This window comes from Triturus cristatus, chromosome 10 (assembly GCF_964204655.1).
Source record: "Triturus cristatus chromosome 10, aTriCri1.1, whole genome shotgun sequence".
Lineage (NCBI taxonomy): Eukaryota > Metazoa > Chordata > Amphibia > Caudata > Salamandridae > Triturus > Triturus cristatus.
In genome coordinates this window covers 1062964191-1063036279 of record NC_140593.1, presented here as the reverse complement: position 1 = coordinate 1063036279, position 72089 = coordinate 1062964191, and the positions used below count along the sequence as shown (strand labels likewise).

The 72089-nt window shown below is 43.4% G+C and overlaps 1 long non-coding RNA gene across 1 annotated transcript; it reads left to right on the top strand.

Moving 5' to 3' along the window:
- The first annotated feature begins 15696 nt into the window (after positions 1-15696).
- LOC146796566 (uncharacterized) lies at positions 15697-52156 on the top strand. The gene is made up of 4 exons (XR_014969936.1): positions 15697-15740; positions 15902-16039; positions 49711-49827; positions 51703-52156. It is a non-coding gene; the product is annotated as an uncharacterized LOC146796566 (long non-coding RNA).
- The last annotated feature ends 19933 nt before the right edge of the window (positions 52157-72089 follow it).

The following is a 72089-nucleotide window of genomic DNA, read 5'->3' as shown; positions in this document are numbered from 1 at the left end:
TGTCCTTGAGACTATGCTTGGCCTGATTACAGGATCCGAAAAGGAAACTTCCAAGTCAGGTGCAGGAAAAGGAGAAGATACATGAGAAGACTGTGGCTGGCCTTGTATGATGGAGGATGAGCGAGTCTGAGAAACATCACCCAAGATGATTGAACCTAAGGAACAGCGCCTCTGCAAAGATAGAGGACCTGAAGAGAGTCGCCTCTCAGTCAGTTCAATCTCGTGACTCAGCATTGATTCGGCCCTGACAATAAAAGCGTTCAAAGTCCCCACAACTCCCTTACGTTTGCTCATTGTGGGACCAAAAATAAGCACCACCACAGACACCAAATATGGTAGAAATAAACTGCACAAATACGCCACAGTACCTGGAGGTTGTGGAGCTAAGTCCTAGTATCCTGTGCCACCATTGTTAGGGGGGGTGGCCCAGCCTAGCCCAGCCTCCTCCGGGCTCCAACGGGCATGGATGGGCCCGGCCTTGGTGCTGCGGGAGCCCCGGCCCCTTTTGTGCGCCTCCTGGTGCGAGAGTGCAACATTGGCGCCTCCTGCTGTGCGTGTGTCTGTGGGGATTGGAGTCCCGTGTCAGAAATGCAGGAGGGTGGCAAAGGGCAGACAAGAGTAGACAATCACAGGCTCCCGGTACAGTTCTTAATAGTACAGTTTAAGTGTGGCTGAATGGGTGCAATGGGCACCAATCACCAGACTACGGGATACTGGGAATGAGAGGAAATGAGGGGGTGGAGGAGGTGGAGGGTTGGGGGTGGACAGCAGGGCACATTGGCAGACTGCAAGCCGTACCCAATCTAGTGAAGAACCAGCAGCTTAGGGGCCTGGCGGCGCAGGGTACGCCTTAATCTCCTGAGTTCACCTGCTTTGTCGAACAGAGACACTGGACACTCCGTTAGGCGTAGAAGATAGGGTTTATTAGCTGCAGCTAAGTACAGTTGTCCCAGAAGTACACTCGGTATGTTCTTAGGAGACTGACACTTTACTTCGTGGGGCACAATCTTTTATAACACACATATTTACAAAGAACACTCCCAATGCATACAGGGTTAACCAATGAGAAGAATGTGAAAACAAGATATTAAGTAACTCAAATAAGCCTCCCTTCCAACTGTGTTTGTCACCCTTCCCCACAAGTTAATCAGTGGTAGTGTTTATAAGTCGACTTGCAGGTGACAGGACACATTTGTATGCCCCAGAGCACAGTTGTGAAATGAGAGAATACGAGTAAAGAATAGCGAAGGCCAGAGGATAAGATAAAGTCAGGAAAGAATGGGGCGAACCAACAGATAGTTGAAACAGGGATCAGTCAGACCAGACGAGGATTAGTGGAGTCGGCCGGACCCTGACACCAGCTATAAACAGAGGCAGGAGGTTTTTTGACACGTTGCAGTAGGATGAGGGAAAACAACACTTCGTTCACCATGCCGCCTGAGTGAGGGCAACACAAAATGGCAGAAAGACACAAAATGGTGGCTAAATACGAACGGGATCGTAAACTGAATTACCTCAGACCCTCCTTTTGCCATTACTCAGGCAAGACACACAGACTAATTTTAATCTGAGTCGACGTCAATGGCCATGAGGTCATCAAGCTGTTGCTGCAACATCATTTTAATGCTCTCCGTCTTCCGTGGCACAGGCTTTGGGACACACATAGTAGCACAAAGACCACAGATGGCGGGGCCACACTGCATACAGAGACAACAGGAAAAAATGATGGCCAAAACCACTCCAAGGAGTGTTAATACCTTCCATCCCCATTTGGATAGTAATCCCCAAAACCATTCCACTAAAGACCAATCTCCTTCGTCCTGATGAATCGACTCGGAGATCACATGTAATTTGGAGATGGCTTGGTATACCGTAGGGGTGTCGTCAGGTATATAAATGCAACAGCTAGATCCGATCAATTTACAAACTCCACCACGATCCGCAAGAATAACATCCAAAGCAATCCGGTTCTGCAATGTCATGAGACGATCCGCCTGAAGTTCAGCTGTGAGATTGCTCAAGGCTCCCACAGTGACATCTATGGTAGTCTCAACAACATGAACCAATTGTCTCATGTTTCTACTGTTGGCCATTGGGCCCCAAAAAGGAAGAAATCCTTTAAGGAAATCACCTCCCTCTTTTCCTGCCGTGTCTTTAGAATCGAAGGAGCAGTGTATGTAGGGGGGAGAAGAAAGGCTATATAGCATGTTCCTGAAAAATCCGTTGGTAGCCACGTGTACGCTCTATCGTGGCAGACAAAATACGTGCCCTGGGATGGCACTAACGGTGGTGAATTATGAGATGTGTGAATGTATATGGGAACAAACACTTTTTTCTTGTCCAGTGTCAGTAGTCTGGCCATTTACTTGTAAACAAAAGTTACCTCGATGAGGCACAGTCCAAATTGGTGGAGATTTTCCCTGTTTAATTCTATCTGTAAGGCTAGTGGCGTAACGAGTCACGTTCCAAGCATCATATGCCCATTTCTCATCAACAGGAATCTTACTATTCTCCACAATTCTAGCCATAGCCACTATTCCTTTTATTAGAGAACTATGACTAAAATCTTGTCCACTACCATATGAACCAGCTGGACGTCTAAATCGGTTCTGATATGCATTTGAAAACATCACAAAATATGCCCAAGCGGAACCTTCATAAGAAAATGGAAGGGCTAAATGTGGCATCCCTTTTTCTGTGGTATGAGGCATAAGTCCACACACCCAACAGTCGGTTGTGTTGACTACCAATTGGTGTTGATGCAATAACTGGACAAATGAATTGTTAAAATATTCTGTTCTCCTGATTAGTTCATGTTGGGGAAGCGTATATAATTGATGTGGGGAGATAGTAGAATAAAAAGGCAAAGAAATAGAAGTAGGAACAGATTTGTGCTGCATAACATGAACAATCCAACCTATACAAGCCAATAAGATATTAGAAAACATAAGAACACACAATGGTATGCCACATTGACTGTACACTAATTTACAATATTTCTTTTTCATCTCTTCCTTCTTATTATTGTTTCCCAATTTGACATCCATCCTCTAAAATTGTTGCTCACGGCAATCTTCATTACTCACTTGGCTGTGATTATTAGCCGTCCTATGACACTGCAAGTCCTGGGGGCCTAGCCACTATACAGGTCACGAACCAAGACTCCTACCGTGACCCTGCAACCTGGACAGATGATACATGTCACGAAAGAGATGAAAATCTCAGGCGTCCTTGACCAGTCTAGGCCTTAAATTATATCGAGTTCTGTTCAGTACAGTTTGGTCCTGAAATAGTGTCTGTGGATCTGTAGTGTTCAATCGGAGATGTGGCGGTACTGCTTCTTGTAAAACGTCGTCATCTTCTTTTTCAGACCGAGCTCCATCTAGGTGTGCACTACTGAAAGCTACAAACCGAGGGACCCTTTCGCCTTCAAAATCACCTACACCCTTATGGACCCACTGGTCAAAAGGCAAGGGCAAAGGGCACCTTTTTGCAGTGCACGCCATGGATCCAATTCTTTTTCCCTTCGACTTTCACTGCTGTACGTGTTACCAGAAGAACCTGTCGAGGCGCCCTCCAACGAGGTTCCAAATTCCTTGTCCTCTGAACATTTTTCACACAGACCCAGTCTCCCGGTTGGATAGAATGACCTGGGTCTGTGGAGGCCTCTGGTAAAGCGTTTTGAACCTGTTGGTGGAGAACACGTAATTTAGTGGTGAGGTCATGCAAGTAGTCAATCAGCATTGGATACTGTATGTCAGAATACTTTTTAGGGCGAGGGACTCCCCAAACATTAGCCGGGCGCCCAAAAACAACCTCGTATGGGCTGAGTCCCAAACGAGAATGTACAGCTGTTCTAGTGGATAGGAGAGCCAAAGGTAAAGCATCGGGCCAGGCAAGTCCCGTGCTAGCCTGTACCTTTGCAAGCTTAAGTTTGAGAGTGCCGTTATAGCACTCTACCAGACCCGCTGATTGGGGATGGTTCGCCGCATGGAATTTCTGGACGATACCAAGACCGGCACACACCTTTTTCATAATTTGGCCCACAAATTCACTTCCATTGTCACTCCAGACAATGCGCGGCAAACCATCCCTAGGGAAGAACTCTTTTAGTAGAACTTTGGCAGTGGACAAAGCAGTGTTGTCTTTCAGGGGGTAGGCCTCTATCCATCTGGAGAAGGCACACACCACCACCAAAACATATTTGAGATTGTTGCATCGTTCCATGTGAATATAATCAATTTGCAACACCTCAAAAGGATATGTTGGGGGAGCAAAATGACCTTCTGGAGTTGGGGTTCCCTTTCCTGGATTATGCATCAAGGAAACAATACAATGCTTCACTAGATCATCTGCACATTTTGGAATCCCTTCGTTCAGCCACACTGGAGCCAGAAGCTTACATATTCCTTTCGCACTGATGTGGACTGGACCATGTGCCATAGCAACCACAGGCAGTATATATGCATCTGGTAACAGCCAACGCTGATGTTCTGACAATTCTATTAAACATCCCATCGCGTCTAACTTTCCTGTACTCTCTTTCCACTTACTCAACTCTTTCTCTGTAGCCTCTCCTTGAATCGATCTCACACTTTCTATTGTATCCTCACACATTCCTTTTTCCTTGACCCAATTTGCAGGGCCCGCAACATACATGCGACTCATAGCATCTCTGGCTGTTTCTTTCGCTACCTCATCCGCAAAAGCATTCCCGCGACCAACATCATCAGTAATCCTCTTATGTGCACTACACTTTATGATTGCTATCTGGGTAGGCAAAGCAAGTGACTCAAGAAGATCAGCTACCAACTGACCATGCTGTATTTCAGTACCGTGGGAGGTTCAGTACCGTGGGAGGTACATTCACTCTCTTCCCCTTAGATAATACACATGCTCTGGTCAAAGCTATCAGTTCAGCCGCCTGAGCTGAATTATGTCTGATGCGTGCTGTCTCCACGATTGTATGCAAGGTGGTAACAGCGTAAGCTGAAGTTGTTTCACCATTAGGGAGTTTAAAACAAGAACCATCCACCCATAGGATCCCATCCGGGTCCATTAGTGGTGTATCCTTCAAATCAATCCTACCTTTTGTCTCCTCCTCAGTATGGAGAAAACAATCATGTTGTTCCTGAATACCTTTCTCTTCTGGAAGAGGTAACAATGTGGCTGGATTTAAAGTGTTACATCGTTTGATGTGCACATGACTAGCCAAGAGCGTCAGTTCATACCCAGACAAGCGAGCGCTTGTAAGATGCTGTGTTTTTGTCCTATTTAGCAAGGTATCCACTGCATGTGGTACCATGACAATAAGAGTGTTATCAAGCACCACTCCAGCAGATTGACGAATAGAAATTGCTGCTGCTGCTGTAGCTTTATGACAACTAGGCAATGCCTTGGCTACTGGATCTAATGTAGCCGAAAAGTAGGCACATGGTGTTAAGACTGACAACGCACAACGCACCTCCTCTGACATAGTCCTTGGTATTTCGGGAAATTGGTTGGGGAACTGTGATCTGTGAACTGTGTGATTTGCAATATATTTTAAACTTTGTGTGTGTTTTAAAATCGCCGTCTTGACTCGTTTAGTATCCGGAGCTATGTTCAATGCTCCTTAGCCCATTTACGTAAGGCAGGTCACAGCTTCAGCTGCTGCAGACACTCCCCCCTCACGTGACTAGCACTCGGCATTATTAGTAGCCGATGATGCGAACGCGTAGCGGACGCGTGCAGTGGGCGCGCCGCGGGCACCCCGAAGGGTCGCCAAAGGCGAGCCCGTCTGCGCCCGTCTGCGCCTGCTCCGGGCCTAGGGCCATACTCCCTGGTCATGCTGATTTAGGGCTTCAGAGCACCAGGATACGATACTCCGCTTCTCAGCTGAGGGAGTTTAGCTCAGGGGCATCCAGTAATCGGTGTGTGCTTTTACCCCTTGCTTCCTCCCCATCCTTCTTACCTGCCACATGCCCAGGCTGCAATTTTGCACTTTCCCCTCCTTTCTCTCGAAAGTACACTCCTGGCCCAGGATCTACACGCCATATTCATGTAGCTCTCATTAACGCTCGCTCTCTCCCTAGTCATTGCTGGGAAATAAGGGAACTTATTGTATCTCAGGAGCTTGATATTCTGTTCATCACAGAATCATGGGGAGATGCTTCTTCAGGCCCGGATTTAGCCATAATTTATAAAGCTGACTTAAGAGTCAAGACTGACCCTATAAGTCGACAAGACTGTGAAGCGCTTCTCTTTTCCATTTTACTTAATCATAATCAGGTCTTTAAAGGGATTCTGTTATATCGTCCCCCCGGCCCACACTCGCGCTTCCTTCAGGCCCTTGAAGAATTTCAAGAATTTTCCATAACTCATCCGGATTTTACTATATTAGGAGATTTTAATTTCCATTTAGAGGACCTAGGGGATAAAGACACCGCCCAACTAATAGCGGACCTATACGTGGCCGGCCTATCGCAACTGGTCGATGCTCCTACACATCAAGCTGGACACACGCTTGATGGGCTGTTTACTAACAATCCTAAGATTTCCTTTTCTTCGGTTATTTCTGTGGTATGGTCGGACCATTCTGCAGTAATTTTTACTATTCAAGTTAACAACCGTAACACCTCCAAAATCCCGCCCCGTACTTTTGTCCGTACTAGAGCCTGGAATAACCTGGATCATTCACTTCTCTTCCAGACTCTGGCGGACTCCCGGTATGAGGTCTCCTCTAATCCCAGCAAAACGTCCAGCAGATATCAGGATTGGATTTCTGATGCAGTGAACCGTGTGGTTCCGGTGAAATCTTTTATCTCTAATAGGATATCACCTTCTGCTCCATGGTTCACGGAGGATCTTCGCTTACAGTGTCAATACTGTAGGAACCTAGAAAGGCGTTGGCAAAAGCATTACAACCCTGTCGACAGGCAGACTTATAAAGACGCCCTTGCACTATATAAAAAATCCATTGTAAGATGCAAAAGTAATTTCTTTCTGGCCCAAATTGAATCAGCTCAAAATTCAGCCAAAAAGCTGTATCAGGTAGTTGACATCCTGTCCAATCCACCTACAGGTCCTCCGATAGAACCCTCCCAAGTCCTGTGCAATGCGCTGGCTACTTTCTTTTTTTCCAAGGTCTCCACGATTTATTCGTCATTTTCCCTTCCTACACATCCTGTTGCCCCTGATCTTCCCTCTCATACACCTATGTTCACCAATTTTCTCCCTGTTTCATCTGAATATATTGGTAGGTTGGTCTCTTCCATCAAGTCCGGCTCTCCTTTTGACCCTTGCCCCCCCGCGATATTGAACACTCTCACTGAGGTCATAGCACCTTCTCTAACGGACCTCTGTAACTCCATTTTTCAATCTGGCATTTACCCGGAAATTTGGAAAAAGGCAGCTATTAAACCATTACTTAAAAAACCCTCTTTAGACCCCACCGAATCAGCCAGTTACAGGCCTATTGCTTGCCTACCGTTTCCAGCCAAAATATTTGAGTCAGCGATGAACCTGCAACTTTCCGAATTTATTGACCACCATAACTTTTTGGATGATACGCAGTTCGGATTCAGGAAATATCATGGCACCGAAACGGCCTTGATAAAAGCATCTGATGAGATTAGGACCATCATGGATCAGGGGGGGGCGGCGGTCCTTGTGCTCCTTGACCTTTCCGCCGCCTTCGACACGGTCGACCATTCCATCTTGGTCGACCGTGTCGCATCCATGGGGGTAACTCATCTCGCAAAGAATCTCATCGCCTCATTTCTTGCCAACCGAACTCAAGTGGTTAAGTTGGGTAATTTCTACTCACCCACTTTTGTTCTTCCTTGCGGGGTTCCTCAGGGATCCTCGCTAAGCCCCACACTATATATATGTGGCGGATCTGGCGAAGGTTATAAAAGCCTACAAGCTGCGGCTAACCACCTATGCTGACGACACCCAACTGGTGCTGTCTATTCAAAAAGATGGTCCCGCAGTTGCTGCACAATTTCAGGAAGGGATGATGGCTATTAGCTCCTGGATGGCGGACAACAGTTTAAAATTGAATTCGGACAAGACCGAGGTGCGGACCTTTGGCACGCTTTCTCCTGAGTGGTCCGCGATCTGGTGGCCCATTGACATGGGTCCCCCTCCCACTCCAGTAACCAAGGTCAGGAATCTCGGTATCATGTTCGATGACAAACTGTCATTTAAGTATCATGCCAATGCTGTGGCGGCATCTTCCTATTATATACTTAGAAAGATCAGGAAGCTGATGCCATACCTCCCTTCAACGGCAGGTAAAACTTTAATTACTACACTTGTTTTCTCAAAACTGGATTATAGCAACGGCCTTTTCCTTAACGCTCAGGAGCAGGTTCTAGCCAAGCTTCAATCGGTACAGAATGCGGCAGCTAGATTAATGCTTGATGTTCCTTTCCGTCGCCCTACATCTGCGGCCATTCATCAGCTGCATTGGCTGAGAGTAAAGAGTCGAATAAAATTCAAGGCTCTATGCATTGCTTACAAAGCCATTCATGACTCGGGTCCTAAGTTCCTCAAGGATGCTTTTCGGATTTATGTTCCCAATAGAACTTTAAGATCAGCTTCTACTCATCTGCTCCCAGTGCCACGCACCAGAACCTCCACATGGGGAGACAGACGTTTTTTGGTAGCAACTCCTAGGCTGTGGAACTCCCTCCCCTTTGTCATAAAAACTGCCCCTACACTTATCATGTTCCGTAAACTCCTGAAGACTTGGTTATTCAACCAATAATCCCTTCGGATGCCTTGGTCAGTAGGATGTTCTGTATGCGCCGAGACACCTTAGGGTATTCGTGCGCAATAAAAATTGAAAAAACATAAACATAAACAACCCTCTCTTTCATGGAAATAGAGCGTGAAGGGCTTACTGTAATCCGGAGTACCCAACACAGGAGCAGATCACAGGGCAGCACGTAAATCAGAAAAACTCTTCTGACATTCATCAGTCCAAGGAAGGGGTTGGGGTGTGTTTTTTAAAGTGAGTGCCAACAAAGGTTTAGCCAACAAAGAAAAATTTGGAATCCACTGTCTACAATAAGAGGTAATGCCCTAAAGGCACGCACTTCTCTTTGTGTGGATGGCACAGACATTTGTGCAATTGCTTGAATACGTTCTGGGGTCAGTCGCTTTCCCTCCTTCGACAAGAGATGACCTAGATAGGTAACCTCTTGGCGGGCATATTGTAATTTAGAAGGTGAAACCTTATGGTGAAGGTCAGACAAGTGACGCAATAGTGCAATAGTCACGTTTTTGCAAATATCCTCTGAATCAGCAGCAATCAATAAATCATCCACATACTGAATAAGGGTAGCACCTGGCGGCAAAGGGAAAGCATCAAGCTGGCATTTCAGAGCTTGGCTATAGATGGAGGGACTTTCACAATAGCCTTGGGGTGCGCACTTGAACCGGAAACTTCGGCCTCCTAAAGAGAAGCCAAAAATATCCCTACTCTCTTCAGCAATGGGGATGCTGAAGGAAGCATTTTTCAGATCGATAACAGAAAACCAAGCTGCCGAGGCAGGTATCATAGTTAACAGGGCAGTGATATCTGGAACAACAGGAAACTGTGGTACAATAATTTTATTAACCTCCCGGAGATCAATAACAAAGCGATAAACAGGAGGCTGAGAAGGATCAGTGCGTTTAAGAACTGGGAGAACAGGACTATTGCATACATTTCCCCTCGTCTCCTCGACCACACCCATCTGAACCAAATCATAAATAATAGCAAAAAGTGCTCTTTCACCATCATTGGGAATTTTGTATTGAGGGATGCGTGGCAATTTAGCATTGGGCTTGAGGGTAACAAAATAGTGTGGGATCTCAAGACAACCAACATCATTTGGACCCGTAGCCCAAAGTGTTGCAGGGAGAGAGAGCAATTCAGGTGGAAATTGATCTTTAGACAAATACATTGGAGAAGCCAGTTTCTGCCCCAAAACGAGATGTACACCAGAAGGAGAACAATATATCGTTGCATGCAGTCTTTTCAATAAATCCAAACCCAACAGATTTTCGCCGCAACCAGTCGTTAAAAGAAGCGGAGCTTCCAAATCATAAGAAGCAATTGTAATAGGCAGAGGACAAGAGACCGGGCTATGAACTGGGGTGCCAGAAAATCCTACGGATACGTTTGTTAAGCCAGACAAAGATGCCCCAGGGAGTTTGGAGTGAATAATAGAACTTCTCATCGCACCAGTATCTAAAAGAAATGGCTCTGAAACACCCATTCTAGTGACATTAACATAAGGCCCATTCTGATCTACTGGAATCGATACAACTCCCTCACTTTGTCTATGGCTGTCCTAGTTAGCGTGAAGACCGTCATTCTCCCCTTCAACATAGTAATCATCATTGTAATACTGTGTAGACTGAGTATTTTGCTGATCAAAGTAGTTCGTAGAATGTGGAGGTGGAAGGGAATGCTGTGTCTGGGGTGACATACCTCGACCTCTACCCCTGGGCGTTAACTGGGAACCACCACGACCTCGTGGAGTAGATAGTCCTCCATTACGCTGTAATAAAACCGGGCAGCTATTCTTAAAGTGACCTTCCTCCCTACAATAGGCGCACTGGTTAGGACCTAACAAAGGCCGCGGAATATAGGGCTCAGGTTTTTGAAACACCCTCTGAAATTGGGGAGGCTGTTGAAACTGAGCAGAGCGAGGAGGATAAGCTTGTTGCAGAAGAACCTTTGTTTTTAATTCTTTAGTCTTCTTCTCTTGCTTGTCTTTTTCCTCTTTGTCCCTGTTTTCATAATATTGAGCAGTAGCCAATATCTGGGCCGAAGAAGAAACAGCCCATGAACTTTCAGAGTCTTTCAACTTATGTGACAACTCTGGGAGCAAATTGAATACGAATTTATCTACAAATAATCGCTGTCCACCCTCCGTAGTCATATCCTGACCACTGTGATCAATAAACGTCTCCTCAAAACGAGTGAAGAAATCGGAGACACTCTCATCTTTCTTCTGTTTGCACGCGGCTAATTTATCCCAATTAACTCGTAAGGCGGGCATCATTGTTTTCATTAAAGTAATAATCCTACCAGGGAGTTCTGTGATCAAAAACATCAGGCTTAGCACCACCCACTTGTGCTCTATCCGAGGCAGTTATAGCATCCCATGTACCACCCAGTTCTTGAACGTGATCCTCTCTACGAACCCGAGCCCATAACCCTTGTGGGTCTACATTTCCCATCAGCATGTCAATATCCGCTAAGTTCATAATACAGGCATCAACAGTCTGAGACAATTCTTTATAGTAACCAGCAGGGTTTTTACGGGGATCCGGTAAAGATTGTTTGAGAGCCAAAACATCAGATCTCTTCCAGGGCACATGTACCCATATACGCTGGAAGTGAGCGGGAATAGCTGGGTTATTACCTGCTTGCGCAACCTCTTCCCTCCATATCGGAGGAACCTCTCTCATTGGGTAATGTTTCAATGTCTGCCGAACAGCAGGATCAGAATCAAGAAAAGTTTGTGAAGAAAATAAGGACCTAAAAGTAACAAGTGTCCTTACGGCGTCCTCAACCTTAGAACCCACAATGAGTCCTTTATCGAAATTAGCCTGAACATCCAACAAACCCTGGGGAAGTAAATCCAAATCCATATCCTCCCATTCTTTAGCGAGAGTGTCACACATAACATTAAATACATATCTCTGAGTGGGCGCCTCCCACTGATGAAAGGTGATCATGATATATTTCACACTATACTGGGGACCCTTCTCGATCCATTTGCGAGCGAGAGAGTCCAATACCACCCGTTCGTCGGAACCTGGACGTTGACTACGAGACTGTCTTCGAGAAAAAGCCGGAGACATGTTCAGGGTCTCAAAGAAAGGGGACAAGAAACCAGATATTCGTTTGCGCACAGTAGGAGAATTAGACATAAGGACAGGGGACAAGGTATTAGGCGCTACAGGAGAGGAACTGGCATTTATAAGGGGAGCCGAAGGCAAAGAAGATTGAGGTTCAGGAGATGGAGACAAAGGAATCGGTGGCACGAGAGGTGGGAGTGGCAATACCGGAAGAGGCAAATGTGGAAGAACCGGAACAGGTGGGGGGACAACAGGTAACTGAACAGGTTGTAACAACGGGGGTGCATTAGCACCTTGTACATAGGGTGGAGGCAATCTCAATAGGTGAGACATCAAAGGGTCTTCCTCCAGATCCTTACTTTTATCAGAAGGGGAATTAGGCAACACCGGATAGCATCTATCTATTGCCATACAATGCTGTCTCTCTGAAATTTCCATTGCATTATCAATCTCACTATCTTTAAACTGCTGGGCAGCCTGTATAATCGTCATATTTTGTGCTTTCTTATCTCGTTTTGCCTGCTTAATTTCTTTCTGTTTGGCTTCCTTACGCCAGAGGCGGAAAGAGTCAAACATTGCCGGCCGGGCATGTCTTTTGAACAATATCGCTTCCAAATTGTCTAATATGTCAGGCTCAAAACTACCATTTTGAGGCCACTGTAGAACGCCATCGTTCTTCGTGTATCGGATCCATGCCTTATTAAAGGCGATGGGACCGACACCATGTTTTGAATAAAGCTCATAGGTGGGAGTTCCAACCGGAGGAATCGGACAAGAGTCCTCCAGCCGGGAATCCCTATTACAACCAAAGCAACAGAACTTCCTAAACTTATTCAGACCAGGCATCGTTATTTCACTGGACTGTTCACAAACATCAAGGGGTTAAATCAAATAATATAGCACAAACGTACTCACCCCTCGGCTTCGGCTTTTGCAATAGCCGAATCAAAGACCCAAATCAAAACGAAATAGTGGGAGCTACCCACCAATACTTAACTAAGTGTCTTCTTACGCCAACAGAGGCCCGTCTAATGTCTCGCGATACCAACCATCATCAAAGGGACCAAAGCAGGGCGGCAGTCAGGGCAGCAGTCGTCAGCAGCCGTCAGAAAGGAGAAACCGCGCTGCCAAAGACCTTCAGACCACTTTGACATACAGGGGTCGCTTGACGTGGTTCGCGATTCCTCCAGAATTTTCCTGTGGGGCTCCTCATGATCCTCGGGCAAGAACTGCTACCTCTGAAGCCGCCCTACATTGGGCGCCAATTGAAGAACCAGCAGCTTAGGGGCCTGGCGGTGCAGTGTACGCCTTAATCTCCTGAGTTCGAACAGAGACACGGGACACTCCGTTAGGCATAGAAGATAGGGTTTATTAGCTGCAGCTAAGTACAGTTGTCCCAGAAGTACACTCGGTATGTTCTTAGGAGACTGCCACTTTACTTCGTGGTGCACAATCTTTTATAACACACATATTTACAAAGAGCACTCCCAATGCATACAGGGTTAACCAATGAGAAGAATGAGAAAACAAGATATTAAATAACTCAAATAAGCCTCCCTTCCAACTGTGTTTGTCACCCTTCCCCACAAGTTAATCAGTGGTAGTGTTTATAAGTCGACTTGCAGGTGACAGGACACATTTGTATGCCCCAGAGGACAGTTGTGAAATGAGGGAATACGAGTAAAGAATAGCGAAGGCCAGAGGATAAGATAAAGTCAGGAAAGAATGGTGCGAACCAACAGATAGTTGAAACAGGGATCAGTCAGACCAGACGAGGATTAGTGGAGTCGGCCGGACCCTGACACCAGCTAAAACAGAGGCAGGAGGTTATTTGACACGTTGCAGTAGGATGAGGGAAAACAACACTTCGTTCACCGTGCCGCCTGAGTGAGGGCAACACAAAATGGCAGAAAGACACAAAATGGTGGCTAAAAACGAACGGGATCGGAAACTGAATTACCTCACTAGTTGGGCCGCTTCCGCAGTCTTGCTGGGCACTACACTCTGCGGCCGCCAAAGTGACGGTCGCCCTTTCCGCTCCCTGCTCACCTCAGCTGTAGCTCTCTCCCCAGCTACCTCCATGGATTACCTCACCCGTCACCCATTGACGCCACCAACCTCAGTGACCTTAGGAGTGGGGGGCCAAGCTGGGGGCCAAGCCAGTCCCAGCTCACAACTCGGTAGCTTTCGGGCGGCTTTCCAGCTGCGGCAGCGTTTCTCAACGGCTCTCACGACCGCTCACAGCCTGCTCTGCTCCTCGCACACGGGCTTGGCTCTTTACCACATTTTGGTGCTTTTAACGAGCTGCTCAGATTCAGAAACCCAAATGCATTAAATAATAAAGACGTATACCCATTAGGTTATGTGCCATGCTCTCGTCTTTAATCATTACACAAACTAAGGTGTTGCTGCAGTGAGTCACAAGCCCAAATCGTTTCATAGGGAATTAATAACTCCATATAATGAGGGACACTGCAGCCGTTCACACAACTGGGTCTTGGGTAAAACAGGTCACAATCTTTTGCAGGAACATACATTCTCCAATCTACCTCAGGCCTAGGAACCTCAAACACCTTAGAAATAGGCAATACTCTATGTTTACCTATCACTTTACTTGTGACAATGTTGCCTCTACGCACAACGTAGAACTTGGGTCATCTCACCTAAACTAGATGGATCTAACAGGACTCTGAACTCTTTTGTAGGCAAGATGAAGTCATGTGAACCAGTGTGCTGTGCTATCCCTACTGTCCCTCACTGGGGTTTCACTAAATGGCGGGGACGCCTTTGATCTCTCACTGGGAAACTGGGCTTTCAATCTGGCTGTGTTCTAGCTCTGAGCCAAAACCCATGCACCCCACTCTTCAAAAAAAAGTAGTATTCCACATTTACCTCAATGCCTGGGGTGATAGTCCTATTAATAATGATTCGTCACATGTCAACCCACTTACTAACCCATAGGAGAGTGGTGGATGTAGAGTCAGTTAACTTGCTTTAACTTACATTGCTTGCCCTGTGCTACAGCGATCCATTCCTGGTGTCGAAGACATTCCTGAACCCTGTCTTGGGTAGGCATGTCCAAGGAACGAATGCTCTAGGAATAATTTATAGAGAAAAATGAGAATTTACATCTAGGACACCCTAATTAGAAGAACTATTGCCCATTTCACATTATTTTACCAAATAGAGTAGACAAGATATCTATATATGTGGATGTATTCCATTTACATAAATAAGCAACTTTATCCGTTATTAAGTTTAAGGGTATAACTGATTGGACTGTGTTAGGAAAGAAATATGCAGGATGGTCTTTAGAATTTAGACATAGTTGAATGCCTAACGCATTAATAGCCAAAGTAGACATCTGAAGCTGGGGTCATATTTATAATGTGAGGGCAAAATAGTATAAGTAAGAACTAGTATGTGGTCCTGCTTTAGCTATATAAATGCGGGTGACTATAGAAGCGGAATAGAAAACAATGGTTAAATATGTAATGTTTTCTAACAATAAAGTCAATGTTTACCGCTGTAGTAGGTTTGTAACATAGTCTCTATTAAGATATGGACATCAAAATTAAGGGTTAAGAAATTATAGTATAATGATGCAACAGTTTATACAAATAAAGTTAGTTCTCAATGTCCTAAGTATGGAAAAAACCAGCATTTAAAATAGGAAGAAATAATAATGTAAACGCGTAATGTTATCTACATTAATAAAGTTAATCTTCAATGTTTCTATTCTTAAAAAGTAGTTCAGACTACTAAAATGGCCGCGGCATACGTCATCATAAGTGTCGTCGCCACTGTAGAGTACAAAAGGGGAAGAGGCAATGGCGGGTGGTTTTCCTGAAAGTGAACTGAACCCCTGATAGCAGAGACGCTTCTTTACACATAAGGTGAGGAAAGGACGCGATTCATGAATAAAGTTAATTCTCATTGTCCTAAGTATGGAAAAAAACGGCATTTAAAATAGCAAGAAATAATAATGTAAATGCGTAATGTTATCTACATTAATAAAGTTAGTCTTCAATGTTTCTATTCTTAAAAAACACTTCAGACTACTAACATGGCCGCGGCATACGTCATCATAAGTAGCAGCGCCCCTGTAGAGTACAAAAGGGGAAGTGACAATGGCCGGTGGTTTTCCTGAAAGTGAACTGAACCCCGATAGCAGAGACGCTTCTTTACACATAAGGTAAGGAGAGGATACGATTCATAAATAGTTGGTGGGCGGCCTTTAAGTTCCTTGATCGGGCAAAGGGAACTGTGAAGTTGAGCCAGAGTCTTGGAAATAGAATCATTATATCGTAAGGTGATAAAACAAAATAAAATAGAAATTAAAACAGTACACATCAACTTAAGGTCGAGTCGCCACTGAAATACTGAGCGCACGTTGGAAAAACATTAAATTAATTTCCAACACAGGATGCGGGATATTAGTTCCGAGATTGGTACAGTGAACAGTAATATGTCTAAAGAAAGTTCAGAAATAGGAGGCTTGTGAATATAAAACAGCATGACCGTTTTTCGTCTAAATAAATCTATTGTTTTTGACATTTACAAGAGTGTTCGTTTGGAAAACGCATGATATTCATAATTGAAAACTCGAAGAGACCATGTGTGTTTTTACTGGTGGGAGCACTTGTTTGCCTTGAGAAGTCAAACTATAGAATGTTATTGATGAGGAAGGGCTTAGGTCGCAAACTTTAAAGCGAAGCTTGTAAATACATAAAGTAGTAGAAGAATCTTTATCAATCTATATTACCACATATTGCGGTCCGGTTGGGACTTCACATGATTATTCAACTAATGCAACAGAATGCAAAATAGCGTATAGGCATCGTAAACAATTAAAGAAATAGCAATACTTGAGAGTATCCTTTTGGTTTTTGTTCCATTTCAAACCCAGGATTGTACACTAGACCAAATTGATAAAAGGCGGTTGTATTTCCAAGAAGGGATACCGAGAAGGCTCCCAACTAGAAAGCCTACGATTACATATATGATTGGGCTTAAAAAGAAAGAGACAAGGATCCAATTATAATAAAGGGTAAGTGACTCAATATAGGTGATGTACAAAGAATATATATAAGTATAATAATAGAAAATTGTCCCAACTAAATATATAATATCTAAACACAGGGTTAAGGAAGAACATACCCATCATTTACCTCATTAGAGGCACAAGAAAAGGAATATGTAAAGTCTCTGTAAGTATGGAGTTATAATAAATATCTGTAATTAATACCATAAGCAATAGACATCCCCGTAAAGCAGAATTTATGGTACTGTCAACAGGTGAAATCTCTCCAGATTCTTTGCTTTGACGGAGGTCTACAGAGGGATCAGTAAGAAAGACCTACTGTCCTATTTAACACTTTATAGTGATTCCAACCAAGGGTAAGCGATGATTTGGATAGAGATCTTTTATGGTAAAGGCTCTTCATGTAATAATGGAGTATAATGGATACCCAGAATTAAAAGCTTTTTAAGTGGTCCCACCAATATGCAAAATAGTTTATAATTTAGATTACTAATTTTTGCTTTGGGATAGTGTTAGGAGTTTGAGTATGCATTGAACCAAAGAAACTATAGGTTTGCGCACACGTAATGTTTTGCATCTAACTGTGTATATTATTTATTTATTTTTTGATATATTGGTCTGGTTTTAAAGAAAAATATCTGTTTTATAATGTGAGTCCTTAAGAAGGTGTTTACAAACCACAAGATACACCGAAATGCGTCGACAAAAGAACATAGGAAATTTGTATTGTTTTTAACATAAGTAGATGTTTTCAAGACTGCAGTAGAATATATTATATTTAGAACTGTATATGAATTATATGGACTGTGTCAATAATTGCTGAAAGAATTACCAGAATATGAAAACACACTATATAAGCTGCTAAATATCTGTAATTGTTTTGGAAATAAATATGTATAAGGAGGTGTAATCAATGTGTTTTTATGGTAAATATTAATTTTTACTTCCTGATGTGGATGCAAATAATAAAGTGATAAGAATATATGGTCTGTTTACGTTGTGCTACATTGTTTAAATTTAAGTGTTTTCTTTTGGTTCAGTGCAGACTGATTATAGTCTAAATATTATAGTAATAGTCAACGACACAAAAGGGAATCTTTTATTTTTAACTCTGTTTTATTTTTAACTAGGAATAATGACTCCACTTTGCCTTGGGGAATGGTCAGCAGAGGAAATCCCAGCAGCTCGTATATGGTCTGTTTGGCAGATTCTCATTTTCCTAGTTGACTGAAACCATCATCCAGGCCCTGCTGAAATATTCTCTTCTCACCCATGCACAGCCACACCAATATAGGGACATAACGAGCCAGTCTTTTTCGGGTGCTGTTACTTATACATATATTCATTCTGTAGACAAACCATGAACCAAGGAGGTAGTACTACTCTAAGGAATCAGCAGTGTGTCCATGGTTTCAGAAGGACTAGAGGTACACTGGTGAGATTGGTGAGTCGTTTCCCTTTAAAGCTGTAGCATGCTGGCCTATGGCAGCTGAGGAGGTGGGAATAGCTAGCCAGCTTGGGTCGAGGTCGGGACTTTGGTGTCTCGAAATGCAACAGTAATATTTAAGCTTCAAAAAGACACTGGAAAGCTGCTTGCTTAGCAGCTTAATGTTTTATTGGCTCTTAGCTCTCGCTAATTCATTAACTATAGTGGTCATACATCTGGTCCTAGAAGCGCATTGCAGTTGGGAGTGTCACCAGGACAGTTGTTTCTGTGGTCGATCCTTTGCTGCCCTTAGCTTCTTTGATGAATATTCAAGAAGAAAGATTTTTTTTTTATTTCTAGACATATGATGCAAATGCTGGCAAAGGCACTCTTTTTTTATGAATGGGGCCACCTACCACCAGTCACCAGGATGCCTGCATTTTCTCTCTTTGGAGCTCCTATCCACCCCATGGGGCTACTTCTTCTGTAGCCTCCTTTTATGTCACTGTCTTCAGGACTGCACAACAACAAAAGCAAATGCAATGACCTCACCACTTTCTTCCCTTATCTTTGGCTTTTAAAACCAGCCTCTAGCCCACTATTTTTAAATAGTATTAAAGATGAGGATGTTTTTCACATATTTAATTTTAAGTGTTTTTTGCCATATGCTCCCACTCAGGCTCCTTGCTAAATGTGATAGTGCTGCTGAGGCAAACTCCCACAATGAGAGCAGCAAAACCTCACTAACCAACAACACCACCAAGTCTCTACTCATTTCACTGAAAATATGGTAAATTTCGAGCATGGGATCATTTATTGTATAGTCTTAGAGATCCTGACATGGTGGATGTATCTGGAGAGGAATGCACATAGAAGTAATTTCAGAATAATCTGGAATGGAGAATATGTAGCAGCAAATTCTGAAAATGTATACCTTGGGGTGAGAGGTGTGTAGATTATGATTGTAACACAGTGATGTATGATGTGATAGGGGCAGGACCTTAAGGGTTTGGGGGGAGGGGAAGGTGGTATTGGTTAATTGTAGTAGGATTAAGTAGTGATGTTTATGTGATCTTTGTATCCTGATAAAATTATTTGGGAAATGTCTACTTTATAGTAGGGTTAAGGGTGTTGTTTATGTTATCTTTGTATCCTGATCAAATTATTTCCGGAAATGTCAAATTTATCAAAAATTCTAATTAAATTGTTTACAAAAAAAGAAAAGTGTGAAAAGAAACCTGGGAAGGTACAGAAGGGACAAAAGTTTTGTCTGTTTGGGTTCCTCCAAATCTGGATGGAATGAATGCAACAACTAATACATGCTAATTCTGCAGACTGGAGGCACAATCATCTTGCAAGAAGCAGTTTCCGGATGGACGCGCCTTTGCCGTATCGCGTAAATAACTTGAATGGCTAGACTCCAACCGAATGGTGGAAGTTAAGTGAAGATTCAATTGAGGCTCCAACCGGCTGGTGGAGACCTGACTCCATACTTAATAAGAGGAATTACACAACCTGCAGATTTCATCTACTGAAGTATCTGCTGATTTGCTGTCAAAACCCCTCCCCTTTCCAGTCCTGAGGAAGATCCGCCTTGATGCGCCTGACATTTGCACCACTTACAGGGTCGAAACGTCGACTTGCTGCATATATCCGCACACTGCTCATGATCACAGTTTATATTTATCAATGGATCCTACAGCATGTGTGAAAAAATAAAATGGACATAACAAAATCCCCTCTTTCCTAAGCTCATTGTCACATGTCTAATTGTCCTGTATATAGTGTACTGTCATTATCACCAATAACTATGTGTCACTTTTTTCACCACAGTCACCTATTTCTCACTACAATTGAATTTGTAAATTGTGACAGCCCTAAATATTTGATATTCAATTTCAAATATATTGTTGAAATTCTAATTTTGGTGTGTGTTATTTCATTTATTGACACACATGTTACAAATAAGGTTTTACTTCTTGAATTTACTAAGCAATTGAGAATCCCCGACAGAACCAATTGTTAGACTTAATACTTACACCCAGGTTCTGAGGGACACCGGGTTACCCCATTATCTTTACTACTACTTTATAGTAGGGTTAAGGGTGTTGTTTATGTGATCTTTGTATCCTGATCAAATTATTTGGGAAATGTCAAATTTATCAAAAATTCTAATTAAATTGTTTACAAAAAAAGAAAAGTGTGAAAAGAAACCTGGGAAGGTACAGAAGGGACAAAAGTTTTGTCTGTTTGGGTTCCTCCAAATCTGGATGGAATGAATGCAACAACTAATACATGCTAATTCTGCAGACTGGAGGCACAATCATCTTGCAAGAAGCAGTTTCCGGATGGACGCGCCTTTGCCGTATCGCGTAAATAACTTGAATGGCTAGACTCCAACCGAATGGTGGAAGTTAAGTGAAGATTCAATTGAGGCTCCAACCGGCTGGTGGAGACCTGACTCCATACTTAATAGGAGGAATTACACAACCTGCAGATTTCATCTACTGAAGTATCTGCTGATTTGCTGTCAAAACCCCTCCCCTTTCCAGTCCTGAGGAAGATCCGCCTTGATGCGCCTGACATTTGCACCACTTACAGGGTCGAAACGTCGACTTGCTGCATATATCCGCACACTGCTCATGATCACAGTTTATATTTATCAATGGATCCTACAGCATGTGTGAAAAAATAAAATGGACATAACAAAATCCCCTCTTTCCTAAGCTCATTGTCACATGTCTAATTGTCCTGTATATAGTGTACTGTCATTATCACCAATAACTATGTGTCACTTTTTTCACCACAGTCACCTATTTCTCACTACAATTGAATTTGTAAATTGTGACAGCCCTAAATATTTGATATTCAATTTCAAATATATTGTTGAAATTCTAATTTTGGTGTGTTTTATTTCATTTATTGACACACATGTTACAAATAAGGTTTTACTTCTTGAATTTACTAAGCAATTGAGAATCCCCGACAGAACCAATTGTTAGACTTAATACTTACACCCAGGTTCTGAGGGACACCGGGTTACCCCATTATCTTTACTACTACTTTATGGTAGGGTTAAGGGTGTTGTTTATGTGATCTTTGTATCCTGATCAAATTATTTGGGAAATGTCAAATTTATCAAAAATTCTAATTAAATTGTTTACGAAAAAAGAAAGTGTGAAAAGAAACCTGGGAAGGTACAAAAGGGACAAAAGGTTTGTCTGTTTGGGTTCCTCGAAATCTGGATGAATGAATGCAACAACTACTACATGCTAATTCTGCAGACTGAAGGCACAATCATCTAAAGGCAATCAATGTAAGGTAAATTCGCATTCTGTATCCTTCGTTCTGGGGTTTCTAATTCCAACCAATGAGCATATAGTGAAATTAGATTGATAAATTCAATTTCTCAAATGCAGATATAATGCAGAACTTGACTTTAGACTCAAATCTGGACAGTATACTAAAAGCAGCTCTGATCCTATTCAGTCAGTTAAGGCACCTTTAGATTCTTGTCTAATGCCCTCACAATGTATGTTCAAGAGTTTAGCTTTTTGCTTTCTTGAATAATTTTCAATAGCAGTAATTAGAATGATGTTCAAGATTAATATTCATGTAATCAAGTTCTCAAGATGGACATAGAGAAATCTTGGAATATTCTTGATACATGGTCAAGAGGCTATGGTCTCCTGAATAGTGATTTCAAAGTGCAAAAAGTTTCCAAACAAGGAACACTTGTTTAGTTTTCCTTACTTTGGCTTGGATCTATGGTGAAATTAAATTTTAAATGACGACAAGAATCTGCAAGACGACTATGGAACTAAGGAAATTGCAGGTCGGTGCTCCCAACCTCCCGCCCCTGGGATTTGACATTGGTATGCAGCAGCACAATGCAGTGTCACTGCTATTTCCTTCAGCAGGGGTGTGCATGGAGGTACCCCTAATTAATATAGTTATGTATTAGTCACAGTGCCTGATTTAGATCTCGTCGGATGGGTTAGTTCTAGGGGTGGGCGGAATTTGCGTAATTGCGTTACGCAAATCTCCGCGAAACGGTAAAAAATCTCCGCGAACACGCAGAAATTTCGCGGGCACGCGGAATTGCTTGTTCGCGATGCTTTTTTCCTGTTCACAATTGCTGTTTGCGTGCTCGGGGAGAAATATCTCGCGAACACGCATTTTGGGAACGCGAACAAGCAAAAATTTCGCGAAATCGCGGAAAGCAGATTTTTGAGCAATTTCGCGTTCTCCGCGGAACGCGAAATTCCGCAAATTCCGCGAGCGTAACGGAATTTACCGCCCAGGCCTAGTTAGTTCATCACAATGGTGACAGATACAACGAAATATAAATTCCATAGGATATAATGGGATTTATATTTCGTCGGATAGGATATCTGCCAACATTGTGACAGAGTAGCCCGTCCGCTGAGATCTAAATCAGGCCCACAGTCTGACATTTCGAACAGCAATGTCATACAAAAAACGAGTTAGTATATAGCATGATAATAATGAGGAGCCTTGAACACAATGCAGGATACATGATTAGAACATCATACAAAGATGCAGATTTGTGATGAGTAAAATACATACGGCACATAGATGGGTAACATGATGCAGTTTTACAATAAATCAATTGGCAGGTGAGGTATGATATGTGTTTTTTGGCATACTTTGTACCCGATCTCTTGAGCTTGATATTCAGGCTGGGTTTAAGCTCATTCAGTGTGGGGCTGGCACAGATCAGGAGTCAGTGTATTTAAGTGAAGGGGACGCAGAAGATGAAGAGATTGGAATCTGAAGGTGCCACAGTGTGCTTTCAATGTGACTAACCACTTCAGGTTGTTAGATCACTAGTTTCTGGTTCTTGTTCTGCAGGTGAGACTATGGGCAAAGGTGTGTAGAGAAATACCATGCACCACTGTGAACACAATTGTTAACAACAGCTTGTAAGGGGTGTTGTTTTTAGTTTGGAAGCACCCACCTTGTGCAAAAGGGTGTGGTGAAGGATTTTTGAGACAAGGTGAATAGCGTCTTTGTACTGAAGTTCGTTTTCAACAACAGTGGTCCCCAGAAAGTACAATGGAAACCAAAGGAATGAATATAGACTCGATCGTAGCTATATTTAGTGGACTTGTCCAGCCGGACAGAGGTCTGGTATTTACTTGTAGGTTTAGGATATAATCATTCAAAACAATACATGAAATGGGACACAATCCTGTGTCCTACTTAGCCAGTAGAGTACATAAAGAAGGGAAAAAAACGAACAACAGGGGGCTCAGGCAAAGCTTTTCCGGTTTGTTACACAAGGAGGATATACAGTGTTACAAGAACAAATCACTACAAAACACCTTTACAGAGGAATGAACGAAAGGTTTTTTGCGTATAAGGTGTATTAGGGTGTCGACGGCATTTTGATCCATTTGAAGGATGAGCGGATCATCATCAGGACTTAAATAACATGCCTGTTAAATAGAGCCTCATTAGCCTGGTGGAGCAAGGGGGGAAGGAAGATACATAAGCAAAACAGTCAGGAGGATTACAGATAACTAGGAAACTTAATAGTGGCAACGCAGTGACAAAAACATGCATTTCAAACTCTGAAAGTTCTGGTTAGCAGCATGCATTAAGATACAAGAGCCACATAGGAAGAGGTAGGTTGTGAGTAGTATGGGACGTGAAAAAGGGGCTGGTGTGCTCAAGTGGTATATGGACCATGTATATAAAACGATGTGTAGACAAGGTGTGGTGGTTAACCTAGTAAGGTAAGGCCACGATGGGGCATTGAGAAGAACGGTTATATAAGTCGTTGTGCCATGCTAAATAGTTAAGTGCACAGACAAGCGTATGCAGGAGTGTCAAACAAGGCGAGTGCAATCGCTCCGAAATAGATTACAATCATGAGCCATGCTGAATAGCTAAGCGTACAGACAAGTGTATGCAGGAATGTCACTCAAGGCGGGTGCAATCGCTGCGAAATAGGTTAAAATTATGACGAGTGAGGGTGGGGGATTGTAGAACATGCTTGGACTGTGGAGGTTACTCAATTATACATTGGAGGCAGCAAGGCTGAGTAGGAACTGGTCACATAATTAGTCAGGCGTCTTAGTGCGATAGTATCGGCGGTGATGTTGAGTCTAACCAAAGATTGTGGGAGGGTAAAAAAGTGCGCAGGTAGCATCTAGGCAGTAATTCAGAAACAAATGAACGGTTGTAACGTTCTGACAGTTGCATACATAGGCTCAGTTACATACTAAATAAAGAAACTCAGTGCGGTGAAAATTTTAGATGGCGGCATTAGAAGCACTTGGATTAAGGAGAATAGCCAGTTGTATATATAGTCTCAAACACGTGCTAATTAAAGAACTTCTGTAGAGTATAATTTCGAGATGACAACATTAACATCAATAGGATTATGGAGAATAGCCAGTGCATATAGAGAACAGTACATAAGTATAAGCGATGGCGTGGTCAGAAGTGATCAGAAGTGAGGGGGAGGCGCTAATGTGAGGAGAAAAACATGCAACAGGGCTCATAGAGTCATGTCTTACCGCAATTCCAGAATGGGGGCACTTGGGCGAGGAGACAAGAGCTGCTATAATGGCGGCTCCTAAAGGAAGGAACTAAGTTTTAACGCGGATCTACATGGTTGAGGGACCGTGTGAAGGGAAAGAAACTCACCAGATATGATGAATTTCAGCTCGGATACGGGGGGAGTCGCCTTCGCGTACTCTAACGGCTCAGTCGCCTAAGGAAGGGGAGGCAAATTAGTATGCAGACAGCAATTGGGAGGTATAAACGGGGGAAGTGGGGCAAGTACTTACCAGTATGTTGCGGGAAAGTTGCTGAATAGCAGGATTCTTCCGGGTGTGATGCCAGAGCGAGCATCACATGACCAACTTTGTAACCCTGCGGGAGCAGTGATTGAAGCAATTGGGTCAGGTGGGAAAGTACTAGAAACTGGTACGGGACTACGGGACAAAACCCCAAAGCCACTATTAATTTTCCTAGTTATCTGTAATCCTCCTAACTGTTTCGCTTATGTATCTTCCTTCCCCCCTTGATCCCCCAGGCTAATGAGGCTCTATTTAACAGGCATGTTATTTAAGTCCTGATGATGATCCGCTCATCCTTCAAACAGATCAATACGCCGCCGACACCCTAATACACCTTATACGCAAAAAACCTTACGTTCATTCCGCTGTAAAGGTGTTTTGTAGTGATTTGTTCTTGTAACACTGTATATCTTCCTTGTGTAACAAACCGGAAAAGCTTTGCCTGAGCTCCCTGTTGTTCGTTTTTTCCCTTGTTTATATCCAAAACCTACAAGTAAATATGAGACCTCTGTCCGGCTGGACAAGTCCACTAAATATAGCTACGATTGAGTCTATATTAATTCCTTTGGTTTCCATTTCACTTTCTGGGGACCACTGTTGTTGAAAACAATTGTCTCCCAAGGTCCCTGGTCGACTTCTCTTGGGTTCCCTTGTTGTTGCAGAATTTGTACTGAAGTTCAGCACTTTGTCCGTGTACAGATAGAATATTGATGGAGGCCTACAAGAAGACATCATCAATATGCTATCTTGCTTAGTAAAAGAGAATTATTTAGTGGAATTGGGGAAGTAATCATATTTTTTATGCTCATTACTTGAAACTGCCTTGGCTTGGCAGTGCTAGTAAAGAAGTCATTCATTTGCATGTTCACCACTGACAGTAGCCACAGCAGTGGTGAGGACAAGCTAACAGAGAAGAGCTGGGTGGCTGCAGCAGGTGCCGCATATATCCTCTTTAGGGAATGTGTGCTGCTCCTCTGACTTTGATGAGGTCCTCTGTCCTTACCCCTTGACAGCATTGATTCCTATGTGTTTGTTTTTTATATAAATGTATGTGTTGGTATTTGTAGAGCATGAACCTAGTTCGAGAGCAACAGCCAACTGGACCCCAGCACCACATCCTTTCTAGACAACATCCACAACATTGGACTCTGCCAGATCGTGACCGAACCCACGCACTCAGCAGGACACACCCTTGACCCCCTCTTCACAAAAGGAAACTCCATCACCTTCAGCCACACCACCGAACTCCCATGGACTGACCATCGATGCATCAACTTCACCTTGAGAACACCCACCATCCACAGACACCAGCACCTGCTCCCACGAAGAAACTGGACCAGAATCACTGACGACCAGCTAACCTCATCACTCAGCAAGTCCACCCCAACCATCGCGGAAAACGACGACCCTAACACCGCAGCCAGAACTCTGCACAGATGGATCTCCGACAGCGCCAACACCATAGCCCCCCTCAAGAAAAACAACAACACCCACGCCAAGAAAGCTAGATGGTTCACCACCGAACTTCGAGAGTAAAGACACACTTGCCGCCATCTCGAAAAGGCCTGGAGGAACACCAAATCCACAGAAGCCCACAACAACTTCAGAGCTGCCACCAACGCCCACCACCAACTCATCAGAAAAACAAGGGAAAAAGCGATTGAAGACAGAATCTCTACTCATGCACACAACAGCAGAGAACTCTTCAACATCATCAAGGAGTTCGCCCAACCCACCAGCGAGTTCACCAACATCCCTCCCTCACAAGACCTCTGCGACAAACTCAGCACCTTTTTCCACCACAAAATCAAGATCATCTACGACAACTTCGACGAAGACAACCAACACACTGAACCCTCACCAACCACCCCCGACACCCTGAAGCCAGCGATCGACAACTGGACAGCCCTCACCACCGAAGACACACTGAAGGCGATGAAGTCAATCCACTCTGGGGCCCCAACAGACCCCTGCCCCCACCACATTTTCAACAGAGCTGCCGACACCATCGCACCCATGCTCTGCCACACCATCAACCGCTCCTTGGCGACCGCCTCATTCCCCAACAACTGGAAACACGCTGAGATCAACCCCCTCCTGAAGAAACCCTTGGCGGACCCCACCAACCTCAAAAACTACAGACCCATCTCCCTGCTCCCGTTTCCAGCGAAAGTCACTAAGAAAGCCATGAACAGCCAACTCACCACATTCATCGAAGAGCACAACATCCTTGACTCTTCCCGATCCGGCTTCAGAAAAAACAAAGTACGGAAACCGCCCTCCTCGCCGCAACAGACGACATCCGCACCTTACTGGACAAAGGAGAAACAGTAGCCCTCATCCTCCTCGACCTCTCAGCGGCGTTTGACACAGTCCCTCACCGCACCCTAATACGCAGACTCCACGACGCAGGGATCCAAGACAAGGCCCTTGACTGGATCCGCTCATTCCTCTCTGGCAGAACGCGGCAGGTCAGACTCCCCCCTTTCCTCTTGGACCCTACACCTACCACCTGCGGAGTCCCCCAAGGGTCCTCCCTCAGCCCTACGCTCTTCAACGTCTACATGGCTCTGCTCGCCCCCATCATCAGAACCTACAGACTCAACATTGTGTCATATGCAGAAGACACCCAACTCATCCTCTTCCTATTCAACAAACCCAACACCGCCAGACACAACTTACGAGAAGGCATGGAAGCCATCGCCAAATGGATGAAAAACAACTGTCAACAACTAAACACCAACAAAACGGAAGTACTCATCATGGGCCCAAACCCCGACGCCTGGAACGACACCTGGTGGCCCCCCGCCTTCGGAAGCCAGCCCACCCCCATGGACCACGCACGCACCCTGGGAATCATCCTGGACTCAGAGCTCAAAATGGACCGCCAGATCAACTCTGTCTCATCCTCCTGCTTCCACACCCTCCGCCTCCTACGTAAGACCTTCAAATGGATCCCCCCAGGAACACAGAAAGACCATCACTCATACCCTGGTCACCAGCAGCCTCGACTACGGCAACACACTCTATGCCAGAATAAACAAAAACCTCACCCACAAGCTACAGAACATCCAAAACCCCACCGCAAGACTGGTCCTCACCGTCCAAGACACTGCCACATCTCCCAACACTTGTGCACACTCCACTGGCTCCCCATCGAAGCTAGAGTCACCTTCAAGATGCTAACCCACACTCACAAGGCCCTCCACGACACCGGACCAGCATACCTAAACAGCCAACTCAAATTCCACGCACCCCAAAGGACCCTACGATCAGCCCAGCTCTCCTACGCCGTGGTTCCCCACACCAGAAAGACCAGATCGGAAGGCCGCTCCTTCTCCTTACGCGCGGCCAGAGCCTGGAACGACCTTCCACTCCACCTCAGACAGACAACATCACTCCCCATCTTCGCAAGAAACATCAATACCTGGCTCTTCGACAGACCCCCTCCTTGATGGACTGTAACCTGCAACCCCCCCCCCCCAGCGCCTTGAGACCCTTACAGGTGAGTAGTTGCGCTTAACAAACACCTGATTGATTGATTGATTGAGAGTGCTGGACAAATTGTTGTGTCAGAGCTTCTGAAGAGGTGTGCCTTCAGTTCATTTTGAATTGTAGGAGAGTTGGTGCTGAATTCAGTGCTTAATTTGTGACGGTGTTTGCCAGGGCTCAGCACCAGCACCTTTTTCTAAACACTGGCAACTATTCATCCACCACGTGGTGGTGCAGTGTGCACTCTTTTTTTCAGCGAAATTCCTCAGTGGTGTTTGGATATAATATTTAAAAACTAGCACTTAGGTACTGCTGGCATTGGCATTTGGCAGTAATGCCAGGAGCTGGAGCAGCACCAGCTGTAGTGGACGTCAGAGAAATACTTTGGGCCCTGGCACTTACTTTGTTAGAAATTAATCTCTGGTGCTGTTCTGATGTTGATAGCGATGCTGCCTTTTTAAGCAAGAGAGGGAGTGAAGAGGTTGACAAATTGGTGGACTCACCCTCCTTTGTGTATCATGAAAAACCAAAAAGAATCCACCCTAGTAAACAGAAGAGTAGTATCCTTCCTAGGTCAGTTCAACACTGTCAAGAAGTGTGTGTCCCCTAAAGATATATAGGGAAACACAATGTTTTGTTAAAATAACACTCACCCACCAAAAGGTCCCTTGGTGGCATGCTTCATTATCAGGTTCTTCCCGTCCCGCTGCGGGACGGGCATGCTACAACCGACAGAGACGTGTGAGCATTTAGAAGTGAAATGATACTATGTGTAATGTGAGAGTGGAGGGGTCAGAGTGAATAAAGTGGGATTAAAAATACCTGGCTGTGAGGAAAATGTAATACTCCCTCTAGCTGGTATTGTTAAAAATGGGGAGTGGAGGATGTATGCTGTAATGGTCTACTACCTCCTTAGCCCACATGTTTCGAAGCCATCCCCCTGGCTTCTCATCAGGACCAAAAGAATGATCCCTACACCACTCTAAACAGAAAACAACAATGTGGTCTGCCTAATCAATCTTGCAGAATACAGTGCACATTCATAACATACACTTAATACTGTAGCCACTTGGTATAGTCTCTTAAATTAATCTGGAAAGATAAACAAACAACTTGGTTAAATGCAGCAACATAATAATTGCAGGACCACATCACCAGACTTGTGGAAGGTCTAAGTAGTGATATATTTTTTACTAAGTCCACGACCGCTTATAAATTAAGTGGGTGTCGTGCTGCCCTTGAAGGAGATGCTGCTCCAGATCCCAGGAGCATGAACAGAGAATATTTATGTCAGAAGTTTTTTCATACCTTTTTACAATGTTATGTCTCCAGTCTGGTGAAATCTCATCTATTTCAGGAAGACTGTTCTGTATCAAATAGTGCTTTATACATAAATATAGTAAAAACGACTGATAAAGTACATGTAGAAATAAAGTAGCCAGGAGGACCAATGCTAATTCTAGCACTTCGGCTCCTAAAATAACATAAAACGTAAATAACATAAAACGTAAAGTTGAATTGAATGAATCAAACATGACAGAGAGCTTGACTACCAGATGGTTCTTCGCCACAGTTTTTTGGTGTGTGGTCGAGTAAATCTTTCAATTTTGTCTTATCCTTTATGCTTTCTTGGTATGAGTGAAGTTTCCAATGCTGCTGCTGCCTGTTGTCCACCAATTCTCTGGCTGTCAGTGAAAAATTCACTGCTGCTAGCTGTGCACTACTTATTCAGAGAGTGTGTGTCAAGTTTGCACGGCTGTTAGTGGAATCTGCTTTGTGTGGGAGGGGCAGGAGTACCACTAGAGTTCTGGGGTGAGAACATTATCAATGACTAAAGCTATGGTCGGATGTCATTAGAGATGTTATCAATGAAGTCATTGAACATATGATGAGTGATGTAATATGTAGGGTACAAGCGGTGCATGGGGAGAGAGCAAGTTATAGTTACTTTAGGGCATGAGTTCTATCTACTTGAGATGTTAGTTTAAAACATGTTGTTTTAGTTAACATGTTGACTTAACTATAACCAGGGCTGCTGGAATTATGCTGTGGGAAGGGCCACATTAAGTTGCAAGGTTGAGTAAATTGTGTGGCAAGAAAACGCAAATTATGCAGTGCAATGCGGCACATTTTGTGATTGTGTTACTTCATTATTTTTTCATTTTTACACTGTCTGGGCATTGATTACATTTCATTAGTACCAATTTAACACCCAAATATAGCAATAAGCAAAATAAAAGGTGAGCAGTCAAGCTTTCTAAAGGACCTTCCCCTGTGAAGGACCATGAGTTGCTGCATCTCTTGTAACTTTTTAACCGTTTCAGCTAGAAACAGTTTTTTAGTTAAAATCTGCAGATTATGCAGTAGATGATAGATTATGTGGCAAATGTGGCACATCTAAAATTAGGCGATAAATGCAGTGGACACATAACTTCTGTGACCCTGATTATAAGACCTCTTTCACCTTTGTTTTTTCAGTGAATTTCTAAGGTTTTTGTAATGTAAAGTCAAATGCTATCATACCTAACTATGATGTCACTTTAACCTTTGATTTTTTTTGAGAATCTCAGAGGTTTTTTCAACATTAAGTAACAATAGAAAGGCTGTCACTTAAATCAAGGCAGACCTGCTGGCTTCCTCAAGCATCAGAAATCCAAAATAGACAAGGCAGGCCTATTGGCTTTATCAGTCGGCCAGCAAATCAACATATATAAAAGAGACCTATTGGCGTTGGCAACAAATCACCACAATAATTATCAATAACTATAATCCAATGTATTTCCATATACATGGCTTTGATTAATAATAATTACTGTCACAAAATGTTTAAAATAAAGCATTGTATTCAAAGCAACCATAAACATACACTGAGTCTATTTTCACACTCTCAGACCATAAGAAATGCAGCCATAAAACCAAGCACAAGAGGTCCCTGCACTCCAGCTGAAGAGCATCCAGCTCCATGTATGAGTGTTTAAAAAAAGGTGGTAAGCTCTCCTGGGGTAATGTATGCGTTCTGAGGGGGGCTCCTGTGACCACTACAGCCCCCAAAACAATTAAGAAAAGGCCTGGTGCTATCCCTACCATTTCTAGGGGCACCACCAGGATATACAAATAAAAAGCCCAGGGCATTATGGGGAGGGACAGACACACACACACACACACACACACACGCACACCCACACACACGCACACACACACACACACACTATTATTTTATTCATGTTTGATTAATTAAAATCATTACATCTAAACAGCCATGCACTACAGTTTCGCATGAGTACAATAACCAACAATTTGGGTAAAAACCTATAGAAAGATGTAAAATACAATCTATGATGTTTCTAAAAAGAGTGCAGCACCCTATGAGCAAGTTTTACAATTATTAAAAATAATAAAAGATAAAAAGTAGACTCATCAATTTTTTACACTTCTATGCTCTGGACGAAACAGCTGGAGTTATTGGGGGGATTACAATGTGCTTTTGTTGGATGCGTGTGGCCACAGGGACTCGGCTGTGTGCACTGGGGACCCTTGATAGGTAAGAAAGGTCTTAAGAGCTTCTTGGGTCTAGCTTGTTATCCCTTACTCAGTTCTGCGACATGTACACTTAAAGGGAATGAGCATAGTGAATTTTATCGTAGTCTGGTTTTGCCACCCGGCTCCACTGTGTGAAAGCCCACAAGGTTGGTGCAAGGTGTTAAGAAAAATGAAGTGGCCACCTGTATTACAATAATCTGTGGGGGCTGAGGAAACTTATCAGTAAGGGCTGACTCCGGCCCTCGAGGGAGGATGAAGAGAGCACCAGAGGAGCACATCAAAGTTGAATGGCATCTGTGAATTTCACCAGTCTGGCTAAGGTGTTAGGCGAGTTATCAGAGAAGGGCTGATACAAGGCCTCTCTACACAGTGATAGTTAGGATGTAGTTTCCATAGGAAGAGCATTTTTTGTTTTGCCAATAACTTGGACATCGCTTGACAAATCTTCACAAAATTTTCAAAACTAGTTGAACGCTCATTTAAGCTGCTATCTTGAAAGTTTTGTGGTGATCCATCAAGCGGGGTCAGAGTAAAAGGAGGGGTCCCAAAACCTGGTCACCCCATGGTAAATCCATAGGAAATATTAAACAAGGCTACAGTCTGAACTGCTGAACGGAATTTCATCAGATTTGGTAGATAGGTAGCTGTTAGTCCAGAAAGCAACCTTTTTGTTAACTGGAGTAAGTCATTCAGAAGTTACTGAGTTATTTAAATACATTTCCAGTTGTATATATAGGGATCCGCAGGATCTGCGACCCTTTCCAATCTCATGCTTAGATCTGATTGACTGCCAACACTCAAACCAGGAAGTATTGACAGCCATCTTGTAACTCGGTTGAACCAAGTCACAGCAAAGAAAAGATAAAAAAAAGCAAAGGGGGCAGGGTAGAAACACCCTGATCCCCTATACCAAAAAAGCATTAAAAAAAAAAAATACAAGCAAGAGTCACGCTGGATCCGCGACTCCTGCCAAAAGTATTTTAAAAATGAAGCCCGCACTTTGTTTTAAATCGGCCCCCGGGTGGGCCAGGTCCCTGGGGCATATTGATTAATGAAACCCAGTGCCTTGGGGGCTGCCACCTCCCAAGGGCTAAATATGTTAAATGCATCACACAGCCCCCCGCAGCCCCGGGGCCACCGACTCCCTCGGGCAAATGGTTATAATTAAAGTGGGGAGCAGCAGGGCGCCTCCCACCCTGGGAGACCACCACCTCCCTAGAGCTATATCGAACAACAGAGGTGGGCCATGTGCCCCCTTCCTCTTGAAGCCATACATGGCTCTGGGGACCGCCACCTCCCAGGGCCAGCTCCTGCTCCCTCCCAAGGTGCCCACCCTAAGAAAGTAGCTGTTTACTATGGCTTGGCAGGAGCTTTCCCTCTCCTGCCCAGCCACAAACTCTGCTCCGCTTTCAACAAGCAAGAGCATTAATAATGCTCTCGCTTTCAGAAAGCGGAGCAGAATTGCTTTTAGACAGAGGGAGCTGCACGTTCAGCAGCTCCCTCTGTCCAAAAGCAATGCTGGCTCCTGCAGGATGCGAGGAGCTGGCAGGGACAGCGGGGGCCATCAGGCTCCCCCTCAGTCCCCAACTTGAGAAACTGGGTGCCCTGAGTGGGACCAGGACACCAAGTATTGTGGCCAAGCCCAAGGGGATGGGGTCCCCGGGGCCAAAAACAGCCCGGGAAAGAAGGGCCATGTGGCCCCCTCTTACTCTATGAAAAAAAAGAAAATTAAAAAAAGAAAAAGCTGGACCCCGGGGGATGGGGTCCCCAGGGCCGTAGTTGGCAACCACCGCTCTGCAAACATGACTACTAGTTAAAAAGCCATAGAAATTCACTTAAAAACCAAAGGTTACAGGGATGGTATAGTTAGGAAATAGATTTTGAAAAACCTTAGAAATTCACTTAAATACACAAAGGTTACAGGGTAGTTATAGTTAGCAAATAGAATTTAAAAAAACCTTAGAAATTCACTGAAAAAAACAAAGATTACAGGGCTGTTATAGTTATCCTCAGAGTTCACTCACACAAAACCAGTTATTGTTACCTGAGCTAACTAGAACTTACACCCCCCAATGCACCTCCTATGACCTCACATATTACATCACTCATGACATGGTCAGTGGCATTACTGATCACATCTCAGTAAGAGACTTACTTAGGTCTATTGCCTATGCAGCGAATCAAGGAGATAATCCAGTGAGTGTATAGGGCTGTGTCTTACTCCAAAACATTACAATTGCCCTGTTCACCCCTGTCCGGATAAACTCAAAGGCCGACTGTCTGTTTGATGTAAATATGTAACTTTAATAGACAATACTAAGAAACAGCATTCTAAAAAAAAGGGGAAAAAAGCACTGGAAGTCAAAAATAATTAATCAATTGGTAGCATATCAAACGCCATGTTTAACTTAATAGCGTCCATTTACTGATCATTATTGCAAAACAAAGTCACATCCGTTGCATACTTTAACCCTTAATCTGGGTCACGGTTTCTCCAGGAACTGACCTAAAAAAATTGAAAAATAGAACAGATTGTGTACCAGCTGAGGAGGTCTGTAATAGTGTGAATTGAATGTATGTAATAAACGAGATCCCGTGTGGAACCACAGTACACTCAAGATGGCAACATGCCTCCTGGATATAAGAAACTTTAAAACCTATTTTTACCATTTAGATTTAAAAGATTACATTTTTCACTAATTGCTAGTTTTTGTAATTAATTATTTTCTTTTATTAAAAGTCCAGCACATTTATGAACAGCCCCACCCCTTTAATTTGCACCGGCACTTTCCCTCTCATGTTAAGTTTAGTGTCCCATGCAATATTCTGAACTCTGCATTCGAACACAGCTCAGGTCTATACAGGGGATGAGCCGGGATCACATGCGGGCCAAGCCACTGACAGCTGAGTGAACATAAAAGGTCAGATGACAGCAAGGGTAATGAAAGGAGAAGGTCATGTGAAATGTGACAAATAGCTTCCTCTATCATCGCCTTTAGAGGCTCATTCGCAGAGGTGCAGCTGATAAAGTGTGACGTGTCAGAGGTTAAGCCTGCCACAGTGCGCGTCTCCATGATGGACGGTCAGGCTGGTTGGGGTGCCAACATGAATTCACAGTCAGTGGCAGAGACATACAAATGCTCTTGGGTGGACATGGAACATGTACTAAGGGAATTTATCATTAAAAGCTTAATTGTGGTAAAAAGCCTGTGACCCCCGAAAGTACTCCCTAAGACAGACTTAGGGAATTCTTGACTAAGGATTTTGTTGGCTTTAGACTGTATTTCCTGACCATAGGCTACCACAAAATAGCCTTTTATGGATTTATATGTTCTTTAGACTGGCTTAATTCGAGGGAAAGCATTAATTGTCTTCTGGCTTGTGACACAGTGAGGGTAAGGAAAAACCGCCATGTTTTGTGAAGGTTTTTGTCCTACTTTAGGACAGCGTTATGAATCGCCCTACACGCTATGGACAGTCATAGGAGTGTTGTTTTGGGCTTAAGATGGTGCATAGACTGTTTTAAGCCAGAGAACAGCCATAGTTAACCAGGCGCATTCTTCTTGGCGTAGTCTTAAAACTAGGAATAGAAAGTTGGCCCTGAATTGCATTGCGTTATGTCCCGCCTTAACGAATATGTGACGTTACAACGCATGTGATTACATCGCATGCCGTTGCAACGCAAAACTTTACCCCGACTTTCTGTCGGGGAGCGCTGGAAGTTGGAATAGATTAATTTTCTATTCCAACTCCAGTGTGTGCAACAGAAGGGAAGGTGTTGGAGTTAATCCAACACTTTCTACCCCCTGCAGCACACCTTTTGCGTTGCAACGGCATGGGATGTAAACACGACGTAAACATGTTAACTCCGTATATCCAGGCTATAGGTTGTCATAAGATTAAGATTAAGATTTCTGAATTTACACAGTATTTAGCATGCCTTATGCCAGGGAAACCCCCTAGTAAATTAGACATATGCTAACTGGTTTAAAGACAGCCTTGAGATAGTTTATAAAACTGGGGGGGGGGGGGAAACTTTGTGAATCATGCTTAAATTTGCTAAATTCTGCAAGGACTTTATTCAGCTCCTCGAGGGTTTGATCAGTTCTGCCTGTGCTTGCAATGCCAGATCATTCCTTGAAGCGGAACTGAAGCAGAGAACAACTGTGCCACGTTGTGTTCGTTTGAATGCACAGGGATGCAACATATTTACAACAATACGTGCTCTTCCCTGCGCTGGCACACAAACTGCTGCCATGCGCCGGCACAGGTACCCTTTCACCATGGTGCAAGGATGCCTGCGTCGTGGGAAGATTGTTTTTGTGCAGGAAGGGGCACCTTCCTGCACAAAAACAATCAATTGAGGTGATTTCCTCTTCCAGGGCGTGCTGTAGAAAGTAGCACACATTGAAAGAGGAAAAAAACGAGGACAAATTAAAACATTTCTGATTGTTGCGTCTAGCATTCTGATGCATATCCAGGTTTACGTTTGCTCGTAAATCTGGAACGCATCAGTGGACATTGGTGTTGCTTGCGTATACCCACAGCAACACCTATGTCACGCCCCTAACATGCAAAGTGTTGTGTGAAAAGGGCGATATTTAGGAGCACATGTAAAGCCACGCTGGGTGGCTTTACGTCTGCTTGTAAATATCACGCAGCAGGTTGCGCCACCGGTGCGTCAAGCAAGATAAAGCACTGGCGGCGCAAGGGGCCTGTAAATAAGCCCCCAAATTTTTAGAAGGGGCTGAGAGAATTATCATATAGTGCAATTTCCAAATATACTGGCTAAAAGTCAAAGGTTTTACAGACGGCTCTGAAGAGATGCTAGTGAAAATATGAAATATTAAGGTAGGTCCTGGTCTGGCACGGCCCCCAGAACACCATATCCCTCTGCGGCTCTAAATCATGGATATGCCTATTATAAAATTAAGGGCTGCTCCATTGGACCTGTGTGCCCACAGGGTCCTCGACCCACACAGCCATGAAATTATCCCTTTTTCCCCCAGCTTACTTGGAAGAGGGTGTCTGATCGTTTTATCTAGCAAGCCAAGATCCCCTTATCTGTTCAGGATAGAAGACAATCTACTTGATTCCTTAATCCTTAATCCAGCTCGCTGACTTTTGTTTTCATTTCCAAATATTGCTTTCATGGACCAATGAAAGAGTAGGCACATTTCCCCAAGTTTCGCTAACAACATAAAATTTCACAACCTCATCAGAAAGTTTAGTTCCGCTTAATTTATTGAGCTTTTAAAAGACAAACAACTGCAGTTAAACATAAATCCTGAAAACTAAAACGTCAAGAAAAAGAATCCACCATCAAATTTTAGTTTAAACACTCAGCAGGCACACAGAGCAATAATTCATGGCAGCAGACAAACTAAAGGTGTAAATACATCACCCATAAATGTCATTAGGTTATTACAAGGCTAATATCTTCAATGTAAAACCATTTCAAAGACGTAATCATTGAAATACAATTTTGATTTTGATTTTATGATGAGGTCATAAACATTAAATGCCCTTTTAGTATGTCCAAGAAGGCTTCTGTAGAAAACAATGCATGAGGTGCTTCGTCAAGCCTTTTACTAATAAGACCATATCAGCTTAATCTGTTTTTTTCCAAAGGAATATTTTTTCGCACACCAAACACATACAGGCACATGCATCAAGCACAAAACCGGTCGCAAACGGGCAGATTCTCAGAATCTGCCCCTTTGCGACCGGTATTTTTGCATTTGGGATGCATCATCCCAAAAGCAAAAATCGCTTTTTAAGGAATCTCAAAATAGCGATTCCTTAAATAGCGATTGCATTTAAGGAATCCCTAATTGAGATTCCTTAAATGCAATGCATTACAGTTTAAAAAATAACGATTTCGCTATTAGCGTGAGCAAATTACCATGAGGCTGGACCTCATGCAACATTTGTGCAGAGTGAACATACATGGGTGCAATAGGGTGTCATTTTGACACCCTTGCACCATCGAAATTGCGGGAGCAAATTGCGAGTACCTACTGGTACTCGCAAATTGCTCCCGCAATCTCCATTTCATTCCTATGGGCCCGGAGGCCCATAGGAATGAATGGGACGGCATTCCTTAATTGCCACTCGCAATTTGCTAGTCGCAATTAAGGAATTTGTGGGAATCACTATTTCTTTAGCGATTCCTACATGCATAGGGTTTTGCTATTCCTTAATTGCGATTCCTTAATAATCGCTATTAAGGAATCGCAAAACCCTATGATGATGCATGTGCCTGATAGACCAGAAGCAGCGCAAAACTAAGCCTAGATTTATCAACATTTGGCACAATGCAAAGCAGCAGGACAACATGCTGAGCTGCGTCAAATGGAGAGCTATTATCAAAAAAGGTAGCTTTGGAATTCCACGGCAATAGTGTCGTAAAGAAACTCCACTTCGAGTTATTTGCTTATGCAATAAGGGCATTTATTTTGCCAATTCTGTTCATGTAATGAAGAAACGGTTCATACTGGTATGACACGACGGGCTTGATTTACGAGAAACTAACGCAGCGCCACAAGTTATTTTGCTGCGCCGTGCTGCATTAGTTTCGAAGCACAGTGATGCAACATATTTACAACAATTTGTTGTATCTCTGTGCTTTTCCCTGCACTGGTGCACAAACTGCTGCCATGCGCTGGCTCAGGCACCCTTGCACCATGGTGCAAGGATGCCTGCGTCGTGGGGAGATTGTTTTTGTGCAGGAATGGGCACCTTCCTGCACAAAAACAATCAATTGAGGTGATTTCCTCTTCCAATTACTGCTGTACAATGCAACACATATTGAAAGAGGAAAAAAACGAGGAGAAATGAAAACATTTCTCCTCGTTGCGCCTTGCTACGCACCCCTGGGGTAGCGTAGCATTCTGACGCATTTCCAGGTTTACTATTGCTCATAAATCTGGAAATGCATCAGTGATGGGGGTTGCATGGGAACACCCACAGTAACACTCATGTCATGCCCCTGTCTCGCAAAGTGTTGCGTGAAAAGGGATGATATTTACAAGCACACGTAAAGCCATGCAGGGTGGCTTTACGTGTGCTCGTAAATATCATGCAGCAGGTTGCGCCGCCAGTGAGTCTTGCAAGGTGATGCACAGGCGGCGCAAGTGGCTTGTAAATGAGCCCCAACATTTACATCTCTCGAAAGACAAGGTGCTCCTGCAATGTGATGGTGCAGGAAATTGAATGAAAAAAGAGCTCTTGTGCTATGTACAAAAATATATATAAATGTGAATGATTAGGACAATATGCTGTTATGAAAAGCACTCATTATATGAGTGTTGAAAACCACAATCAAGATTTACAATCATTCCACATATATAAATGTCAACATTTCGACCCCTTGACACAATTTCTTAGGGCAGGGTCATCATCAGGACAAAGTAAGAACAAGAGACCTCAGAGTATTGGGGCAAAGAGGCCCTCACCCAAAGATGTATCAATCGCAATTTCGACCCCTTAACACAATTACTTAGGACAGTTTCATGGGAAAGCCCTCTGGTGTCTCCTGTTCTTACTTTGTCCTGATGATGACCATGTCCTAAGTAATTGTGTCAAAGGGTCGAAACTTCGACAATAATATATGTGGACTGATTTTAAAACTTGATTGTGGTTTTCGACACTCATATAAGTGCCTTTCATAACAGCATATTGTACCAATGAGTCACATGTATATATTTTTGTACATAGCATATGCGCACTTTTTCACTTTATTTATTTTCACTGTGCTGTCACTTTGTAGGAACACCTTGTCTTTCGAGAAATGTAAATGTTTTGCCATATCAGTATAAACTGTTTTTTCATTACATGAACTGAATTGGCAAAATAAATGCACTTATTGCGTAACCAATTAACTTGTAGAGGAACTTCTTTATGACACTATTGCAGTGGAATTCCAAGGCTACACTTCCACCATAGGGACCTTTTTTTACTAATAGTCCAGCTCAGGTCCCTGGGTTACTAGGGTGCTCCCTTTTTTCTAATAGCGTCAAACAGAGAGAGCAGGAATGTACTATATTTACTACCATATTGTGCATCCTGCTCTCTCTCTGTGCTGTTGCACTTGTGGCTGCCAAGTGCAAATGCAGGTACCCTTTTCCCCACGGTGCAAGGGTGCCTGTGTTACAGGCAGGATTGTGTTTGTGCTGTAAGGGGCCCCATCCTGCACAAATATAAACCTCAGAGGCAGTTTCCTTTTTCTATGTGTACTGCAAAATGCAGCACACGTAGACGGAGGACAAAGTGAGGAGAAATAAACATTTTTTCCTCTTTACACCTCACATGCAAGGCATAGCATTTTGATGCATTCTCAGGTTTATTAGTATTGATAAATCTGGGACTACGCTAAAAACCATTAGTGAATGTGTGAGAACAGCCACAATCCACCCATGGAACATCTTCCCAACACAAGGCAGCGACTTGAGCTGCCTTCTGTTATTCCAGTTTAACAAAGCCATGCAGAACCAAAGAAGGCGGCTCTGAGTGGCTAAATCTGACCTATGGGCTTGTGTTGCCTTGCGTCGCCTTGCGTGAAGCAAGGGCAATGTAAGCCCTCGATAAATATGTGCCAGATCACAATTAATTTCCTTCTTAGTATAGATAAAGGGAAGGCTGTGAGATATCGCTGTGCCTAGTTGAAAGAACTGTATATGTGATAAAAAAGACCATGCTTTTTTAGGGATTAATTTTGCAGTATGGTGGAGCAGTATCTTGGTGAATATCGCTCAGCCATAGTATGATTGGTCTAAAGTTTAAGGGCCCAAAATTAACAGGTCCAGAAACACTGTCCCCAAGACAACAGGATGCATATCTTCATCCCTTATAACAGATGCTAAAGAAGGGTAGGGGTTGCACACAAGAGCACAGTCAGGTCACTGCCTGCCCACCATCAACCACGATCAGAGCAGACAACTCTCCCCCAGCCTCACACGGACCACCCCCTGGCTCCACATGACTTTTCAACTTTCGGCCTCCAACCAGCGACTTGCTGAAATCCTCCATGATCCCATTTACTAGGCGGTAGTAAATGGAATAGAAAAAGGGTTGGTTATTGGGCTTGGAATAGGGTTTGGCATGCAGAAATAAAGCCATTATTAACTACTTCTTATGTATTGCCATTCTGGGATCAAGAACTTGTGATGTCCATTATTTGACGTAGGGATACCGGCCGGAATAAGATTCACCCCCACCACGCAACTCCACAGCAAACAATGGGCAACCTGTGAAGAGGACCTTTGTAGACCTCCATATTGCTATTCCTCCTTTATTAAAAGAATTAACCTTTTCAAGTCTCTCCTTCAAACAAATGTAGCTAAATATTCCTGAGCGAGATGATGTCTATATCAAGCTCCTCCAAAAGCGAGAGAATTATCTTTTGTTATCATATGTGAATCGGACTGTGGCAGTCATAGTGCGTTCAACATACACACCTAAGAGCACTGGTCCAGATATTGCTCCAAATGAGGAATGCATGATAATAAATATGAATTTGAAGCTGTAAAGATTGGAAGTTGTTCTCAATCCCAGATAAGACGCAAAGGAATGAAAAGGTATAATCTCTGCATCGCACCCACAAGCTTAGGGTCTCGAGAGGGGCTGCCAAAAGTCCTGCATCTGTACTATGTTCTACATTTGCGAGTCTAGCCTCAGGGGCTTATTTACAAGCCCATTGCGCCACCGGAGCATCACTTTTTCTGACGCACCGGTGGCGCAATGGGCTTGCTCATCTTTGCACGGCTACGTAAAGTCACTCTACGGGACTTTTCATGGCCTTGTAAATATGGGCCCCTTTCATGCATTACTCCGCTCGAAAGAGGCGTTCTATGGGTGTTGCTGTGGGTGTTCCCATGCAACATCCATGGAACTTGATGCTTTCCCAGATTTACAACATTTTGTAAAACTGGGAATAAGTTAGAATCTTACGCCTCACCAGGGAAAGGCTAGGAATGGCGCAACGAGGAGAAATACTTTTATTTCTCCGAATTTTTTCCTCTTTCTATGCGTGAAAGAGAAAAATGCCATTATTGATTGTTTTTGTGCAGGAAGGTATCCCTTCCTGCTCAAAAGTGATCATCCCCACAGCTCAGGCACCCTTGCAAAATGACACAAGACTGCCTGCGCTAGCACATGGCAATCAGTTGTGCGCCAGCGCTGGGGAAAGCACAGGGTTATGTCGTATTGTTATTAATACAACGGATTCCTGTGCTTTGAAAACTACGCAGCACGGCGCAGCTAAATGGCTTGCAGCTATTAGCTGCATCATTTTATTGTAGATGAGGCCCTCAGTTTGTGAAGAGCCTATACACTCCTTGATGCTAGAGCGCTCTAGAAAACGTTAAATATTGACATTTCCATGTGGCATATCTACAATGACGGCGATAAATAAATGCAAAGCGCGCTTAACGCTTTGTTATTTATAGCCGTCTATCTCTGGAATTTCTCGCCCTGGTAACGCGTTATTAACAACGCGTTACTCCAGGGTGATAAAAATTCCAGAGATAGCGTGAAATCGCCATTTTGCAGGGAACAGCCAGCGATGTTCCCTGCAAAACGGCGATAACCTTGCTGATACGACCCTGTGGGGTGGCATAATCCACCCCAATGTTAGGGATAGGTAAGTCTGCTTTTTAGCAGACATTAGTTTTTGGAGAAAACAGCGGTTTTCTCCAAAAACTAACGTGTGCTAAAATGCTGGGGCAGCCTTGTAAATATCGCGATGTGAACATCAGCGATATTTACAAGGTTGTCCTGCCCAGTGACGCCCACTTTACATCTTATTAGAAATGCAAAGGGAGGCGTTGGGTAAAAGGGTGCTAACATGCGCTAACGCATGTTAGCACCCTCTTGCTAATAGGCGATAGTTTTATACCACTTTTTTGGCTTCAAAAACAAAAAAGTAGAGATAAAGCCCTTGTAAATATGCCCCCCATGCTATGAAATGTTAAGTGACCAATTACAAAACTTTCAAAGAAGCAGCCCTTTGAAAGTTTCCAAATGTCTTTCAAATCACCGAATGTTTGCTTTGATACGGATAATGGGCAAAGGTTTGCACAAGCACACGCCCCAAAACAATGTGCTGTAGGCCAATTGGTGTTATGTCAACCAGATATGTGGTATTTACTAGGGCTGTAGCACATATTCAAGTGAGAGCCTAATCTCGAAATCAGCAATTTTACTTTAGAGAAGGATGAACAGAAATATAAATCTGCAAGGACCGTGTGAAGCTAACAATTTCGGAAGTTTATGAAGTTCCATTAACTTCCCCTGCAGGTGAAATTGCCCGCAAAATCAAGTACTGAGAAAGCCAGTATGTCTGGATTGGGCAAACCTGCGAAGTGTTTATTTACTTTCTTCGCAAACATATGTAATAAAACTTAACCCCTTCGCTGCAGCGCGAATTCCACAGCAGCGCTGGGGGGGTGAGAGGTGAGCGCGGCGCCGCCATGCTCATGACGGAACCACGCCGTCATGAGTCACGGGCGAGCTGTGCTCATGACGGCGTGGTTCCGTCACAACTCCGCCCACTCTCTATTTCGCCCGCACAGGCGGGGAATTAGAGCCGCGTGGGAGGAGCGGCCGCCAACGGCCGCAGCCTGACGGAACCACGCCATCATGATCACACGCCGCCCATGGCTCATGACGGCATGGTTCCGTCATGAGCGTACAAGGGGTTAAAAGTATAAAAAGTAAAAATCTGCTTGCAAAAATGTAGATACAAAATTAACCGTCACAAGAATAGAAAAAGGAAACGTGACACGACAGCTCTGGCACTGAAGTGCATTACTTTTTAGATTGTGCACACGTGCAAGAGCAAAGAGCCAATATTTACAGCGAAATCAGCCAATGGCAGAAGTGGGCTGATCCACTGAGCCTTGGTTTAGGCTTTAGTGGGCGGAAGCAGATTGTGAATGGCTCTTCAATGGACCAGTGGGCAAACAGAGCCGACTTTATGCCACTCTTTGATGGTTTGTCGTCAATACAGTAAACCAAATGAATAAAAAAGGATTTTGCAAATCTGAAAGGCCAGTGGTTTTCCTTTTCTGGAGAAACAATGTTGCATAATATGCAGGTTTAAACAAAAAAATTGTATCTAGCTCAAATGGATCAAAAGTTACAAAAACACAGTGAGACGTGATGCGGTGAAGTGAAAGGCCCTTCTCTAACATTGACTGGTCACATTTCTGTTGCTTGCTGCTGTATGTGGGGTTTTGACTGGTTGTAATGAGGTAAAACACTTGCCCAGATAGTGTCAGCATGTGTAAAAATGGCACAATACTATCACAAAATGTGCCACATTATATTGCATAATTAATTTGCCTTTTCTAGCTGCACAAATTAGTCAACACTGCTGCGTACTTTTGTCCTCTCTTGCCGCATAATTTCAGTAGCCCTGATTATCTATCTATCTATCTATCTATCTATCTATCTATCTATCTATCTATCTATCTATCTATCTATCTATCTATCTATCTATCTATCTATCTATCTATCTATCTATCTATCTATCTATCTATCTATCTATCTATCTATCTATCTATCTATCTATCCATCCATCTACCAACTTAACTGAAATGCCTTTTTTTCGAATTTTATACACTGGCATAGCACAATGCCATCCACTCGGAGCTAAAAAAGCAGCAAATCCTTTTACCCATTTTGCATCCATATATTTAAGCATACTATCAGATAGTGCTGTTAACAGTGAACTGAAAAAGACAAATACTTTTAGCATTCCAGGCCCAATATTACACATATAGGGCCAGATGTAAGGTGCTTGCATTTTGCAAGTCGCAATTTGCGTCAAATTGTGACTCGCAAAATATAATGTACAACAGTGTTTGTGATTCCCAAAGGGGTCGCAAATTGCATTCCTCATCAATATTCATGAGGCAAGCACAATTTGCTAACCTATTGGGAATGACTAGAACTCCCAGGGATGGTGGCCTGCTGGGATCAGCAGACCACCATGTTTGGGGCTGCTTTTTAAATAAAGGATTTTTTTCAATGCATGCATTTAAAAAAGAAAAATTAAACTTTTCAGTTTCATTTTTTAAGGGCAGTGGTCCCTCTGCCTGCTCTTAAAAAATCTTATCTCACACACTCACAAAGGGAAAGTTGTCCCCTAGTGACCCCATCCCATTTGCGTGATTTACCACCTACTAGTAGGTGATAAACTGCGAGTGTTTTGCGGCCGTAAATGCGGTCGCAAAACAATAGTTCATGGCAGTGAGTCTCGCTATTAGGAAGGGACGCTCCTTCCGAATAGCGAGAGTAGCAAACGCTATTTTGCGAGTCAGTGACTCGCAAAATAGCGTTTGTACCTTTTGTACCTTTTTTGTTACTTTCGCAAACGGGTCGTTCTCCAGTTTGCGAGCGCAAAAAAATGGTCGTACATCTGGGCCTTGTATTGGTAAAAGATCATCCAATCCAACCTAAAGTAAATAAAAGCAGCTCACGGCGCATTTGTTTTACTATTATTAGAACTCGTCAGAGAAGCATTGCTTTCTCTAGATCAGGAGTATACAACCTTTTAAGTAATAAAGGCTACTTGTGTTCAATGGAAATCATCCCGAGCAAGTATTATTATTACTGTTGTTACTAGATAGTGACTGCATCAGACAAGAGTTACTTAAATAAATTAGTGTTCAACATATGTAAAATTAGCAACAGTGATCACCTCAATGGAGAGTTGCCAGCAGTAATGTGAAAAAGGCTTTGTCAATTTGAAGTACCTCTACACGGATAGTGCATAACAGATATAGCTGCAATGCCACGGGCACCAATGTAATGTTATTAACAAATAGTCTCCAATGGTGTATAATTGATCAATCAAATATTAGATTTAAGTATATTTTGGAAAGTATGAGTTTTTAAAATGGATACATTTTCATCTCAAAACACTTTTTTATTTTGATATACATATATTAAATCAACGAAGCAGAAGCATCTAATTTGGTAGGCTGGGCTGCATACTGGATAGCTACTCTCAAGAATCTGGAGAGCTAGAAGTAGCTCACAAGCTACTGGTTGGAGGATCCTGCTCTAGATATATATTTATGTGTTTTCTAGAGTTTCTTTCTAGGACATGGCCCAGAATTTGTTTTTCAGGGCCACTGGCACTAAGGACTTGGTCAATGCTCCAACTGGAAATAGGAAACCAGTTGGACTGCAACCACACCACAATCCACTATGCAATATTTGAGTGAAATGTGTTTCAGCTAGCAATCAATCCTACAAGGAATCACAAAGATAGTTAGTGGAAAATCTACATTCTATTTCTTTAAGGAAGAATACACTCAAGAACTCTAGGAAACTATTGATTCATTTTAAAGATGTATCTTTATAATGAAACCATATCCTAGTTCAAACAATATGGAATTGTTACTACAATAGAGATAAACAGAATGGTAAATGCAACGTTTACTAACAATGTGAACAGCAAGAAATATTCTAACATATTGGCTGTATTTTTCATAAAAATACGACTGTCATAGCACAGCATATGTCATGGACCAGCGACTTGGTATGCAAGAAAAAGATACTCTGTGCAGGGGAAGTCCAAAGGAAAACGGACACATGAGGATTGCCATGTCAATGGGAAAAGATCCTTTATTTCATTCTTTATAGCATTTGTCAAAAACAAGTAAAGTGTTTCAGTCATACTAGACCTTTGTGGGACCCACAATCCACCGGGCAAAACAACCCATTTAAGTGTGGAAACATAAAAAAACATACTTGGTTGGCCACTCGCAGGTGGTTGGGTGCAGGGCTTGGTCACAGGCTGGTCCCTGCATCCATCCTTCTACTTTGCATTGTCAATAGGATGGTCAGTGAGGGAGTTGGGCCAATATGGTAAAAAAGCACAGAATTTCACTGAAAAAGAAAAAAGTTTAAGTGCTCTTAAAGTTGTTTATGGTAATAATATCGACCTTTACATTAAAGAAACCTTGGAACTCCTCTGGGAAAAAAAGTTTGCATTGTTATAGTTACGTAAGATAATAAGATCTTACCTTACTGTGAAAAGAAATGAATTCACAGAAAAAAACAAAAGTGAAAGTGATGTTACAGTTAGGTATGATAATAATATGTAACCTTACATTAAAAAACCTCCAGAAATTCACTAAATAAAACAAAGGTTAAAGTGTTGTTATAGTTAGACTTCATAATAATATAAAAACTACAGTTTTTAAACAATAAAAATCATTGCAATTCACCAGTTATATTTTTCTGCTTATGACCTCACATATAACAATACTCATGACATGTTCAATGCCATCACATATAAAGATTGCTCCAAAGATTACAATTTCTGGCCAGGCCAGAGGCTGACATTATGCTTCCTTTTCTTGCTTTAATTTAACATTAGCTAAGTTCAACCATAAAAATATTACACTTTTTAAGTTAACGAAGAATGCGTATCACTTTGTACAAAACAATAGGCAGTCTGATATGTGTATAGTGCACTTTATTATGAGCAGAGGGTCTACTATTATTTAAGGAGCAGAGTATCAATGCTTTTGTAATACAGGCAGGGCCACTGGAATTATGTATCAGGGCAGGGCCAAAATATGTGGTAGGGTTGAGTAAATTATGTGCAAGTAAAGACATATTATGCAGTATAATGTGGCACATTTTATTATACTATTGCTTTTTTTTTTTTAGAGTTTTATATAGGGCGGACTAGACCCGAGACATCGGATATCAGAGCGCTGTACATGAGCACCAGTTTCGTTACGGATGGACACATTCATTTTTGTTATGCACGGGGAGATTAAGTGATTTGCCCAGAATCACAGGTTGCTGAGCGTCATTGTCGAGACTCGAACCCGGTTCTCCAGCTTCGAGGTCGCCCGCTCTAGCCGTAAGGCTACATCATCGCCCCACTTACTTCACTATTTTGTCACTTTTACACTTGTTACCACTGTCAGGGCATTGATTGCACCTCATTAGTACCAGTTCAACACACGACTATAGCAATAAGTAACATAAAATGACTAATCAAGCTTTGCAAGATGGGCCTTCCACTTCATGGCAACACATGGCACTGCATTTCTAATAACTTTGGAATCGTTTGAGCTAAAAACACATTTTTTTAAAAGAAATCTGCAGACTATGCAGCAGATGATGGATTATGTGGCAAATGCAGAAAATCTATAACTATGCAAACAACACCGCACAGTCACATAATTCCAGTTGGCCTGAGTTAAGGTAATAGATTCAAAAATGAAAAGAGGAACATGCATAAAAACACATTTTGCCATCCTTGTCTTCTATCTTCTTCACACGAAAAGTCGTCAACATAATCAGGGGCGCCAAAAGAATACAAATGCATACCAGGAAGGGAAAACTATCTGCAAACAAAATGATCACAAAGAGGGATTAATAGATGCCTCTGTGTCTTTTATAAAATCAGTACTTTCTTGACATTAAGAGTTAGGGAAATCAACCCACTGTTTTAAGAATGTCCTCCACAACAGCATGTGTCTAAAATGCATGAAAGGAAATATAATGCTTGCCTGCTTGCCTTTAAAAAATTCAGGTCCTTCAAAGGGCCACCAGAGAGATGCTGAACTTCTATGCAAGATAAAAAAGGATGCTGATTTTGATGGTTTTGTAAATGATGCAGCTGATTTTTAAGATGCGGGTTAGCAAGGGAAGCCAAGGGAGTTCCTTTAGTATGTAGGGGATATGGTCATATTTATGTATTTCTTCAGATCCTGATTGAGGCATGCTGCAGCAAGTAGGATGCCTTTAAGGACACCAGTGTGGATTCTGAGAGGTCATGAAGCATGGTGTTACCATCAACTAAATGAGTACAAGGCCTTAAATAACATTTCTGAAGTCTCTTTCTGGAAGAAGCGATTTCACTAGGCATCTTTGCATGAGTGTGAAGCTGGTGTCCATGGTGAATCCATTTGACATGGCATTTAGTGAAATTTGGGGTTTGATGAAGCAAGATTTTTGCAAAATATTCTTCCTTGATCAAATCTGCTCATAAGCGTGTTATTAACAATTATTATCCCAAAAAAAAGGAGGTTGCATATTGGTATAAGAAACTCCTTGATGCAGATGACGCAGATCTCCCTCCACAGTATGTGGCCTGGAATCAGTCACCCTTGGACTCTAAAGCTGCAGACTTATATGACTTATCACTTCAAACCCTATATAAGTTTGTTAAACCAGCACCCCTAAAAAAGAATCATTTTTATGTTATTAATAGACTATACTATACCCCTGTGAAAATAGCGAGATTTGCTCTTCTAGTCTCCCCTAAATGCCCAAGATGTGACTTTTCTCAAACTGATGATATACATATATTCTACGAGTGCTTTAAATTAAGCGGGTTCTGGCAGAATGTGGAGCGTGCTCTTGGCGCCATCTTTTTAAGTCAAGATCAATTTGAACCTTACTATAGTAATTTTTGGTATGGATTTTGACTTGATGAATTTACTGCGGCCAATTCAAAGGGGCTTGTTACTATACTTAATTCTTATTGCTTGAAGGGAGATATGTAAACTTTAGAAAGACCCACGGCCTCCAGCACGGACGCCGGCGCATGCACATTTGTGTAAAGAAGTTGGCAACGAGGAAGAGGGAGCCCCGGAGACGCCGCGCTGCAGGTAAGTGATTCTATTTAATGTTTTTATTCTACTTGATATTATTTTAAAACGAGGGCGGGTTGGAGGCGGGCGGCGCGTATTGGGGCTACGCGGAGCACACTACGCGCTGCTTCATGTAGCCCCACTACGCCCAGGCCTGGTAAAAATAGAAGCTACAATGAACTAATATTATGAGAGAGTCTTCACTTGAAAACAATATGCATTAGCAATGTGCACGTAGAAAAATGAATTAGCAATAATAGACATGCTTACAGAAAATGTCTTGTGAACAGTTTATTCTTTCCTCATGACCAGAGAAAAATATTTGATCATTAAAGTTTGATTAATGAAACATTTTGGTTATGCTAATGAGATTAATTAGAATATTGAATCCTCTGAACTATTGATTATTGTATGTTATTTTCTTCTATTTCTTTTTGTCATCGAAAGTGTGTTTTCTATTCTTTAGAAAAACCAACGATTTTCCTGGTTTCTCTATGAAGGCTTAAAACCCTGCTAAGAGTATTTTTCCTTCCTAACGTAGGGGCATATCAACAAGGGCTTTATCTCTGCTTTTTTGGCTTTAAAAGCCAAAAAAGCAGAGATAAAACTAGCGCCCTATCAACAACAGGGTGCTAACACGCAAATTTGCATGTTAGCACCCTTTTACTCTATGCTTCCCCTTGCATCTCTAATGAGATGCAAAGGGGGCGTTCCAGAGTAATATAATAGAAGAAATGTCGCTAAGCGACATTTCTCCTATTATCAAGAATGTCGCTAACCCTGTTAGAGACAAAAAAAGCAGCGCTAACCGCGGTTAACGCTGCTTTTTTACGTCTGGTATTTTTCTGACTTAGCCATGATATCCTATGTAAGGTGGATATCATGGCTAAGTTTGCCTGTCCCTATCAACAAGGTAACGTGAGATTATCACTGGGTTTCCAGCGATAATCTCACGTTAGCCTGTTAGCGTGAGGGTTTTTATCGCTATTGAGATAAGCGTTGCTAATAGCACGCTATCTCAGCGATAAAAATTCACGCTAGCCGGCGATAATTATCCTCACGCTAAGAGCGCTGAGCGATAATTATCGCCGGTTGTTGTTGATATGCCCCGTAGGCCTCAGAAGAATGTAGGGGCATATCAACAACAACCGGCGATAATTATCGCTCAGCGCTCTTAGCGTGAGGATAATTATCGCCGGCTAGCGTGAATTTTTATCGCTGATATAGCGTGCTATTAGCAACGCTTATCTCAATAGCGATAAAAATCTACACGCTAACAGGCTAACGTGAGATTATCGCTGGAAACCCAGCGATAATCACACGTTACCTTGTTGATAGGGACAGGTAAACTTAGCCATGATATCCTCCTTCCATAGGATATTATGGCTAAGTCTGAAAATTACCAGACGTAAAAAAGCAGCGTTAACCGCGGTTAGCGCTGCTTTTTTTGTCTCTAACAGGGTTAGCGACATTCTTGATAATAGGAGAAATGTCGCTTAGCGACATTTCTCCTATTATTTTACTCTGGAACGCCCCCTTTGCATCTCATTAGAGATGCAAGGGGAAGCGTAGAGTAAAAGGGTGCTAACATGCAAATTTGCGTGTTAGCACCCTGTTGTTGATAGGGCGCTAGTTTTATCTCTGCTTTTTTGGCTTTTAAAGCCAAAAAAGCAGAGATAAAGCCGTTGTTGATATGCCCCGTAGTTTGTCCTTCATAACTTCTGAAGTGCTGATTTATTTGTTTAGTTGTGCACAAGGTATATCACTAGGATTGCCTCATCCTACGGTAGAATATTTCTTTTCATCGAATAATTGTGTCAACTATGTTGCAAGCTGATGTGGAAATGAGCGCGAGGACACAAAGTGACTACAATTTGTTTCCTACTTCCAAAGAGCAATGATGAAACTTTATTTCAAACAAAGAACTCTAACAAAGAAATCCGGATGATCTGACTGAGACGACAATCACCTCATAAATTTGACCAATGGAATAATGAGGCGCTGTGAATTTGTAACTTTTGAGGGTTGACCTTTTAACATTTTGGGGTATAATTATTACCCTGAGAAAAGAACTTGGCAGTAGCTGTTGCTATGAGAAGAGAGTCTTGCTACTGTACTCTCTGTGCTACTCTGGCTGGCTATTATCCTTGCAATTTCCTGAGCAAGACTATCCTGATGACTTTACACTTCATCTGCTGGTGATATTGCTCAAGCTATACCTTTCCGGCCGGAGGGTTAGCTATTTCTGACGTGTGCACGCTGTGCATTAGTATTCTCCAATCCAGGTTCGTATGAAATTCTGAATTGCATACTGATTTTGCAATGATTTATTCTTTTGTCTCTCCCTCTCTCCTCTCACACTTGTTATTGAAAATTTTGATGTATTTGTCATGAGCTTTATTTCTTTATTGTGAAGTTACCTGTATTAACAGCATAATGAAGTAATGACATTTTCCTATGTGCATCTGTATTGGCTAGTCATATCTTGAAAATATTTAGATAAAAGAAATCTTAATAAGTATTCAGACTTTGTCTTTATTAATGAGTTATTTGACATAATGTATTTTGTAATTATTGTTGTTAGACTGGCTTTTCCTTCATTATAGGTCCCCATGAGGGATATAGCATCCGTCTCTTATTACCAAGTCCCTATTAGCTCTACCGAAGAACTATCGGGGGACCTGATGTTTGTAAGTGTTAATTGAGAATATATGCGCCCAAAATGTTAGTTATAGAAAAGGTTTCTGATCATAATAATTTGGTGATACATTGAATGATTATAAAATGATTACTGCTTCCGCTGGATCAGGTTCAAAGCCATCAAGTTGAAGTTGATGTAATAGGCCAGGTTTGTACTATTTTGTTCTTGACAAACAAAAAGAATTCTGTTTTGGTGGGGTTCAGCTTCTTTTAGGCACTGGCCATCCAGGTCTGGATCAGCTGCAGGCATTGCTTGAAAATACGGACGTTTACAATGGAGGAGACTTACAAGCAGAGTTGTGTATCATCGCATAATTGTGAATTTTGATGGTATTATCCATGAGGATTCCCTCGGGTGGGTTAACGATGACAGGGACAGTTTGCAACCCTGGCGGGAGGCCATTGGCAATAGCGATCTTTTTGGATTTGTAGGCGTCCCCGTGAATGAAACAATGTTGGTTAGAAAGGTTGGAGGTGAACACTGCCTTTAGAGACGGAAGGGTGTGGATGATGAGAGTGGGAAGAACAACAATATTAAAGGTACTTGGGAGGTTTAGCAATATCAGAGGGCAGGAGTCATCTTCATCTGTGGTCAGGAAGGCATTGTCTATGATGTATAAGGTAGCAGTCTCCATGCTGCAGCATGATCGGAAGCTCTATTGGTAGTTGTGCAGGATATGGTTAGTACTAGTGTGGTCATGGAGTTGTGCGCAGAGTGCTTTTTTGATGATCTTGCCAATGAAGGGTGGGTGTGTGACTGGCCAGTATTTGGAGAGGCTGTTAAAGACTAGTTTAGGTTTCTTTGGGGGTGGGAGGTTCTGACCTTTCTTGAAAGCTTTTGGAATGATTCTTTGATTGTATGAGGCATTGGCAATGTTGAGTAGAGGTGAGAAACCTTCCTCAGAAAGAGCTTTGATGAAGCACAAGAGCTAGACATCTTCTGCATAGAAACAGTGGCGGCTCCTCCGCTAAGGGGGAGGAGCGTCGCCCCACTGCTTTTTTGCAGCGAAATAAAGGAAAAATAAAATAATAATAACTCAACATTATAGTTTTATTTGTTTTTGCCGCTGGGTCTCTGTGGGGCAGGGCTGGTCTGCTCTCAGACCAGGGGAAGGGATGGTGGGCATACTCTGTAAGTGTGCATGAATGTGTCTCGGGCCGGTAAAACATTCATGCACACTTTACATGCTCCCCACCCAGGCTGTACTCCTAGGTGGAGAACATGCCCAGGCTCCCACTGCCTGTCTGAGTGCCAACCCACGCCGCTCAGACCAATCAAAACGTGAGTATGTCAGCAACATTTGAAAGAGATAGGGCTTTGAAGGTTACCCATTGTGGGATTCTAAAAGAAGGGGGTGGGTGTAAGAAGAGAAGCAGGGTTGGTTTTGTTGATCTGATGTTGAATCGTTTGTATTCATTCACTAAAGAAGTGGTTGATGGCATTGCAGTTGACTGTGGAGTGTTGGATAATGAAGGTCAGACAGCAGACAATACAGTGCTTGATTGACTCGAAGAACATTCTGCTTCTGTTGCATGTATCACTGATGGTGTTGATTTAGTACTTTGCTTTGGCTGATGTGATGAGCTGTCTGTGTGTTGCACAGAGAAATTTCAGTATCACAAGATCCTTGGGAGTTCTGTTTTTCTTCTCGTTACTTCCCTGGCTGTGGATGGAGCATTTATTATCAGTGATGTTGAGAAGACGAGGTTGAGGATGTGCCCTCCTTTAGGGTATGCTGTTTGGTGACGTTCTGCATTACATTGAGTGTTTTGCTGAGATTGAGGACGGTATCGCGTGTTTTTTTTTATTTTTGTAATTTGAGCTTGTGTTCTCTAGGAGGTTTAAGTTAGCCAAGAGGTGGGTGTGTCAGCTACATTAAAAGGCAGGCTGATTACAGAAGGGCCACGTATTGAGAAGTTTCCTGACTTTGGGAACACTTTATTCTTCTTTGAGCTCCTTTGGCAGATGATTTCGGACTTTGCCACCTGCTTACGTCTTGCAGAATATAGGAATTTCTGAAGAGTATATTATTAGACCTTTGTGAGCACGGACAGTGGTATTTTTAATACATTTCGTGAAGAAATAAGGCCCTTGGTCATAAAAAGCAATGTGTGCCAATACAACCTTCATGACTCTACATAAAGGATTGAATTCAAAACTGCACTGAAATCTCCAGCACCTATAATTAATCAATGAGGAGCATTAAGGTCAATTCCTAAACAGCTCCCGAGTTATTGCGTAACATATTACCCATTTGTAATATTATTCCTCATGGCATGCAAATGTTGGCTAGCAACTCCCTGGTGTTTGTCCTTGAAGGATCCTGCAGGAGAATTCTCACCATCATTAGTCGATCACAAAAAACCCGTGACAAAGCAAATGACATCAATAACAAAGATGCCAAGTCTTGAACTTGGTTAGAGCGCTAGTTTAGAAATTCAACGCAATCTTGATTGTCAATAGACACATCTATGCAAATTTCCTGTTTGCAAAGTATCTCAGGAGAACATAAAAAGCCATAGCCTTTGTGCATTGCAGATTCTTCAACTTTTCTTATGTATCCCAAGACAAACCCGAAAGATCACCATCATACTCCCTCCTTTGGAGTTGCTGAGAGCCACTGCCAGACAGGGACAGGATTGCCAACCTTTTCCTGAGAATCTACGCAATGCTCTTCAAGCACCTTTCACGAGCACTACTTCCACCTCCACCAAGCTTCTTTACATTTTGATTACAATTACCATTAGTTTGACCCAAACTCAGAACTACCCTACTTTTCATGAATTTCTGACCTTGAAGAACTTTTAATAAGTTTGGGTGATGGTGAATATGAGAACTAGAGCAAGTCAAAGTTTTAGTAAACAATAAGCCGAAGGGCCATTGTGGTTTCTGGCTAGAGCTGTTCACACGCGATGATCAAGAAATAAACTTCGATGTAAGACATGTTTCTTCATGTGACAATAGATTAATTTATGTAATTTTGTATTTATATTAGATAATAGAGCTTATCATCGGGATAAGCTCTGACTCCAGGCAACTAGCTGTGTGATATTCATGCCACAGGTTCGAAACTTTGATGGATGATGTTAAACTTTTAACATTACCCATCTCAATGAGGCTCATTTTATCATCTTCATGAGAACTAAAGATTTGGCACTACTGCCTGCTCTCTGCACCTGGTGCCTTAAACCGTGAGCTCCCCTGTAGGGGCTACACCCTGCCATCGGCCTGAAGCAGAGAGAAAACGATGGCACTGTCTGCAGCATGAGCATTAACCCATAGCACTATCTTGCTGCAGGTTTTAGTGTGCTGTCCTTTGGTTTTACAAACTGTCTCACCCTCCCCGAATCCCTGCACCAATTCCTGCATTTTAAATTGTAATTTGAAAGAATATTTCATGACTCCCAGCCTGAATCCAACCCCGACCCAGAGAACAGCTGAATATCCCAGGGAGTTTATTAAAGATTTAGTTGTGGAGAAGTTCACTCAGGCATGCGCGAGGCCATCTTTCTTTTCAGCCAATCCATCCATTGACTTTGAACAGCACACTGCTGGCGTTTCACATAAGTAAAGGGATAGGAGATGGCTTTTGACAGAACAATTACTTTTTAGATAAAAGGATCAAGAACTGGGAGAATAAAATGCACTTTAGCTACAGAATAAAATCTAGCGAAGAACTGCCCCGATTGGGATGCATTGTCTTCCTTTGTTTATAAACGAAATATATAGCATGAGAGTTACTTGCTCTCAGCTGAGACAAAACATGCATTAAAGCATCCACCCTGGGGTATATACCTATGGAACAGACTGTTTCTTTAGAAAAAAAGGGATAACCTCCATTCACAGTGTTCCACTGTACAACACAACATCACACTGCAATAATGTAACACTAAGACACAACAGCACAAAACATCACAACTGCAAACAAATGCAACCAAGTAACACAAACAGTAACATAACACAACTACACAGCAACACAAGCTAGTAGGACAAAAACAACACAACCACATTGACAATCTAACACAACACAATTTAAAATGTGTTGTTGTTTAGTTTTATGTTGGTGTATTATATGTTGCATTTTTTTGCTGGTGTTTAATGTGAGCATGCTGTTTTGCATTGGCAAGTTGTTGTAGTGTGCTTTGTGTTGTCATTGTGTTGTTTTCTTACCTTTTGTTAATGTTTTGTGTTGAATATGAGTTGTTTTATTTTGGATTGCAATGTTGTTCTGATTGGATCAAAGTTTGCTGTGTTCTGCTGTGTTAGTGCCATTGTGGTTTTTTATTCCAATATAGAGTTGGGGAACTATGATGTTTCTGTGACTCAACGTTGGTTCGTCTGCATTAATATGCACATATTATCTTGCCACCTACACAAATCTGTTCCACCAAGAACTGCCTTAACTGCCACCAAGGACGTTCCATATTGCAAGCCATGCTTTGTAGTCCACAGAAGTGTGAAGTGTAAAAATGCATCTGACATATCTGAGGGTTTGTAGTGGGAAATCAGGTCATATGTCATTTCATTAATTTCGCAACTCGCTTGTAAAGTCCTTTGACAGAATATTAGACATTACAGTGCCAAAACGGTTTGTCCCTGAACTCTGATGTCAACAGGACAACCACTCTTATTCCAGCCTCCAGGACTGGCTAAATAAAAAACGGTTATCATGCCTTGTACTTATGCATTATCTATTGTTCTGCTGCACTGCAGAGCAGAAGATAATGCTTTGAACTTCTGACATCTAACTGCTATCTCTTTTCCTGTGAATAAAAAGTCACATGATCCATTAGTAACAATCTCCATTATACACTCAGCTGCTGCCTGACCTTCACAAAACTGGAAGCCTGAGGGCCCCACCTGGTGGACACAAAGAGCATTTTTATTCTTTTGGAATGATGGCCAATTGATGAAAGGCCTTGCTTTTGTGCGTTTTGCTTTTGAGAGCTCTGCTCACAATAAGCACAATATATTTGTCTCAAAGCCCTTTATCAATAAGTGCAAATTTTAACAAACTCAGTCGTAGTAATTTTATCGACTTTAGAAGGATGAAGGGCTGCAGCAGACTGTCTGGAATTAATTCTGTGATCTATAAGTCTCTAAGCAGGGACTCATTCCAATAAGCTACCTCGATATTTGCTCCTGTACTTTGATCAACGATGTCTCTGATTTTACGGTGAGTTGTTAAGGCTACTTTCTACTATTCTGTACTGTTTCAATGGGGCGCTTGACCGTATGCAAAGCAGCATTTATTCTTGTAAAACTTTCAGAATGTGCTCTCTGTAACCTTTCGATTACGTCAGGGAATTCCATGTAAATAAGGGGCATATCAGCAACACCCGGCGACAATCATCGCTCAGCGCTCTTAGCGTGAGGATAATTATCGCCGGCTAGCGTTGATTTTTATCGCTGAGATAGCGTGCTATTAGCAATGCTTATCTCCTCAGCGATAAAAATCCTCACGCTAACTGCCTAACGTGAGATTATCGCTGGAATCCCAGCGATAATCTCACGCAATGTGGCGTTAGTTTGCTGATAGGGACTCACAAACTTAGCCATGATATCCACCCTCCAAAGGATATCATGGCTAAGTCAGTCCTGAAGCAGGCGTAAGGAAAGTAGCGATAACAGGGGTTATCGCTACTTTTCCAGACGCTATGCTTCATAGCGTGGGGCTTGATGATAGGAGAAATGTCGCTTAGCGACATTTCTCCTGTCATGTTAGGTCAGGAATGCCCACTTTGCATCTCTGGGCGTTAGGAATCCCCACGCTAAAGCAAGGTTTCACGTGTTAGCGTGGCCTTGCTAATTAGGCGATAAAATTATCGCCACTTTTCGGCCGAAAACGGCTGCAAAAGCGGCGATAATTTTTTATCCCCTGCTTGTAAATATGCCCCTAAGTAATGTATAAAAGGACAATAGGTATAAAGGCTATAGAAAGGCTGCAGAAAGTCGTTTGGCCCTGCTTGCCAGAGGCATAGCCATGAAAGGTGCAGCAGGTGCAATGTCACTGGGGTTCAGGGGTCTGAGTAAGTCACTGTACATTGGTTTTGACTGTAGTTTAGTAGCAGGTATCTGTGGGCCCACGCTATCCAATACGTGAGCCTTCTGCATTTTTAGGTCTTGTCTAAGACAGAGCATGCACAGTCTCTTGCAAGAGGTATTTTTTTCTAACAGTGTGCTGAGAGGCCGCCCATTGCTTACCATTGGTTGACTTCATTTACCTGGTATTCCCCCAGATTTTAGCCTTCACCACGCTATTTTTGCTGAATCCATTTTTGTTGGCATTAAAACTGCGCACTTTACTCCGGCAACAAGTGATAAAATGCTTGTGTTCTCCCTTCCAGACTTGGTAAAATGGGATACACTTAATTGGCACATTAAACTTATTTATATTTCCCTAGGAAATGGTATTACATGTACCCAGGGCCTGAAAATTAAATGCTTTAAGCAGGCTGTAGCACTCATTGTGCCACCCAATAGTGTAGCACTGTAAAACATGTCTCAAGCCTGCCACTGCAGACAGTAGTGTAGTTTTAAACTACCTTTTCGTCCTTGCAAAATAAAACTTATATTTTAAGACATATAAGTCACCCCTGATGTGGGTCCTAAAGGCTCATAGGGAAAGGTTCATGGTCATTAAAACTTAGGACATATGTATGTAAGTTTAAGATGTTGTGGCAGTGGAAAACCACCAAATTCTTAACTTCAGCAAGGCCATCTCTCCCATAGACTAAAACTGGTTTTCTTATTCCATTTAATAAAAGATAACTTCAGTTTGGACACAGCTAGAAAATACTTCTTCCACTAATTTGAATTCCAATTTAAAATACTCTTTAATGGTAAATTTTGATATTAAATCACTGTTCTGAAAATGTCAGTTTTAGAAAGTTGTTTTTTTGAAAGGCATATTTGGTTTAGGTAGAAAAAACTTTTTAAAACTGACATTTGTAGTAAAAACATCAGAGTTTGCAGAGATTTGCCTACTCCGCACTCTGTGGGGAACGCGGAGATAGGGAAAACTCCGCCTCCATGGCAGAGCGAGTTAGCCGCTCCCTACCCCCTTCCAAATACTTTAAAAATAATAAAAAGAAGGCAATTACATGTGCTTCTTCTGCCTCCCCTGCCTGCCTGCTCTTCTTCTTGCTCCTCCTGTGTCCTTTTCATTAATAAAAACACTACGTTGTAGGTCTTGTGCATGCGTACCCTCAAGAAGTACAATGCAGTGTTTTTTTCAATGAAGAAGGACGTGAGGTGGCGAGTAGCAGGAAGGAGAGTGGCTAGGCAGGGGAGGCGGCAAAAACACTGGTGAGTGCCTTCTTTTTATTTTTTTTGAGAGGGGGCAGTGTAGAGGGAGCGTAGCGGAGCTATGGGTAGCTCCACTGAGTTTTTTTCAAACTCTGTGGAGCTAATCGGGTGTGGCCGAGCTACTGACCAAGATGGTCGCACGGCGTTGAAGCTCCTCCGCTATGCCAAACATCCTCGCCCTATCCTGCATATTCTGCGCTGAAATTGCATTCCGCTGAAAGCCAAGATCAAGGTCATCGTATGGTGTTGAGCTGAGCAGGCGGAGGGTGTGTAGGGCAGTCTTTGTCCGCTTCGGCCTGTGAAGCCTGGAGGCAGGGGGCTCGCGCTCGGCCTGGATTGCTGGGCTGCTCCTGTGTGCGCGCTGGCTGACTTGCCTACGGAGGGCACAACATAATTGGGTACCACTGAGACATGTGCGGCTTGGCCCGGTTTGCGGGCCGGTGAGCGGGCGCATGTGGCCCCCCATGCTCTACAGAGGATTGGACTGCCCACCCTTGGAGGCCCTGCGGAGCACCATACAGTGAGTGAGTGTGCGGATCGTCTGCAAGCGGGGGTGGATCCGGCCTAGGGGCTAGCCAGTGAAACAGCCTCCTAGCGAGTGTCACTGCGGCAGTGACACTTGAAGCCCAGGCAAGCGCCAGCATGTGCTTTGTGTGTCTTACCCCTCTGCTATTAGCCCCCTGTCGAGTGAAGAGGCCCACGCCTGCTGTGGATATCGATGGCGTTGAAGGCGAGTAGGTGCCCCCTTCACCTGGCATGGATAAGACTCCCCCACACAATGTGTTTCATTGTGTACCGGCCGCTGTGTGCTGGCGAGACATGAGGCAGCCTCACTCCTGCTGTGACTGCACTAACCTTCATTGTGAGGGGCCATAGCGGTGCCCCCCCCCTGCTAATTCTTGGTCGGAATGTACGTTATATGTAACTCTGCTATTTATGCAATATATACTCGTTACATTCCACAGGTTGGTTGTGGGGCGGTTTCCCTGCTTGGTTTTGGGCAGGGATGGGTGTGGGGTGGGGTGATCTGTTGTAGGGTTTTTTTACTGCGTACAAAGTTAAAAGTGCACCATGTGAGAACAGATATTTGGTACCACACACATGCACGATTAGACTTGAAGTGTTACCATGTTTTCTGGGAGTAGGCTGGACACATTTTCGGACCTCACATTTGTCACCTGGAATGTACGGGGACTTAATAATGTTACACAAGGGAAGCAAGTTGTGCTATACCTACAGCGTCATCATGTGGATGTCATCTTCTTGAAAGAGACGCATTTGCCGAAGTCATCCTCTATTTGCTTTGCTTCCTTCTGGGGCTCCCACCGCTATTTTGCAAATTACAGTTCATACGCTAGGGGGACCCCCGTTTTGATACATAAGCGCATGGCCTTTCAGGTGGGAACTGTCCGCGCCGACATTGAAGGTCGCTATACGATGGTAACGGGGTGCTTAATGGGCTATCGGGTGGCCTTTGTTTGTGTTTACTCTCCGAATACAGACAACCCAGAGTGTTTTCAGGACCTCCACACGCAACTCTTACAACTTCACACAGACTACATTTGTATGGGTGGAGATTTTAATTTATTGTTAGACCCAACTAGGGATAGTGCAACTGGCTCCTCGGATCCCAAGCCGCATGCTCGCGCTGCATTGTTGGAGCTTTGCGACTCGCTGGGTTTGCTAGATGTGTTGAGACTGTGCCGCCCGGGGGAAGTAGCCTATTCTCACTACGCGGCACAATATGAAACCTGGACCGGACTTGATTTCTGGTAGGTATCCCCAAACTTAGTCTCTTGGTTTCGGGAGTTGAAACACCTTCCCAGAACGCTTTCCGACCACTCCCCAGGTGTTCTTATGCTCCAGGTTCCTAGGCCAGAGGGTAGTGAAAGACAGTGGAAATTCCCTGGTCAGGCGCTGATGGATGCAGTGTTCAATGCTGAACTCCGGGCAGCTATTATAGACTACTTTGAGCTCAATTAAGGTTCAGTAAAGTCGTGGGCTGTACTATGGGTAGCAAGTCAAGTTTCAAAAAGCTTTATTCGACAGCATGTCATAAAAGCGAATACATCCTAACAGTTCCATAAATACTAAGGTAAAATAGCTTAAAAATACATTAAATCATTATGCTGGCGGATAACATCAGATAAAAACATCATCAATGGATAAAAAATCTTGAAAGATCAAACATTAAATAAAATTAATAGGCATTTCTTGGTGACAAAACACTCATTGATCAGCTTCAGTGGATTTCAAAGCACGAAGGCGTAATGTCCAAGCCCACCCCAGAAATTTAGCGACAGCAATTGCCAAACAGGGGGTGCAATCAGATTCTAAAATTCTTAAAGCTTCCTTGTAGCTACGTGTTCCAAGATTTAGGCATACTGGCTTTATCCATCTACGGCGGGGGGCAATATATAGCGGACACACAAACAACAAATGACCAGCATCCTCAATCAAATCTAAACAGTGATGACATTTATCATCCTTGGAGATTGACCATTTGTGGGAGAAAGCTTTTACAGGGAGAGACCCGATTCTGAACTGGAAATACAATTTCCTATCCATGGGCCTCTCTATGATATCCCAATATGCCTCATAAGATGGTAAAAAATGTTTGTCAAAGAAGCGGCCAGTCAAGTTAGAGCCTTGGCCAGCACAAGAGGCAGATGTCAGGGTCATATCCCAGTACAATTTCTTGAGGATTGACTTTGATGGAATACTTGAACTGTTTATGTCATTCCATAAATACCCTAGCTCCAGTTTTGTAAGCAAGTTCTTAATTTCTTTAAGCCAAGTGATGGAATGAAAACAATCAGCCCTAATTATGTCCTTTAGGGCACTAGCATAATGTTCAAGTTCCGGCGTTGTCATGATCCGCCGCCAATACAGAAGTGGACGTAGTTGTGCCAGATCCTCAATTTTTTTCCTCCCTAGATCGTATTTTAATGGGATCATTGGGGTACTTTGGGGAACACCTGTTAGGCTGCGTAGGAACTTATTTTCGGCCAACCGTAAGCCACTTAGATTTGCAAACCCCCATAGCTCCGAACCATACAGCGATGCACTAATAACTTTCATATTATAAATTTCCAAGGCAGGCCTAATTGGCTTAGTCAATGAAGATCTATGCTTGGAAATAATTGCACCTGCAAGCTGGTGGAATTTTAGAACAGTCATGTCAATGTGATTTGACCATTTCATATTGTGCTGAAGCGATATACCTAAATATGTAAAAGCCTCAACCTGTTCCAATGGAATACCATTATATTTTATTACTCCTCTAAAATGTTGTCGTTGGTTTCGACACATAAATTTAGTTTTAGAGGTATTTATCTCGAGACCCCGGTCCTGACAAAATTCAGCGAATACGTTTAGCGCTTTCTGCAATCCGCTTGGGGTTCGTGAAACCAACAACGTGTCGTCCGCGAACATGAGAACAGGCACTCTGGATCCTGCCAGAATAGGGGCATCAGTAGGGCACCTGCCAAGGTAATCGACTATCCCATTTATGTATAAAGAAAATAATGTTGGTGCCAGGACGCATCCCTGTCGAACACCACGTTCAACGGGAAATGGGTCCGTCACCTCCCCCTGGCTTCCCCATCTAATTTGTGCATAATTGTTCTGATGTAGGCGGACGAGTAAATTTAGTAATTCCGGGGCCATACCTGCTTGTGCGAGAACCTTCCAGAGTTTAGAGCGAGGCACCAGGTCGAAGGCTGATCGCAGGTCAATAAAGACTGCATAAAGGGTTCCTTTGGACAACTGCACGTTCCTCCAGTAAAGAGCTAGGAAATAAAAAACTTGGTCAATAGAGCTGGTGCAAGGTCTAAACCCGGCTTGATATGGTGACAAGATGTTGTTATCCTCAACCCAAGATTGGAGTTTATTTTGTACCAACCGACCTATTAGTTTTTGTGCTGAGTCTATAAGACTAATAGGTCTATAATTACTTGGGAGTGATTTGTCACCCTTTTTATAAACCGGGATTATTTCTGCCCCTTTCCATGAAGGGGGAATGGGTGCGCCCATGGCCACTGAATTAGCTAGCCATTGAAAGTATTGGCACCAAGATAGTCTATCAATTAAAAACACATCCGCAGGTATCCCATCCATTCCAGGTGCACGGCCCGCTGTTATACTATCCAAAGCCAGGTTGACCTCTTTGATTGAAAACACCTGTGTTTGGAAATAAACAGTGGGAGGGAGTGTTTGCTCTTCTGCGGATGGGACAGAAGCATACTGTGGTTTGAAGAAATCAACCCATTGGTTTTTTGCCACGTGGTTTTGTGGGGAGGGTGCAGAGCCGCCTCAACCCCATTTTAATATGGCCCAAAATCGTTTTTGATCTTTTGCCAAGCATGCGTGTTTCAAATCCTGCCACTGGTTCTCATCCCAGTCCTTCTTAGCTGCTACCTGGACTTGCCTATAGAGCTTCCTGGCTGATCTCACATCTTCCGCTACTCCTGATCTCAGAGCAACACTCAAGTTCTTGCGGGCTATTTTACAGGATTTGTTAAACCATCCCTCTTCAGGTGGGCAACCCTTAATGATTTTCCCACTACTAGGGGGTTTCATAAAAAACCCTTGCAGTTTAGTGAAAAAAACGTTATGGGCCTCGAGCATAACTAGATGGGAGTCGGAGTTAATTAATTTAGGGCCTAGATTGGCCACCTCATAAATGATAGTTTTCTTGAGCTCATCCAAGATTTCCACCTTCTCGATGAATCTATCCCATTTGACATGTCGCATATTATTTGATGTGACGATATCCATAGTTACTTTCCCCCCCTCAGTTTTAGATTCTCTAGGGGTATTTGGTAAATGTAACTCTAGGCACAAGGGATTATGATCACTTTCATCCCGTGTAATTACGGACATGTCATTCAGACTACTCCAAACTCTAATGTCCACCAGGAAGTAATCGATTCGACTGGCAGACCTTCCGTTATCAAATGTGCTTGCACCCTGTTGATCTGATTTAGTGCGCCCATTAGCGGCTCTAAGCCCTCTTTCTAAACAAAGGGCTTTGAGTTGGATGGCTGCAGCGGACCATCTCTTGACTGGGGGAAGGTCCAACTGGGGAATACCCCACCTATTGTCCTCTTCAATAGCAAGGAATTGGTCCTCCGGACCAAGAGGCTCAAAAGTTGTATTAAAATCTCCTCCAACAATTTTTATCATTTCAGGGGGGAGCACTACAAGCTGGTGGTCTAAGACATTTATCACATCTGGCGAAGTACCCCCAACCATCCCTCGAACATAAATATTACAAATAGCCATACTCTTATTGTTGGGCCAGTTTAGGATTAGAGACATTATATCTAGCGATGGGAGATTAAGTTGAGTGATTTTACAACATAGTGACTGACGTACCCATATTATCAAGCCACCAAGTGGTCGGCCTTTAGCTTTTTTAGTGGCAGGTATACAAAAGTTAAGGAATCCAGGGCGAAAGACTGGGGCCACAGACCAAGATTCTTGAAATAAAATAATATCAAAATGATCCACAAAACTACTCCATACACCGGAATGCAACTTGTTATTTATACCTGCAATATTCCAGGATAGAATAGCCAGCCCTGGGTCAGTTGCGGGAGGAATGAAAGGGTATTTGATCAATGGTCCTATGGTCTCACCAGTTTCCCTGTCCTGACAAACACTAGCGGGACTTGAGGTATCTGGTGCGACATTTACCAATGAATCAGATGCTAGGGAATCAGGTAAATTATTGGTCAGTGTATCCTGTATCTCACCTGTTATCTTGCCCAGACAATCAGTAGTAGCACTTAGATTAGCTGGTAAAGCACTTTCCAATGGGTTGGATGCTAAACACATCCCACCAAGATTATTTGAGGAATTAGACCCCAATGGGTCCATAACAGCAGTGTCGGTTCTTTGATAATTCCCTAATGTCTCAGTAACTCTAATGCTTGCAGAAGGAATAGGGTCTGCCACAGTTACGGCCAACCCTATATCCGTATACTCCACACTAGATCTATCTTTGAGTCAATCACAGTCATTTAAGCCTGACAACACCTCAAACCTATTCTCCAGGCTAATGTTCCAATTGCTGGTGGAGACGCTCCTACCCCCTTTACTTGGAGACGGTGTCCACCCTGATCTTGGTAATCCTTTATGAATGCCTCGATTTCTCATGTAATAAAAATATTTGAGGGTTAACGGGATGATGACACCTTGTCTTCGTTGCGGGGGATTTAAGTTGGCCAAGATATCTGGGAGGACATCGGGATTGGAAAAATTTAAAACCACACAATCCCCTTTAAATTTTTTCGGGTGATGCCCTAGCCATTGAACCCTTCTTGCCATAATGATTTCCCTGGCTAGTTTCTGCTTGCCCCAAGGAGACATCTTCATATTATTCACCAGCCAATACAAAGATTTACTGATCAAAGAAGATGTAGTTTCCGATTTGTCAGTAGTCAAAACAGGAACATTGGCAAGAACTAATGTGAGTGGTTCTGCCTGGGGAATACATTGAAATTGGTTATTTGTCACTGTTAACGCCTTAGGGGTGTCTGTACTTGCCTTCGAGAGATTTTTATTAATTCCAGGTGACTGGATTGGGATGTTCGCTTGCACATTTCCTATTTTTCTTTGCCCTCCATTCGGAGGTATCCCATTTAGGATACATACATTTGGGGATATAGGTATAGTTCTAGCGACTTCATCCACAGGTCTATTTATTATGGCGTTTAACCTAGCTATCTCTGCCATAAGATGGTCAATTTTGGCTACCAATGGGGATATAATGCCTCCTATTTTAGTATCGATCATATCTATGATCTTTTCAGAGAGCACAGTATCTGGATTTATGTTGGAGACTGACCCTAATGCATCTTCTTTGCTAATACTTTTATTCACAATAGTGGCCCTTTTCCTCCCTGTACGGGACCCATTACTTTTAAACTGGGACTTTCTGCATGCTCTAACTAGCCTACTTCTCAAGGGAAGAGCAGGCGACTGAGAGTCAGCTTCTGTAGCCGCCTCATCTATATCTAATACAGTTTCTATTGGCGACTTAGGAGCTAAAGGCGGACAGGAATCAGGTATGTCACTATCTACAATCATTAGATCTAGGGACATACTACTTGTTGCCTCTGAAGGAGAAACCAACGGTAAACCAGACAAAGGAATCAGTGGTGGAGAGCTAGGAGAACATGCTAGCCCCAATGAAGTCCTCCTATCGTTGTTGATTTTACTGACAATCTGGACCAAATAATTGTCCATAGTGTTAGTCATTGTAGAATTCCTTGCTTTGGACATTGTGTCCATCTGTGGCGGCTATCTGCAGATAAATCTGGAAATGGTGACCCTACACAATGGATGTGATCCTCAATAACAGTACCTGTTTTGTGGCAGTCCCAAAGAGGTGGCTCAGTGACACGGACGACAATGATGTGGCCCGTCCCGTCCTCGCTCGACCACGGACGGCCACAGACGGCCCGCCCTCTGCCCGGGCTCAGCCCGGCGCCGCCCGCGCGCGTCCCGCGTCGCGGGGGATGTCCGCAGTTTTAAGCGCCTCCGGGCGGGATGCTGACGGTGGCGGACTTCCGCCGCTAGGGAGCTTGGGGGATGTAGTCCCCCCTACACACTGCGGCCGACGGGAGATGACTGTTGCGGCGGCGGTAGGAGGGAGAGGTGAGTGCCCCGGTGCTGCTCCGATGAAGAATGCAGGCAGAACAAGAGTAGAACAGCGCAGGAACCCAGCGAAGACTATGGGTAGCATTTAAAGCCTATACACACGCAGTATGCCTTGCAAAACACTCCGGTGTGTTGAAAGATCTAAGGGGCTCGTTGTCTCACATTGAGCAGCAACTCGAGGCGCTAGACCTGGAGAATCGGGAGTATCCTGCTCAGGCTGACTGAAATCGCTGTTTGACGCTATTACTTGAGTTCAAAGAAGCAGCGAAACGTGAGACACTTTTTTGAGGCAAATGCGCCACAGCACAGCGTTATGGTGAGGGTAATTGGCCTGGCTGCACCCTGGCACGTCTCCTGCGGCCTGTTACGGGCCACTCTTCCATCCCCTGTATTTGCTCTCCTGATGGTAAGACATTGACTGACACCTGTGCGATACAGGACCATTCCTAAACTACTATGCGGGGCTATATTCCTCGCGTGCGGCGCACAGCGATGAGGTTCGCAAGGAATACTTTGGCGAGATTGCACTCGTTTGGCTGGAAAAGGGGATGCGGAGCCTTTTTCCCCTGAGGAAATCGTGAGCGCAATCAATGCCATTAATGGTTCGTCTGCCCCGGGACTTGACGGCTTCACCAGCAATTTTTACAAAACCTATAAAGACCTCTTACCACCTTATCTACTTGAGGTATACAATGAAGCACTTTAGTGCAAAGAATTGCCACCTACATTGCAAGAGGCAGTAATAATCCTCATACCTAAGGCTGGGAAAGATCCCCTCCTGGGTGGTTCCTACAGGCCGCTATCACTTTTGAATTGTAACAGTGCAGCGGAACAGGGGAGGAGCAGCAAAGGTAGAACATTTAGCCTACTCCAGTGGGTACAATACCATCAGGTTGCGTAGTCGGAGGTGCTGAGTTAGTTTGCAGCAGGTACTCCTTTAGAGGTTGCCAAATGTCTTTTGGCCTAAATGTAGGGGGCTGCAGGGATGCATATAATTCACTATTGGAGTTACAATATGTGAGACTCGGAGATAGGGTTCTTGGGTGACCTGGAGAAACAGGGCGGCAGAGCCTCTCTCGGTGTGAGCCTCATCGGTCCTGAAGTCCCTCCTTGGCAGGTCAGCTTTTGCTGCGGTGGTGTCTGGGTTAGACACTTAACAAACCTTGGTTAAAGCAAATGTTCCAGTACCCAAGGTATTGGTGCTGTGAGGCTCCTGGAGGGTCTAGCTTCTCGAAACTCACTGGAGAGACGAGGATGCTCCCTCAATGGGCCCGATGGCCAGAAAAACAGAGTATCGGACAAGTGCAGTCGGTGTCTGCAGCTGCAAAGGGATGGCTCCTCCATCCCAAGTGGGATGCTGCGAAGTTGATGAAGTGCTGGACAGTCCTACAAGGGTTTGGGAGGATGTTCAGCATTTGAGTGAGTCTATTCTTGCAATTGTTGGGACAGCTGCAGCCAGGTATTGTTTGGCACCAGTTTCGGAGCTGGTCCTCAGTTCTTGTGAGGTCGACTCCTCTTAGTCCTTCTTCTGTTCCCAAATGGATGAATCTGTTCTTCTGGTGTCCAGGGAGCCCCAAAATACTCAATTTAGGGGCGTTAAGGGGAGTGTAGGGCAGTCGCCAATGGGCTACTTATCCAAAGGGTGAATAGACACCCTATATGACCCTTTCCTGTGAGGAGTGGGCGTAACCCTGACCCAGAGTTCCTAGTTTCATCAACACCAGGATGGTGAAACCCTTCCTCGACTGTCCACTTCAGGGTAGCCACCTTAGATGTGTGCCAAGCCTAGAAGTGAGACACGCCTTCTGGCTATCTATTTCCTGCCTGCTCTGGGCCAAATGGGCCCCAGGGCAGGGGTTGGCATCCCTCATGTCTGGGGGGAAGTTGGGTTGCATATCAAAGGCGGCAGAGGCTTTAAGGCCTATGGCCTTGATATGCTAAATCACTATCCATCCTCCTATGGGAGGCATGAGCACCTTCTTCCAGAGTGTGCAATGTGTCTGAAGTCTAGAAGCACAGACTCTCCCTGGCAGTAGGTCAGAAATCCGTCTGTGGTGGCAGGCTGGATGTTACTAGTCAATTAGCACACTAAGAGACTAGTAGGTTTTCAGGGGGAACCACTAAGGTGCCCTCTGGGTGTATGTCATACTAAATCTAATACTGGGATCAGTATGGATTTTTTAGGACAAGGTGTTTGATACACCACTACTTTCAGTGAAGCCATTATGCAGTTGGGTAACTCATAATGATCAGTGTCCAGAACATGCATTTAAAATGGTTTTCTGAGTACCTGCAATGACTAGCAATAGAACTGGGCATATCTGCCCATGCAGATGTGTCCTCACATATCATATAGTGCACCCAGCCTTAGAGCTCTAAGGTTTGCTGTAGGGGTGACTTACATATAGTACATGAAGCATGTGTGGGCATTGAACACAGGATGTGTGCAATGTTGTGTTTTTAAAATGGTTTGCACCATTTCAAGCATCCTGCAATGCCAGACTGCATGTGTTTGAGTGTGGGTCCCTTAGGGTGGCATAATCCATGCTGCAGCCCATAGGGACCCTCTTTAGTACCCATGCCCTGGATGCTATGGGTACCATTTACCAGGGACTTCCAGAGGTGCTAAAGTCCATGCCAATTATGTTACAATTGAACATTTACCTTGTTTTTAGGGAAAGAGTACTGGCACTGGGCCCTGGTTAGCAGGGACTCAGTTCACATCCATTCAAGAACTCAGTACAAGTGGGCAAAAAGTGGGGGTGGCCATGTCAAAGAGGGCACTTTCCTACAGCTGCCCTCTACAAGCGAGGTCATGGAGATGCCCATGCCCCCCACATAGGCAAAGGGGCAAAGCGGTTTAGGGGTTAAATAGAACAATAAAGCAGCACTTTCAGGTTGTAGTGGTCGTAATGTTAATCAGGAGTGTAGTGTTTGATATATAGCACCGGCTGCAAAATGATATTGTCACTCTGGTTTGTAATTTAACCTCCATGGTGGTTCAAGGTAGACTCTTTCTGGACAGACCTCTGATGCAGACAACTGCTTCAGATGTCCAAAGGCCTACATGCTTGATGATGCAATAAGTGTTTTGAATTTGTTCACTTTGTCCATGCCTGTAATCATTTGCGTTCAATATCAACTATTCAGAACTAGACAGTAGAGTGGGAGCGATACTGGTGTCATGCGATATTCATTGCGATGCTTGACTTTGAAAACTGGGGTATTTGGGAAACATTGACAGCTTCTGGAGTCCTCCTTAGGGCTATCTCTGCGCCCAGGATCCTTTCACTAGAGAAGCAGCAAGTCCACCTCATTGCATCGCATGTGAGCATAGTATGGAGCTGCGTGTGGGTCACTGCCAGTCAGATGAAGAATGGCTGATGGGTGGCTCACAAGACACTTGTAGTACTGTTTGGAGTAGGAGGGTTATGTTCAAGGCTCACTGACATCTGCATTAGGACAGTTGTAGGATGAGCATATTGAGTCGATGGTCTGGCTGTTACTTTTAAGGGCTGGAACTTAACAGAATGATATTTATGATGTGTCTGACAATAGTAGGGTTGTGAGTCATTCTACAAGAGGTGATTTCAGTGGACTTCTGACTGGAACTTGCAAAATTGATGGACTTGGTTAGTCACACTTATGACATGGATGACAGTATCTCATTGGTTCTTTTTTGTTTAAATTTCTTTATTCACTTTTTCTTAAGGTTACAAACAGGGTTAACACATATAAGTTAAGCTAAGAGCAGGAGACATATGGCTGAGGCAACAACATGTCAGGAGTACAGGTGTGTGTGGTCATTCCAGTTTGTTATGGGTTGAGGTCGCAACCAGAAGAATATCGGCCGGGACCAAGAGGAGGCTTGTGTGTACTGACGATATACTATTCTGAGAGATGATGACCTTGAATCGGCTCAGGTGTGCATGAGAGGAGGGTTTGGGGAATTTAGTTGGGGTCGCGGAGTCTCAGAGTGCATCACGTTGTGTGCCCAGGTTATTTACTGTGCGATTGCGTCTGCTGTTAGAGTGCTGGGGATTAGCCCTTCACCCAGGCGAGGAGTGCATGCGTTGGTATGTGATGAAACTAAAAGGGCAGGGGAGGTGCAAGAGGGCCTTCTCATTGGGAATATTAGTGATTATTATTTTCAGGTTGCATGTCTGACGCGGGAGAGCAAGGCGCCTGGCTGGGTTTTTTAAGTCTCTGAGCATGGCATCACATGCTGTTGCGAGTAGCATCTCGCGGAGGCCTAGTGCATCCTCTTGGTGCAATGCCACGCTTTTCGCTTGCGCCCATCTGAGGAAAGAATGGTGCCAGGCTTCCCAGGCAACAGGATCTGCGAGTTTCTAATGCCTGGTGATCAGGCACTTGGCAGTGATCAGGCCTAGGTCGATGAAGCGTTACGGTGTTTTGTTCTGTTTGGATCTATGATACAGACCCAAGATGCAGGTCTCCCATGGGTTTGCCACCATGCGATCAGTGCATTTTGGGAGCTGGGTGGTGACAGCGTGCCAGTAAGCAACCAATGCGGGGCAATCACAGAGCAAATGTAACAGGTTTGCGTTCATCAGGTGGCATCAGGGACATTTAGCGTCCGCAC